The sequence below is a fragment of the Coffea arabica genome, chromosome 7e, assembly GCF_036785885.1.
Source record: "Coffea arabica cultivar ET-39 chromosome 7e, Coffea Arabica ET-39 HiFi, whole genome shotgun sequence".
NCBI classification, from domain to species: domain Eukaryota; kingdom Viridiplantae; phylum Streptophyta; class Magnoliopsida; order Gentianales; family Rubiaceae; genus Coffea; species Coffea arabica.
The window spans coordinates 18,281,044-18,353,132 of NC_092323.1; the positions used below are offsets into that span (position 1 = coordinate 18,281,044).

A 72,089-nucleotide genomic window follows, 5' to 3' on the forward strand; every position below is an offset into this window, starting at 1 on the left:
GCTGCCTGTTGTTATAAATGTTAGTTTATTTAAAAGTTTTATTAGTAATTATTTTATAATATTTACAATTATTTTAAGCTATACATATTATGCTGCTGTTTGATTATTCAATCTGAGTGTCAATAGTCCTTAGTAGATGATTATTTACTATTTGTTTTTTAGATTAAATGTGTAATTTGTATTTTGGAAGATTATTTAATCTGTTTATTTTCAGAGGTAAAATTCAGGCAATTGCGCTTTTATTGCTTTCTCAATTACCACGACGTCGTCACAGTGTCGGATGTTAAAGCTCAATCAAAAGCCTAGCAATGCCCAAACCCCTTTTTTAATATAATAATAAAAAAAGAGGCTATTTTGTAAAAAGCGGGTGAGATGATATTATTATTAATTATGAACGATGATATTGTTGTTATTATTGCAACACTTGATTAAGTTAAACTTGATAGTAGTTATATTTGAACACAGAAAAGATATATTTTTTAGAGTAATTAAATACTACCCCATTAAGTAAAAATTTTTGAGCCATGTAGCAAATTTTATTTAGGCAAGTTTAGGGATATAATTTAGTCAAACTATTTGACTCGAACTTGCACGTAATTTAATCAAAGGTTCAACTTCGTTGTTGATCAAATATACTTGGTATTGAGTCGGATGTGAATAGGAAAATTCAAATTTTGAAATTCTTCGTTGACCTTCATAGAATAATTATTTAAATATAATTTTGAAATTATTTTTACAAAATTACATTTTGAAATCAATAATGGTTCACACTTTTTTTTTCAACGGCTCAGTTGAAAGGAGGCAGGAGGAAGTAATTATCTGAGCCAAAAGTAGGGCATATTACATTAAAATATCTGAAAAGGAGAAAAGAACTTCCTATAGTTCGACGAATACCTCTGAAAATAATTTTCAACAACCGAGCTTCAGAATTTGCCTCAAAAATCCCAGTAATTAGTTCATTTCAGACCGGAAGACGATGGCGATGATGATGATGAAGACGGTGACGATGCAGAGAAGAGCTTCTTCTGCGGCGATTGTTTCCATTGCTCGGTCTCACGGAGCAGCGGCTTCATTAGGTACTCCTGCTCCTGCAGGTTGTACTACTCTTGCATCATTCCTCTCTGCATTCCCAAACCATAAACCCCATTTGGCTTTTTATTCTGCTATTAGTAGTAAATTTAAGAGTTCTTCTGAAAAAGCTCTGAAATTTCAACCTGAATTAAGGAATGATATTAATAATGTCAACAGTCTTGATGATGCTTTGAGCTTGTTCGAGCGGATGGTCCGGATGAGGCCTCTGCCTTCTGTTATTCAATTCAATCAACTGCTGACTTGTATTGTTAAGATGAAGAATCATTATTCTTCAGTTATTTCCCTTTTTAGAGATATGTCTGCCAAGGGCATTCCTATTGATGATTACACCCTCACTCTTGTGATTAACTGTTACTGCGTTGTGGGCCGAGTGGATTTAGCTTTTTCTACATTGTCTGGCTTCTTCAAACGTGGTTTTGTTCCTAATGTGGTCACCTTTGGCACTTTACTTAAGGGACTCTTTCGAGAACACAAGGTTCCTGAGGCGCAAGAATTGTTCAAAAAGATAATCAAGGAAAAACTTTGTAAACCCAATGAAACTATGTTGGGCATTGTGATAGATGGGCTCTGTAAGGCAGGAAACACTCAAACAGCGATTGAATTCCTCAGAGCAATGGAAAAACGAGGAAGCCCTTGTAAGCCTACTGCAATTATTTACAATACTGTCATTGACAGCTTGTGCAAGGATAAAATGGTTGATGAAGCTCTTGCCCTCTTACAGGAGATGATTGAAAAGGACATTCCCCCGAATGTTGTCACTTACAATTGTTTGATTCATGGTCTGTGCAACTTAAGCAGATGGAAGGATGTTGACAAGCTCTTTGCTGAGATGAAGGTTCATAATATTGTTCCAGATGTTTTTACTTTCAATATAGTGGTGGATGCACTGTGTAAGGAAGGGCATATAGAAGATGCTGAAGAGGTAGTGCACATCATGGTTCAGCAAGGTCAAAATCCCGACCTGGTCACATACAGTTCCTTAATGGATGGGTACTGTTTACAGAGGCGAATAGATGACGCAAGTAGAGTTTTCAATACCATGGTTGCTAGCGGCTTACACCCAATCTCCATGGCTATGGTATTCTGATAAATGCCTATTTCAAGGCCAATAAAGTGGAAGCAGCCATGAATCTCTTTCGAGAGATTCAGCATAAAGGTTTAACACCTGATATTGCTGTTTATACCACTGTCTTACAAGGGTTATTTAGTTCAGGAAGGTATCTTGGTGCACTAGAAATTTTCAATGAGATGCAAGCTTCTGGCATGAAGCCTAATTTTCACACTTACTGCGTGATGTTGGATGGGTTATGCAAGACTGGACATATCGATGAATCATTGCAGTTATTCCATGCAATGGAAACTGATGGAACAAATCTACACATAGAAATGTACAATATCATCCTTGATGGGTTGTGCAAAAGCAAGAGGCTCGATAGTGCTCGAGATCTTTTCAACAATCTCTCCCTTAAAGGATTGGACCCTAATGTCATAACATACAACACCATGATTGCTGGCCTGCTTTCAGAAGGTCTGCTCATCGAGGGTAAAGAGCTCATTGAAAAAATGGAAGAGAAGGGTTGCTTGGCAAATAGTGTTACATACAATGTCATTCTGCAAGGACTCCTTAAGGGAGGTCATTATGATGATGCGATGGTCTATCATGAAGAAATGGTCCATAGAGGATTCTTGCTGGATGCATCTACGTTTTCCATTTTACTTGATTTATCTGCTGCGAATCAGAACAATCCTTCTGTGCTTTTTTTGATGCTGAAGATTGATCCCGATAGCAAGAAGTTCATGGATGGGGGACAAAGAGGACCTTCACATTAGTTGTAACATGTTGGTCGTGCAGTTTTTTGGCCCCTGATGTTTAATTTGCTGGTAGAAATGTTAATAAGGTTCACATTTGATCCTTTTGTCACTTATCATCTTTGTTTAGAGGAGGCCTCTTGGTGATATTTTGTGAAATACCTCAGAGAGCATCGGTCTGGTGGTGAAGCTGCATTCCTTAGGGAAGTTCAATTGTTAGGTGTATCAGTTCACAGACAGTTGGTGCAGTTAATTGGATTTGCACGACTTCTTCTCAAGACTTCTTCTCAAGACTTCTTCTTTATCTTTTCATGGAGAACTTCAATGTGGCATGTCACTTAAGTGGTAAATTGTACAGGCTCTTTTTCTTCATTTTTCATGGGTGTTGGTACTTTAGCTTGCCTTTTAAGTTCAGTTCGGATAATTACTATTTGAATTTGTTGAGTGTAAAGAATTAAACATCATCTGCAATGTAGTTTGTGATATTCAATTTCTAGAAAAGTTTCAAGCTGCACTTCTATAATTTTGAGGAAATTTTTTCATGTAAGAATGATAAAATAGTTACTTTTATTTCAATTGCTAAATGGAGCCAAAAGTTCCACCGGTTCAAAAGTGTACAAACTTTCTAGACCAGTTTCTTGCTTTGGATTCATATTTTGATGTCCATAGTCATGGCCATTGATTTTTTTCACAGCATTTGACTGAACCTGAACTTTTTAAGTATGATCCAGCAAAAAGTATTCTGATTGTTTTTCCCTTTAATTTTTAATGCTGTACTAAGTTATATAGACATTTAGTGGAAGTGTAGCAAAAATATCATTCCCTTGCAATAACTTAGAATACTTTATCCCAGAAATTCTCTGTTTTTTTTTCATATAGTTCTCCTCATCCATAAATCCGCTTGGCTGTTGATTAACAATAGACATGATTATGGGATTCTTCAATATTAATATTTGGTTGTTCCTAAGTTGCAATAGTAACTAAAGAAAGGTTTTTATTGCAATACTGTACTTCTATTAGGTCACCATCAGCAATGGTCAGGGAAAAAAAAGAGAAAGTTTTACTGGCTCATCCTATCAACCAATTTCTTTTTTCTTGTTCTTTTCTTTGTAGGTGGAGCAGGAGAGGGGTGGAATCTGAATTGCAGTGTGATGATTTGATGTCAGCTCAAACTGGATAGAGACAATTAATCAGGTATTAAAATGTAAGGAAATAGTCATCATGAATTTTATACGAGAGAAATCAGTTAAAGTGGTTAAGACTATTTCTTAATCTCTCCTGGGAACAAATTTGATGGCTCTATAATTTTATGTTGTTAAGTAACCTGTGCTTGAAAGTGATGGATTATTTCTATTGGCTGTGGAAGAAGTAAACTGTCTAGTGACTTATAAACAACATTGAGAAGTGATCTTTTGTTGATCTGCCATATAGCTCTTCCATGCAGATTTTATTTGTATGGCTTTGATACTGCATGCACTAATTTGCAATGGGATCATGTGTTGCAAAGAGAATGACGGTAGCATGTTTTTTGGATGCCATTAAGAAGAATAATTCTTCTTGCTCATGTTGACAACTTAACTTTTGTCCTGTGGTGGAGATTTAAATGAGGCCTTGTAGAAATGTTTGTAGAATGAGTTTAAGAAATGCTTTCTGAGTTAGTATTATTCCAAATTCAGCTTAAGTTTAGCTCAGAAAGTATTATTCTTCCATCCTGTGTTCACATGCATGGAGTTAAGCTGTCATTAAATTTGTGATAGTTTAAAAATCAAATTTTCACATCTGAGAGACGATTTAAAAAAAAAAAAAAGAAAAAGAAATAGATATTGAAATGAAACCAGAATGCTCCCACCTCTCAATTTGAATGTCGAACTTCAGCAAAACCAGGGCTAGCCCTTATTTTTTTGCTTTTTGGATCTAACTCATCATGCAATCTTATTCAGGTTGTAAGGTATGATAAGAGGTTAAAATCAAGTTTATTCAATTTCACAGAGAACATAATTTCAATTTTAAGTTATTAATATTTAATCTCTTTCTTTCATGATTGGGATATAGCACTCATGGGGGAAAAGCTATATGGTGCCCTGTTATGATTCAATGTCCATTGATTGCTATCTTACTATTTTCAGATGGATGAGTCTAAACCGTAATCACACCTTTCACAACATCAGTTTGTGAGAATTTTAAGGGCAGGTCTTCAAATCACATTGAAAAAGATACTGTCCTGCAGATGACTTAATTATTTGGAAATGATAAAGGTTCTTTTCTAATAGCTTATAATGGAGGATTTCAAATTTTGTGCAACAATATCCAAATTGTAAGATGGGAAAACTAATCTTATTTCTGAATTCAGAAAAAAAAGTTTGTGATAAAAATTTTCTATACTTGGATTTTTCTAGTAGCATCCATTCTCTGTAGCTAGTTTAGTTTTCTGAAGCATTTCATCACAACATTTTTTCCTACTTTATGCAGTAAATTAATATACTGAAAAAAGATACCCACCATAGAATGGAAATATTGAATCCATATCACGAATACTAATCATTATTTATTATTGTTTGTTAAGGTACTATTAGTCACTGAGGTGGAAATGAGAGATATATGTTGCCTTTGCTAGCTATTATTGGGCATAATTTGCGGTGATAACAATGACCTTTCAGTGATTGTAAAATATCTATTTGTGCCCATGATAGACCACAGACCGGGAGAGAAAGGCCTTGATTGACTTAGTAGAAATGAATTTACTTTCATACAGCACATGTCCTGGAGTACTTGCATGAGCATTGCAATACAAAATTGTACACCAAGATTTGAAGGCTGGCAACATCCATCTGGATGATGACTTTGAAGCTTTCTTCAGTGGGTACAAAACTAACACATTAGGACTCAAGTCTGGGGAACTACGGGACACATTGCCCCTGAATAACTGGAAAGCCTTTGGAGAAGACGGATGTATTCGGATATGGTATGACCCTTGTAGAACTTGTAACCAGTCAGTGTGCAATGGATTTCTGGTTGAAGAGGAGGATGTAATATTGCTAGATAAGGTGAGTTATTCCATTCTTTCTTGAAATTCAGACAGACTCGTACTGCAAATGGCTATAACTCAGGGTTTTATATTACTGATATAGTCTTCTATGCATTAATGAGATGGGTAAATGCCTTGATTAGTGGTGATGGAATATTTTGACTAGCGTAATTCATCTATTTATATAGCTTATTTGTCAAGGTTTTACACTATATTTCTTGTGTCGAAGTGTTATCAATACTCGTGTAATAGCAAACTAATCTTTGTCTTTGGCAGACTTCGTTTCCTTCTTAATTGGTTGGTAGGTCTTGTTTCTGGAGTTACCTGTCTCTAGTTTCAATCCTGAATAGAAGTTTCTCGTAGTGTTTGGGTCTTTATCTTGCACCCAAACACTTGCCGACTTACTGCTTATATCTACTGTGGCTGCTATGATTTGTACAAAAAGAGAGTATACAAGAGAGAACCTCTATGGGCAAGAACTGGGTTGCATTTCAAGGAAACCCCGATCTAGATGAACTTTCGTTTAACATCCCATCCAAAGCCAACTTTAATTTAAAAGAGCTTTATCCTGCCATCTATTGGATTGTGATGCTAGACCAAACCATTTGGGGATTAAATTTGAATTTGGTTGGATGTTGAACCAAGTTCATCTGAATCGAGGCTGGAATGGATGTCCAATGCCTTACCGAAGAACTTGAGCCATCCTATGATTTATCTTCAGTAGCACCACCAATATCACACCACCTCCTCCGCAATTGCCTAAGTTTTCGCTTGATTGGGTTTTCTCAAAAATGCAACTCGATTTTTTATTTTTGCTGTATGCCACGTTGTGTATATTTGATGCAGTAGTTTCTTCCTTTCAGCATTTAGTTCTCCAAAAGGATCACCTTACACAACCTTTGGGATTCACATCATTCGTGGCTGTAGCTCTAGAGTGTATGAAGTATTACACCATTTAGTAGTTTATTTCTTTGCCAATTATGAGTTCTGGGATCATTTTGGTTTTATCTTCTACTTTTGAGGAATAAACATCTTCTACAAGAAAATTGGCACCCCTGGCCACCTAACCAAAAAACCTTGTCGCTCTACCTGTTGGTCAGTACACCCTGGATGTGTTCTGGTTTTGCCTCCTATAAATAACAGGAGAATCATTGAATGTTTAGCATAGCACACTCTTATGAATTGCTTTTGGTACTGCAGCACTACTTTCTAAGTTCTTGTTAAATTGACAAATGCTAAGTGTTGGTATATGATTTGTGTCCTGCAAATATTATGCCGGGCTAGCTCGAAAAAATTCGAAGAATTCTTTTCCACAGAAACTCGTTAAAATTCACACTAGCATAAAGCAACTCTAATGATTATGTCTTAAGGTCATTTAATCTCTCATTTGAATTGATAGGAAGTTTTGTCTGCATTTTGGTCAATTTGTCAGCTATTAGATAGATGACTAGCTAAAACCTATTGTGAATTATAAGATGTGCTAGAAAGAGATCAGAATCCTAAAATTAGAAAAACTGATGAAAGTGTTTGGGTAAAAAAGTTTGTTGAGGGACTCTCCTTGTACCTATTCCTGATGTAGATAGCCTCAGTTGATGCTGTGTGACTCCTTGCTGTGTCAGGCAAATAAATATGTTTAAATCGGTCAATAAGTTGCTCATGGTTGGATTCTGTCCTTGCAAACTCTCTGTTTCCATGTAAGTTTGCATATTTGTGCAGGTGTGAAATTAACGGGGCATGATGTTGAGTATCCATGTACTTGTGATCTATCTCCACATCAAGAAGTTGCTGAGAGAGAGAGAGCTCCAGGATGTCCTTGACAAAATCTTGCCTGCTTTTGATGCCAAAGATGTTGATACAATCTCAAAAGAAAGAGTATTACTTTCTTATAAAAGGACAAAGGCTTAACTATTTATTTAAACTTAATTAGGAAATAACGAGATAAAAAATAGTCGTTCATCATAAAATTTATGCTATTTCAAAATAAGTACTATTCCCTTACACTTGTAGCTTTTCAAAACTCTCTTAGGTTTATAACTTTTAAGAACTAATGAACAAAAGATAAATGTTTTATCAAGGTTTATTGCATATCTGAATTTGTTTGTTTTGGCCAAACACTGTATTTTTGTAAGATATTCTTTCAAAATAACTCTTCCAAAACTACAAATGAACATCCAAAACTACCTAAATTTTCCCAAAAAAAAAACACACACACACCAAAAAAAAATGTTCCAAAATATCCAATCACCCATGCATCAACATCTCTTTCCTTATCAACAACCAACCCCACCTCTCTCCCCTATTTGGACACCTATCTCCTCCCTCCCCATCAATTGCCCTACTAGTCTCCATCACATCTCACTCCTCTTAACCCTCTTCTCTCAATGCATCTCACTCCTCCTAACGCTCTTCTTGGGACCTTTAACCTGCCATCTACCACCTCCTCCTTTCCTACACTTGCCATCACTCTTATTGTCTTTCTCTCTGAATTTCATATGATAGTCAAGCATATTTTGAGAGACATGCTTGATTGAATAGAATTTATAGCAATTTTTTTTTTGGATTTTATCAATTTCATATTTTGTTTACATTAACATCCTCTCAAACTTAAGGTAGTTGCAAGGAAACCAAATTGAGTTTGCACACAAGATCATGGAAACGACTGAGAGATGGTGCTTTTGTGTAGAGATAAGCAATTTGGTCCGATGAACAAATGAAGGATAGACTCAAAATATCACAGACAAGGTATTGCCACACAAAATGACAATTAATCTCGATGTATTTGGGGCACTCATGGAAAGCATCATTATGTGCGATCATAATAAATGGTAATAGGAGAAGAATGCATAACACCCATGTCTTCAAGCAACCAACAAAGCTAGAAGTATCAGTTAGAGCTCAATGTTCAGCTTCAAAACTAGAGCAGACAGTGACTGATTATTTTTTGCTATGCCAAAAAATTAAAGAATCACCAAAAAAAAAAAAAACAAAAACTAATAGTAGAACGATGATTAGTAGGGTTGCAAGCCTAAACAGCATCAAAGTAGGCACGGAGTTCAAAAGATGAATGGGTCAAAAAATGAAGTCCATGAAAATGGGTGCCTTTGACATAGTGAAGAATTCTAAGAATTGCAGCGTGAGCAAAACAAGGAGCACTCATGAATTGACTGACAATATGAACGGCATAAGCAATATCATGTTGGCTAACAGTTAGATAGACGAGACTACCAACTAGACGACCATATTGTGTAGGATCATCCAACAATGTGCCATCATGGGAGAAAGATGAGTATTCGTTTCAATTGGAGTAGATATAATTTTACTATCTATCAAAACAGCAGAGGTCAAGAGATTAGAAACATGTGTTTTCATGGGATAAGCAGCAGCCATTGGTATCCAAAGATAGCTCAAGACCCAAGAAATAATTAAGAAATCCAAAATCCTTCATTTCAAATTTTTGATTCAGAGATTGCTTGAATGGTTAAATCCCTTCCAAATCATCGCTAGTGATAATCATATCATCAACATAGAGAAGTAACAGGATGGTACCAGTTGCCATCATGCGGTGCAGAATAATAAGGAATAGATGCAAAACCCAATTTAACAAGTGTCTAACTAAACTTGGCAAACCAAGCTCAGGGAGCTTGTTTAAATCCATACAAGGCCCGGAGAAGACGATAAAATCTATGAGAAGGATGAGGAAAACCAAAAGGTGGTTTCATATAATTTTATCAGCAAGATCACCATTAAGAAATTGCATTCTTCACATCCAAAAGAGCAACTGGAGCAAAAGTTTTCTCATAATCAATACCATAATATTTTGTTAAAATAACTACATTAAAAAAGGAAAAGAAAACAACAAAAATAAAATAGAAAAAAATACCCAAATAAGGTAACAACACATATTCCAAAATATGCGTCCAATGCATACATTATTACCTTCCTCCTAAAGATCCAAAACATATGCAAATACATACATCATTACCTTCCTCCTCATTCCCCTCTTCGCTATTTATCTTATGTTATAATCACATGTTTCTTGCTATTCTCTCCCTCCCCTTTATGATACTTCGCTAACCTTCTAGTCTTATCTCTATCTCCGTCCATCCCGTTTCCCCCACCCTCACCCCTACACCTATCTCGGCCCATTCCCACAACCTCATGGATGTACCTATATGGCCTCGCTATCATGATAATTTCTATATTTTATCTTACGTTGTCTATATGTATAACATTAATAATGGTTTAACTAATCATTTTTTAATTTTTAGTAAAAAATCTTGAATGTGAAATAATGTTAATAATTGCTTTGATCTTTTGAACTCATTTTTCCATATTTGATACTACATCAAAATCTAAACTAATTACAATTTTTTTTTAAAAAAAACATATAATATGTGAAAAAATTAAGTAAACTAACATAATAAATAACCACTTTACCATAATATATTGATGATAAAACTTCATCATTTTCTCACAAAAAAATATCACGTTATTCAATTCATTCTATAGATATATATTATATTTTGTTTAATTATAAGTGGGGGGATTTACCCCCAACCCCATCTTCTTTATTCTCCCCCCATGAAATCCATCACATTCCTAGCTACTATTCTCCTGTCCCAACTGTTCTCCTCTTATCCAGCAACCCTACGTTTCCCGTCCTTGAAATCCATCACATTCCTCTAACCATGCAAGTCTTACAATCCCTCATCTTTCACTCAATAATTTCATCTCTTCCCTAACTTTGTAAACTTATCTATTCCTTCTCTTGGCATACTTCCTCTATCCTACTGATTGTCTTTCTTCTACCTCTCAATCCTATTTTTCCCAATTCATGACCAATATCATCACCATCTCAAAGTTTTTGCCAACTTCAAGGGCAAAATTCTAATAAGTGGGATCATTTTAAGCTTTCATAAAATATTACATCTTTGAAATTTTCTATAAATATCCATTGAAAAAAATTTGCAAAAATTCCTGAAACATTCCTCAAATGTACCATCGTAATACATTCTTGTTTATTTAAGTTCATCTCGATAGAATTTAGTTACTATATAGCTTTCCTTCGAATATTATATATACACACATATAGCATGCGCATGTGGATATATCAAAAACATACTTTTTATATGTCTAAATTAGTAAATAAAAAAATCAACTTAACACCAATAAAAGCTATAAACAATTGATTTAATGCTGATAGAATAATAAATATCCAATGAGATAAAGAAGTGGATCTAGACCTTGCTATATATAGCAAATTAACTTGTTGAAATAGCCTATCTAATGGGATTTATGAAATTAACATACAAATAATTATAATTCAAAATGGATTCTAAAAAAACAAAAGAACACTAATACTATAGTTTGCAAAACATAAATCACAGTATCTTTTTCATTAACTAACCAAAGAAATATTTGAAACTATAGATGTACTTCATCTCAATTTCGGGTCACTAACCCAATATTTGCTTGCTCCTTAAACGTAATTCAACTAACATGGATATTAGTATTGCAATAGCAAGTTTTTATATCATAAGCCCACTTTTACCTTTTCTTGTTACAAGGGTTAGAATCTCAATGAAACTCAATAAACAAAACAAAAGGGAAAATCCAATGGTTACTTAATAATGCATGATATGGTCTATTAATGATTGATTATGCGTGTACTAAGTTGATGTTATTCTTTATTTCTTTTAGATAATCAAATAAGTTTTCAAGTGTTTTCAAAATAAATATATAAATGAAAAGCAATTAATAACCGGTTCAAATTTAGACCTGACATTTTTCTAACATTTCACATACTAAACACTTCCAGCTTTCATTGTAAATAGTCTAAATTAATGTGCTTTATGTTTATGCTAAAAATTTCTAAATTGCTATTCTCATTTGCTAATCTAACAATTTTATGTGCTGTTTGAATTGAAAATTTAATATAATACAACTTATATTTTTTTCTTGTGACACCTCGTATATTTGAGTCTCCATTTCAAGTTTTTATTTTACTTTTGTGGTGCACTTTGAATTAGAAGAAAAAATAAAAGCATATGCTTTTAAGAATTTAATTACAACTAAAAGGATTAATAAAATTGAATATTAGTTGTTTGGGAAAAAAGATTTTAGATGTATTTTATAATTTTCATTCATTTTGTGAACCAACAAATAAAGATTAGAGCCAAAATTTGAATTGAATCGTTAGAATGAAAATATTTTCTCTTATATGATAGATATTGATATGTCAAAACTCATGAATCAAGAAATGTGATAAGAAAAGTAATGGGCAAAAGGATAAATTCATTAATGTAGTGTAGTTTATTTCCTAAGGATAAATTGTAAGCATTTAGATTATATTATCTATTTTTCATAATATTTGCATGTTGAAGTTACCTTATTGTAATATAGGAATATTCATGTTGCCCTTGTTAGACTCATATCTTTTCCAAGGAATATGAGAGTAGTATATTAATTATATCAGGTAAGATTAGTATTACCATATGATAGGTAGAAACTTTTCAAATTTAAGTGATACAATTGCATATTTAAATTGAAATTAAAATGTTGTAATGTAAAAATTTGGATGTTTCTTTTTAAGATTTGTATCTGTTTCCAATTTTAAGTTGTATATTATAGTTTCTCTGACTATATTAGGGGTGTTTCGCGAATCGAGCTGCTCGCGAACCGATCGCGAGCGGCTCGAATACGAGCTCGTCAATATCGAATTCGAGCTAATTAAGTCGATGTTAAACTCGAGTTCGAGCTCAAAAACATTAAACTCGTTGGCTCAATTATATATATATTTTTTATTTTTTATTTTTTATTTTAATAGTAAAATTACATATATATATCCCTAATATTTTATTATTTGTTAAAAAAATTATTGTTTTATTTATTTTTAAAAATAAATAATTATTATTTATTTTGTAAAAATAAATAATAATAATTATTTTTTTATTTTTTAAACTCGACCTCGAGCTTGAAATATTTTGAGCTCGTCGAGCTCGAGCTCGAGTTTGAGCTTCACAAAATTAACTCGAGCTCGGCTCGTTTGCACCCCTAGGCTATATTAGGTAGGCTCAGTACATTTAAATAGGATTGCTATGTGTTAGTTAAGACTTAAGAACTTTGTAAATCTAATGAACAATTACAGTAATATCTATTCAAATGTTGAAAAGAATTTATTATGAATAAAATAACTCAAAATTAAAAAAAAAATAGATTGAGGAGTTGAAGGCTTAATGGGAGGCTTAGACTTTTTGAAATTTGCATCCGTTTCTAATTTTAAGTGGTATATTATAGTTTTGTATGATTATATTATGTAGGACAAGTGCATTTAAATAGGATGGCCATATGACAGGTCAGAACTTTCCAAATATATATGATACAATTATGATAGTATCTATTCAAATGTTGAAAAAAATTATTATGAATCAAATAATTCAAAATTTTAGAAAAATAAATTGAGTTAAAAGGCTCAATAGAAGGCTCAAGCTAAAAAGTTGTCTTCAAATATATATATATATATATATATATATATACACTATAAATAGCACAGGGTTAAGATTTCAAATCAAAATAGTAAAATTATTGTTGTTGAAAAAAAAGTTATTTAGAAAAAATGCTAAAACTTAAAATGGTTAATTCCACTTTGTACCATTTAACTTTAACCCGATTTCCACTTGTATCCTTCAAGTTCAAAGTGGGACACATAAATCCCAAAACTACAAATCCATTTCACTTAACTACAATATTTGACGGAATGGAGAAAACTAACACAAAAGTTATCACATTCTGTTAACTAATTGTTATACCCAAAATAATCCAAATTTATTGAGGACATAAAAGTAAATTCATGAGACCAAAAAGAATAAAGCCTCTCAATCCTTCACAAAAGATAAGTTTTATTTTTTTTTTCCTTTTTTCTTTTGCCGTTTCTTCTTCTTCATTCTTCTTTTACTTTTTCATTTTCTTCTTCTTCTTCCTTTATCTTCTTCCTCTCAGACTTAAAATCTCGACTCAATCTCTAGTCTCTAATCCTGACAAAATCTAATCTCACATTGAATGATAAATCCATTCAAAAAATTTGGATGTGCCATCTTATCAACTTAATCTCCAATCTTTAAAAGATTACATAAATTTTCTTATCTCTAGGAATTGAAGATATAAGTGGTGTCTTGTCGGAAAGTATAGATTGGGATATTAATGTGAAGGTTGTTTAGTTTTTAATACAATTATTGAAGATTGATTTGCTAGTTTCTCAAGATCCGACTTGAAAAATTGCCACCACTAAGTTCCATGATACGATGAAGGCTCTAGTTCACTCCACAAAGATGAGGCCGATTTGACGAGGCAACAAAAGATACTGGTTCAAATTGGTTGGAATAGCCAATTCCATCAACATTACTAGAATTGGTTAATGAAAAACAAAAAAAATAATTCATGACGCTCCTTTTACATCAATTTCGATAATAGCTGAAAATTTTCTTTTTTTTTCTGCATCTTTAGTATTGCATCACTACTTTAGTTAAGATTTTTTTTAATTGAGAGTTCTTGGTTAGTAGGGCGAATTTCTCGAAATAATGTTAAAACCAAAAAAATCACAAAAGTAGTGCTGCGCAGGATATGTGGATAATATAAGGGTCGATGCAAGTGAAAATATCAGTGCAAAAAAAATCCGACATATTTTTACATTTATTTTCAACTGCTTAAAAATTTTTAAATTAAGATTTTCGGTAGAATTTTTTATTTTAGCCGTAGATGGACCGTTGATTAATATATGTCAAAGGTCGTTATTTGAAGGTGACGAAAACAATTTTTCAAATCCTATTGCGGCACATAAAAATTGCAGTGAAGGATTTTTTAATTTTTTTTAATGCCGCACATGGAAAAAATTTGTGAACCGTTGATCCACTTATCAACGACCCCCATATCAGCACAAATTAAATTTGCGGCGATATGAATAATTTTTTTAATTCCACACAAGTGGAATTTGTGGATCGGTCGACGCATTTGTGGCATTATAAAAATATTTTAATATTCCGTACATGCGAAATTTGTGAACCGTTGATCCACTTGATCAATGGTCCACAAATCGCCACAAATTACATTTGCGAAGATCTGAAATATATTTTTTGTGAAACCGCAAATATCATTTGCGACATTAATTTTCAAACCGTTGATCATGACTTGGTCAACAGTCATAGTTCATAGGTTTTTTTCATTTGCCACAAATTTGATTTGCGACGATAGAAAAATAGTTTTTTTTAATGCAACAGCTCTGGACCGTTGATACAAGAGATCAACGATGCCAGCTTCAATTTAAAAAATTTTCAGTCAAAGTAGCATTGCAAATTCAGTACAATTATTGCATCAAAATAACTTTCTACAATTATTATATCATGCCGACAGTTTTCTATAAAACTGGCCCTTATTCACTCAAGTGAGAACCCCAACTCCAAACTAACATTTCTATTTCTTTCTTGCACAATCTCAAAACCAAATCCCTCCTCATCTTTTTCTCTATCTTCTCAAAGTAGTCATTGTTCTGCAGGAAGATTATCTATCATTATTCTGTGATCAGAAAAGGTGGTGAATCGAGTGGCATTGTCATTTCAGTGATGGCCTAGATTGAAAAAAGTGGTGAATCGAGTAGCATAGTCATTCGAGTGACGAAAAAAGTGGTGGATCAGAAAAAGGATTTTTGAAGAAGTGTAGAATAGTGCTATTTGTCGTTATAAATGTTAGTTTATTTAAAAGTTTTATTAGTAATTATTTTATAATATTTACAATTATTTTAAGCTATACATATTATGCTGCTTTTTGATTATTCAATAGTCCTTAGTAGATGATTATTTACTATTTGTTTTTCAGATTAAATGTGTAATTTGTATTTTGGAAGATTATTTAATCTGTTTATTTTTTAAATAATTATTTACTGTTTGTTTCCTGATAGTTAGTGGTCCTTTGTAGATTGTAATTTTTAGATTAATCTGATAGCCAATAGTCCTAAGTCAGTAGTCAGTAGATGATTAATTTTTTAAAACTAGTAAATAGTGACTAAAAAAATGTAAATAATAAATAGTAAATGGTAAATGGTAAATGATAAACTGTAAATGGTGAATAGTAAATAGCAAATGGTGAATGGTAAATAATAAATGTATGGCAAATGGTAAAATAGTAAATAGTAAATAGTAAAAGTAAAAGTAAAAGTAAAAAGTAAATGGTTAAAATTAAATACTAATAATAAATAGCAAATAGCAAATAATGCAATGTAAATTGAGGCAATAACTGATAATTAATAGTACTTGTACTAATTGGTAAGTAATATTAATAGTAATAGTAAATAGTAAATAATACTAGGGATAATTGCAGAAACCTCCCCTGACTTTTATAGTAATAGCATTGACCTCCCCTGTTAATTTTGAAATAGCACTGACCTCCCCTATCAAAAGTTGGAGGTAATTTAATAGGCAAAAGTGGGTCAATTTACTAAAATACCCCTGACATGATTTAATTTTACCAAATGAATGTGATGGGGACTTTCATCAAACCTAACAAAACATTTGTTAATAAAAATTACACTAAATTAACAATTTCTGCATAGTTTAACTAATTAACTAATTAACTAAATAACTAATAATCTAATTAATTAATAACTAATTATCTAATTAACTATTAACTAATTAACTAATTATCTAATTGTTAATAATTATTAACTAATCAAACTATTTCTGCATAATTAAACTACTTAACTATTAACTATTAACTAATTAACTAATTTCTGTTTATCTAATTAACTAATCTCTATTTATTTAATTAACTAATTATCTAATTAACTAATTAACTAAAGCTGTTGTCTGTCCGAAACTAATAAACTATTTGCATGTTAAACTAATTAACTAATTAGCTGCTTAACTAATTAACTACCTAATTATCTAATTAATTAATTAACTAATTAACTAATTTTTGTTTATCTAATTAACTAAAGTTGTTGTCTATCCGAAACTAACAAACTATTTGCATGTTAAACTAATTAACTAATTAACTAAAGCTGTTGTCTATCCTAAACTAACAAACTATTTGCATGTTAAACTAATTATCCAATTAATTAATTAACTAATTTTTGTTTATCTAATTAACTAATTATCTAATTAACCAATTAACTAAAGTTGTTGTCTATCCGAAACTAACAAGCTATTTGCATGTTAAACTAATTAACTAATTAACTAATTAACTAAAGCTGTTGTCTGTCCGAAACTAACAAACTATTTGCATGTTAAACTAATTAACTACTTAACTAATTATCTAATTAATTAATTAACTAATTTCTATTTATCTAATTAACTAATTATCTAATTAACTAATTAATTAAAGCTGTTGTCTATCCAAAACTAACAAACTATTTGCATGTTAAACTAATTAACTAATTAACTGCTTAACTAATTAACTAACTAATTATCTAATTAATTAATTAACTAATTAACTAATTTCTATTTATCTAATTAACTAAAGCTATTGTCTGTCCGAAACTAACAAACTATTTGCATGTTAAACTAATTAACTAATTAACTGCTTAACTAATTAACTAATTAATTACCTAACTAATTAACAAACTATTTGCATGTTAAACTATATGCAGTACGCATTACCTATTTAAAGTATCGGCTTTTTATAGGTATTTTACTTTCAAACATTTAATTTATGATAAAATTATCAATGTTTGTAAATAAAATTCAAAAAGTGTTACAAAAAATATCAATATTTTTACTTTCAAACATTTAATTTATGGCCCTATGCCTCTCCCTTTTTGTAAGAATATTACTGTAACACTTTTTGAATTTTACTTACAAACATTGATATTTTTATCATAAATTAAATATTTGAAAGTAAAATACCCATAAAGAGCCGATACTTTAAATAGATAATGCGTACTGCATATAGTTTAACATGCAAATAGTCTATTAATTAGTTTGTTAGTTAATTAGTTGATTAGTTAAGCAGTTAATTAGTTAATTAGTTTAACATGCAAATAGTTTGTTAGTTTCGGACAGACAACAGCTTTAGTTAATTAGTTAATTAGTTAAGCAGTTAATTAGATAAATAGAAATTAGTTAATTAGTTAATTAATTAATTAGATAATTAGTTAAGCAATTGTCAAGCAAATAATAATTGTCAAGCAAGAAGAGGGCAAAATTGGAAGAAATTTATTATCTCACTTCTACAAAAGCTGTCGCCTGTCAGGGAGGTTTCTGCAACAAATTGTTACTATTCAGGGGAGGTGAATGCAATTTCAAAACCTAGAGGGCAGGTCAGTGCAAATGTCAGAAATCTCAGGGGAGGTTTCTGCAATTATCCCATAATACTAATATTTAGAAGAAAAAATTACACTAATTTATATTAGTGTTTAGCAGTTTACTAGTAACTATGATTAGTGAGTAATAAATAATAGTAAATTATAAAAAGGAGTTTAGGGTTACAAGTTAATTGTAAATAGTATTTAAAAACATATAGTAATAATTATTTGATTAATACTAAAGAAGAACCATTAATCATACAGTTTGAATGATTCTATTTGTTTGATACTTTTATGTTTATTTAGTGGTGTTATTACTAATGAAACCATTTGTTAAGTTAATATTAGTAATTACAAGAAATTGTTGAAAAATATAAATTGACATAAAAATATTCGTAAGATTAGGAAAAAATGTCAACGGACATCGCGTTGGTGATTCAATTTTTTTGGGAAGACAAAATAGTTGAGATCATTCACATATAACTCTCCGAGGTGTAAAAAAGTCATATTAGTGAAATATTGAATAAGTTATGATGAATTAGTGGATAGAGCGTATACCTACATGGAACTAAATCGAAATATTTTCAAGTTGAATATATGGTTTAGAAATTCTGTTGGTCAAAGTACATTTGTTGAAGTGCAATTGGGGTGCGAAAATAACAGTGACATGCTATATTATATAAAATTGATGTCACCACATATGACATATGAGATATATGTAGATGTGGAGTTACAAAGCCTCCATATCCATAGTGATCATGATGTCGGACAAATATTATTTGTCCTATTTGACTTTAAAACGGAGTCAAATAACATGTTTGCTACTCTCGTACTTGAAAGTAAAAAAATGATAGCACAATTGGAATACGAACGAACGTTACATGATAAACCAAGTCGTAGGGACGATCGTATAAATCAAATGTTCGAGGATGGTAGAAATAAATGTATGTTTCATAATAATAATTCCCTTGATGAATTTCCTCAAATGAAAATTTCCTTGACGTTCTTCCTATCGAACATACCAGAAAGTGAGGGCATTGATGTTGATGAAAACACGACATCGGAACATGATGGCGATGACTCGGACGATAGTTGTCACGAGCAGGATCAAACCAATAAAGAAGCTGGCAATCCATTTGTGCAGTCAGGTCCTGATATGTTGATCTTGTGTTGTATATTATCCTATCTGCACGACCATGAAGGAGTCAAAACTTCACTGAATTTTGACCTCTTTAATAAGACAGTTGCCGAGAAGTACATTGTATGGGTTGAGCAGGCAAAAGAATTTAGATTGGGAATAGTGTTTGAAACAAAGAAAGATGTGCAGCGACCCGTTAAACTCTAGGCAATCAAGTACAACATAGAGTACAAAGTGCGGAAAAGTAAACCAACTATTTGTTATGTTCGTTGCAAGTCCCATAGTGCCTCTCCACCATGTAATTGGTAGTAAAAAATCACTTTGAGATGTACGCGTAACATGTGAAAGATTGTAATATTTGTGAAGGAGCATACATGTGTGCAAGTTTTGAATACCAATAATCACTGACAGTTGAGTTCGAAACTCATAGCGTAACACATAATACACCACGTCAAGAACGGCCCGCTTTATACTATCAAGGAAATATAGACGACTATTAAGCATACTTTTGATACAAATATTTCGTACAAAAAAAATATGATATTTTAGGTGATATGCAATTGATATTGTGTATGGTGATTGACCAACTTCTATAGCCACACTATCTACGTGCATGTAGAAGTCGGTGAAAATCAATCCGAAAATAATTGTCGAGTGGGAGCACCATTCGTAAAGCACTGCTAGATGCACAAAATCTCATTACGTGTTTTAGGCATTTAGTCCGGTGATTGAGCCATTTTGACACTTTAAATCAGTTATTTGTGTTGACGACATATTTTTCAAGGACACGTATAAAGCAAAATTATTAGTTGCTGTTGATTTTGATCTCTTGAATTAGTAGTCATCGATTGCACTTGCACTTGTAGACGAGGAGATAAATCGGAATTAGATATGGTTCATGTCACAATTGCGATGTCATGTGTGTCGAGATGTGGAGAATATATGCTTCATTTCGAATAGGCACAAGGGCATAAAACAGGCTATAAATACTTCTTGAGTGGAAAGGATCGATGGCTATGCACCGATACTGTTTAGTACACGTGTAGAACAATTTTACATAAAAATTTTGGAATCAGATGTACGTTTTATATTTTGGAATATACACTAATACGTTAAAAGATGCACTCAATGTGAGTTTAAACGGCATCTATTTATCTTTATCTAGATTGAAGGATCTTATATAGGCTACTGGAACAGCAAATCAAGTCAAGAAGTACGAGACATTTATGGAATAGATTTGACTATTACATGAAGAGGCGTATAAATGATTGAATAGTGGCTCTATCAAACCAAAATAGTAGGCGTTATGTAAGAATAGGGGATATCGATGGGCCACACGTCCACAAACATGGCCGAGTGTTTAAACAGCATATTACGCAATATTCGGTTATTATCAATAACAGCATGCATACAGTTAACTTTTAACCAAATAGTTAAACTTTTCATTTGGAAACGAAAATTGGCCTCCAACATGATATATTTTTCTCCAAAGAAATATGAAAGAAATTCTTAAGAAATGAGTTACGGCAAGAACGCACTTAGTACAAGTGTATGATCACAGAGGCGGAATTTAATACATTACCATTGGTTGACGAGATAATGAAAAAAGTAATAACGAGCAGATTGTCAAATTTGAGAATGGAACATGTACGTGCAGCAGGTGGGCTGAACTCAAATTCCCATGCTCGTACATATTTGCAGCTTGTTATCAGTCGCGTACTAATTCATACCATCTAATTGGTCATGTGCATACATTTTCAGCTTGGCAAGTTGCTTCAAGGACAGTTCCAACCACTACTAGACATGGCTTATTGGATCTTTTGGGAGTTTTGACTTAACTACGATGTAGGAAGAATTAAACAAAAGAAACCCGATCCTAAAATGATAGTTAGAATACATAAACAGATGGATCGTCGATACCCTGATGCACCTCATCACTATAGCTATTGTTCATAGACAAGACACAATACTTCCAAATGCCCTTATTCTAGTCATTTTCATATGTAAAAATATTATTACAGAAAAATATTAACTAGAAATTGTGTGATCGTCGAAAGTTATGTTCAAAATCTATGTTAACTATTAGCCATTTTCGACTAAATATTTGTTACTGATGTGCAGTTTATAAATATAAAAATATTTCACATGCATATAAATAAATTTTTGTTTGTGTAGACTATCCTAGACATGTTAAATTGACCTAGACAGACTCCTGATCTTATACAAGATCCACACGAAAAATGATACATTATATTTGCAGGATACACATAGATCGAAAGCGGTGTTCTTAGGGTACGGGAACCAATTCGATATAAAGCGAACCGACAGATTTTTCTGGTATCTTGTGAGAAATTAGCTGAACCCCCGAATAACAAATTATCTTCGTGTTATAGGATTTTAGGAGATCGTACAAGCAGGCTATTTTGAATTTGATCATGGATTGATTATCGCGCTTTTTGAACATTGGAGGCAAGAGACTCACAAATTTCATCTTTCTGTGGGTGAAGTGACCATCACTTTATAGACATGGAGGTATTATGAGGCCTGCATGTTGATGGATTACCAATGATGCTAGTCAATCAAATAGAAATCTTGCACATAAGAAGGATTTCATCAAGCAATTTTTAACTTTTAGGCTTGAGACCCGTCATTTCAAGGATTGGAGGTTGAAACTTATGCCCATATTTGACTTTTTGTATGAATCTTTTCGAGATGATGTACTAGAAGAATTAGTACGATAGCATGTTTAGTGCTATATTTTGATTTTATTTGTTGAATAGTTGTTTGTTGACACCTATGAAAACGCTGTAAGTTGCCATTGGTTGGATTATTTACGAGACACAGAGGGTCTGAATCATTTCAATTGGAGCAGCGCCACACTAGCCTATTTGTACTCCCGACTTTGTAAAGCATCTTATGTAATCACGAGCTACACAGCTAGTCTATATATGCTTTTATAAGTACTGGATGCACAACTTTAGAATGTTTGAATATCTGTATTTCAGTTAAATGCACTATTAATTTGATGTGCATAATTCGCATTTTTAACATTTATGGGTATGGAAGAGGATGTCTAAAATTCACCTTACCTTATTGGTTCCTATTGTACAGGAAAATGATTTTCTTAGAGACAGTCGTTGGGCAAATAAACGTATGATTAAATACGTATCGTCGCTTGTCGTGTCATTATTTCGTGATGTACTATCAAGATGAGAATCGATGAGATATTCAACTGATATACAGTTTTACTATCCTACTATAATTATGTATTTACTACCACGCTTAATTCCACATTTTTATTACCATAGTTTATTTGAAAGACATATTCTGTTGACCTTATTACACTTTTTCCCGCCTATTGTTTAATCGAACAACACATATCACAGTGAGTAGTTCCATTAATACATTGAAAGATTGTTAAATTTCACCTTTCACAACGGGTTCACCTTTCACAGTTTTTAATGTATCAGTCGGTACTTGTTTTCTTAGACACAAACATAGATAAGAATTTACATTCTCTGGATTGCTTAGGCCATTCCAAAAATGGGTCTGTGACAGGTTGTCGAAGCCTGTGCAATAATAAAATCTGCTCAAACTAAAAGTAATTTCTGTAGATAGTGGTGAGCAGGGTCGAATCCACAGGGACTGGAAGTAATTGTTCCTTTCCAAATTCACAGTGACAAAGGGGGTGTTTTATATCAGGAGTGACAATTTAAACAATTCAACTACAAATAAAATGATAAAAGTAAAATAGCCAACTAGAAATTAAATAACAATTTGCTAAAATCTAATAAGTGATAATTAAGGATCTAGCCAAGAAATAACTTCAGCAATGGTTCACCTAATTGATCATCGATAAGCAAAGGCAATTCCAATTATTCATCAATAAATATGTTATAACTACCAAACAAGCGATGGCAGTCAACCCCTCCTTACTGTGTCGGTGATCAAGGTACGCCCGTTAATCACTGCTCTAATTGAGAAATAATCTTAGGTACGCCCATAGAATTTAATTCCCCAATTGCCTTACGTATTAGAGGAGCCCTATTCTAACCAAATAACGCACTACCAGGGTTATTTTAGATTAGCCCGCGTATTCCCATGACACAAATCTAATCATGCCAGTTGTCACTGTTTGAGGTAATTAAACAATTACGGATTTAATACCTCAATTGACAATAGATTATCAAATCAATTAATCATCCGGATCCAAGACAACCAATTAATTAAATAACCATAAGCATAGCAATCAGGGAATATGCGAATACCAATAAATAAAAGGAAAAGATTAAATTAAATCGATCTCACAATTTTTAGGCGAATCAGAGCCTTCGTTGCTCCTTGGCTAGAAGGGAGGAATTTAGTTCATATTTGATGCGTAAACCTCAGACAAAATTGCAAAGGAAATCGCGGCCATCGTCCGTCTAAATTTGGACAATCCAATTCGTCCGAATACTGAATAAATAGAAAAGCTACAGAAGGCCATTCATGGCTTCCATTCTGTTCCACGCACAAAGGAAAAGAAGAGAACTACTAAAAGTAGCTAAAGAAGAAGAAAAAGTCAAAGCCAAGGATGGCTAAGCTCCTGACATTTGTAAGTCTCAAAAGCAAAAAGGTAAACTCAAAGGAAAAGTCAACAATTTTCTTTGCTAAGCTAAAGACGAAAAAACTAAGAATCAAAGCCAGCCCTCATCTGATCCTCTTTTCTTCTTCTTATTGCGGCGGCTCACAGCAGGAAGAGAAGCCCTCCGTCCGTCATTCCTTTGCGAAAATTACCAAAATGGGCGTGACATCTTTTTTCCAAAAGTGCCCCTGGGACAAGCTTTATCATCTGAATTCTTTTCCAGTCAATTTGGCACCTGTTATCATATTTTCGTTCTACTCCCTGAAATATACGTAAATTAAGAAAAATGAGTAGAATCCAACAATTAATCCACATCAAGTCAGGTGATAGGGGAAAATAATAGTAAAATAAATAGATAAATTTCAGCCTATCAATTCCCCCCACACCTAAACCATGCTTGTCCTCAAGCATAAGACACCAAAATTTGATAATGGTCATTGCCCAATCTACCAAACTGCCAAGATATTCAAGAAAGAACCACATATCGGGCACTAGTAATTAAAATCCGAGAAGCATCCCCTCAGTTAGCCTCTAAACCACAAACTCCTTCAATTTCCAAATTAACTAATCTAAGGACAAGGGAATGGCACGCAGCATTTATCAGCTAATGGTCCAAGTATTCACACAAGTCCCCATATTAAGTCCATAAACCAGCAAGCTTCCCTATTATCTATTCTCTCTTCTTTTCCTCTTTTTTTTTCTTTTTTTTTTTTTTTTACATTTCTTCAAGCAATAATAATATTTGACACAAGAAGACTTAGTCTCTAGCCGCCGGAGCCTTTTGACGCGAACTCCAACATTTTTAGGTGAAGGAGCTCGGTTACTCAGCTTCTACCGCTATACGACCACGTACTCATAGAAAGTACCACCTTTTGACGCGAGAATCGACACTTTTGGGTGCAGATCCCCGGTTACTCAGTAGTGACTAATAGCGGAGTACAGTCCAGATTATTCACAGCCAAACAAAGCCAAAAACACGAAATACCAACACTAGCAACTAAGCATAGGGGCAGCTCGCCTCATTATTGCCAAACATGGAGAACTGGAGTCAATATTGGACCAGTTCACCTTAAAATGCCAACAGTAATTCCCAACGCCTAGAAAAGTTAACAAAGAAATCAAAAGGGCCAAGCAATCCGATATTCACCAAGGAGATATCTTAGATCCAACCACATCAACCCAATACATACTTATTTTAAAAACTTGGCAAAAGTAGAATTAGAGTCAATGAGCCAACATCAAAAAAAAAAATTTTCTCTTTTCTTTTTCTATTTTTTTTTTATTTGCAGGAGAGATAAGCACCAAGAAGAAAGAAAGAAAATGAGCAACTAGAAATAAAACTAAAAACTAAAGAAAACTAAAAACACTAGCACCCCATTAGACCCCCCCACACCTATAGGACACATTGTCCTCAATGTGACAAATAACCAACAAAAGTGGGTGAGAGGACAGCAACACTTCCCTGAAATCCGGTCAAAGAGGTGGGCGAGGTGGAGCTGGAGGAGGAAAACCCGTATGATGCAGAAATTGCGCCAAATTCTGTGCTATGCCAGCTACATTGAGGTCGACGTTGAGCATTCGAGCCTCCAAATTCTGAACCCGCTCCCGGAGTTGTTGCCATTCAGTTGACCCATATGGTGGAGGTGGCGCAGAAGATGACGGTCCAGCGGTGTCCTCGGCCGACCCAGGGAATGAAGATGGCCCTGCCCGGGCCGAATGGTGTGCACCTGGGGCTCGAGGGGGTCCCGGAGGGGTAAACTGGTAGAAACCAGTGGGCAGGCGCTCGACGACTCCCATTTTCTCTAAGCAGTTCACTTCCAGGAGCTCCATCTCGAAAGCCAAATGTAAGTCGTGGTCCTTCAAAATAAGAACTCCCAACTGCGTCGCCAAGTGGGTAATGTAGGACCCAAGAATCAGAGGTTTGTTCTTCTTGGTCAAAACAGTCTTGAACTGTGCAGCCAACCAACACCCCAAGTTGACATTGATATTGTTCTTCATACTCCAGAGGAAGAAAAACTCAGGTCGAGAGAGTATACCGGAGCTGTCCTTGCGCCCTGAGTAGCTGTAGGCTAAGAATCGCTGAATATAGCGGGCACTAGGATCCTTAAGAAAGGAGCTCCTAGACCTAGAAGGGTCGTAGCGGTGTCGATCGACTGACATTTCCTCCCACACATCATGGTATTGGGAGAGAAATGGCTCGATGTAATCACAGGCACGCTCCGCATACTCCCTAGTTTCAGCATACTCTCTAGTAATAAACCCAAATGCCAGATTGAATTAGGTAATGGAGAAATTGAACTCTCGACCCATGAGACGGAAATGGATGACATTTGGTGTTTCAACGGTGTATCTCGTAGGCAACTCGAACTCAAAGGTGGAGTAAAACTCCCGAATCAGCTCAACAAAAGCAGGGCAGGAGATATCAAGATACGGGCACCACCCAATGGCGGTAAACATCTGATTGACCTCCTCACGTATACCCAGGGCAGTCATTGTGATTTTGTGACAAGATTTGCAGGGTATAATACGCCTCTCACAGACCTTAGCGTATCTCTGCCGATCGGCGGGTCTGGTAAATGTTAAGTGCCCCCCAAAGTGAGCAGGGGTATCTACCTGAGCACCCCTACCCCTACCCAAACGGGTTCGAACACTAGAAGAGGAGGGTAGGTTGGTAGGTGAGTTGACAGGAATAGAAGCTTGTGGAGGGGGTTGAGACTGAGAGGCCCTAGACCTAGAGGAGGATTTTGGTCTCACCATGGCACCCAACAGTCAGTTCTAAGCAACAGAAGCTCCAACAGGTATGGAAACCAGCAAATGCAACCAGCAAAGGAAACTCAGCAGAACAAAACAATAATTTCCCAGGAATGACCCAACCAATAACAAAAAGAGGAGTTTCAGCAAGTAGCAATGCCCAATGCCCAATACAGTAAGGCTCCTCCAAATCAGCAATTCAACAAGTAAGTAAACTGAATATTACCAATCTCAACAAGTAAAGCACGTGGCCAGTCTCTCTAAAGCAACAAGAATTTGCAGAAATAACTCAACTAAAATCCCAAAAGAAACCTCAGCGAATTATCCAGCAATTCAAGCAAAATAGTGCCCAGCAATTCACAACGAGACAACCAATGTCCACAAGCAACGTGAGGTTCAAAGTGTCCCCAAAAGTGAGGAAACAATCACAGCAATTCAGCTCACCCAAAGTCCCAACAAATGGCTCCAATTGGCCAATTAATTGCACAATTTAACACAACCCAAGAGAAATAGCAGTTCTAAACAAAAATAGACCAACCGGTACCACTGGCGAAAATCACACAATGGAAGAAATAACCCCCAATAAGCAGCGACACCACTATTAGGCAACCCCAAAACACCAAGCAATATTAAGAATTTGAGGGACGGCTTCCAAATACCTTCACCGTAGGGGTTAGCCAAACGAAATGGGATAGAAAGAGCCGGTGGTGGCTGCGCTGGAACTGGTCAGCGGCGAACAGAGCAGGGGCAGGTGGAGCTGTGAGAGAGACGCACAGAGCAGCCGCAGCGCGCGACTTCAGCAGCGATGGCGTCGGCTTGTGGGGGGGTCGGCGCGCGTCGCGGTTGGGCGGCGGGACAGAGGCTGCTGCCGCGCCTGTGCGCCTGTGGTTGCGCTAGGAGGGAGCTGCGTGTGGAGGCTGCGGCGCAGTAGAGCTGGTGGTAGGACGGCGCGGGACTGAGGTGGGCGGCGCGAGTGGATGGCAGGCGATGGAGCTACAGCAGCGGCGGCGAGCCATGGAGATCTGCTGGTTGCGCAACAGAGGAGGCGTGGGTTGCGACTGATGGCTGCGAATTGAAGAGAGAGGGAGAGAGCTCGCGGCGTGAGCGGAGATGGTGGGAGGGCGGCGCGGCTCTCGGTCGGCGTGCGCAGAGAGAAAGGGAGCAGCGGGGAAGAAAGAAAGAAAAGAGAAAGAGAGAAGAAGAAAGAAAGGAAGAAAGAAAAAAAAAGAAAAGAAAAGAAGGAAAAGCAAAAGAGAGAAATTGCTGTTTGTTTCTTTTTTTTTTCTTTTCTTCCAATTATGAGGCTCTTTGAGCCACGGAAATAATTTTTCGTTCTTCTTTTTTTTTTTTTTTTTTTGGAAATTGATTTCGACTTTTCAAATAAAATTTTTTCTTTTTTTTTTTTTAAAAAAAATTTGGAAACTAAAGCTACGGTGATAAGAAATGTTTATTCTATTTTTTTTCTTTCCTTTTTTTTTTTTTTGAATCCTTACCTTTCCTGCGAACGTGACGCGGGCGCGTCATGAGGGCAAGAGAGCTCACAGAAGTTTCTGATCGTGAGCTTCCTGCACATCACCACGCGGGCACGTCATGAGGGCAAGAGAGCTCCCAAAAGTTTCTGAATTTTCTGATCGTGAGCTTCCTGCACATCACCACGCGGGTGCGTCATGAGGGCGAGAGAGCTCCTAGAAGTTTCTGAATTTTCTGATCGTGAGCTTCCTGCACATCACCACGCGGGCACGTTATGACTGAAGGGCACCTATAAATCAGCAAAAACGAAAACTGAAACCCAAAATCAATCGAATTCAAGTAGAACACATCTAAACTACCACATGAAATTGAACAAACAATTAAAAGGAACAATTGGGTTGCCTCCCAAGGAGCGCCTTTCTTTAATGTCTTTGGCTAGACATGGTAAAGTGTCACTGATCAAGACACGGTGGTGCGTCTAGATGTATTGTCTCCACTTCTCCATCTAAAAAACTTTCGTAATAGTGTTTGAGACGGTGTCCATTCACCACAAACTTGTTGTCTGTCTTAGCACTGCGGATTTCAACTGCACCATATGAAAAAACGTGAGTAACCATAAAAGGTCCAATCCAACGGGAACGTAGCTTACCTGGGAATAACTTGAGCCTTGATTGGTATAGGAGGACCTTCTGACCAACTTCAAATGTTTTTCTTGAAATTTGTTGGTCATGAAATGTCCGGCTTATCTCCTTATAAATTAATGCATTTTCGTAGGCTTCGTTCCGAATCTCCTCCAACTCTTGCAAATCCAACTTCCGTTGGGCACCGGCCTCCTCTAGATTCATGTTACATTGCTTTATCGCCCAAAAAGCCTTGTGCTCGAACTCCACTGGAAGGTGACACGGCTTCCCAAATACCAATCTGTACGGTGACATCCCTATAGGAGTCTTGTACGCCGTCCGATAGGCCCAGAGTGCGTCCTCCAACTGTTGACTCCAATCTTTCCTATCGGGGCGCACCATTTTCTCCAAGATGGATTTGATTTCCCGGTTCGATACCTCCGCTTGACCATTGGTCTGAGGGTGGTACGACGTTGAGACCCTGTGGAGTACACCATACTTGCGAAACAACGCAGCAATGGTTTTGTTGCAGAAGTGCGTTCCCCTATCACTGACAATAGCTCTTGGCATTCCAAATCGTACAAAAATATTAGCCCTGATAAAATCTGCTACTACTCTCGAATCATTAGTCCGAGTGGCCTTAGCCTCCACCCATTTAGACACATAGTCAACTGCCAGCAAAATATATAAAAAACCAAATGAAGTAGGAAAAGGCCCCATGAAATCTATACCCCAGACATCAAAAATTTCAACAAAAATCAACGGGACTTGGGGCATTTGATCCCTACGGGTTATATTACCTACCCTTTGACAGCGATCACATGACTTACAAAACACATAGGCATCCTTAAACAATGAAGGCCAATAAAATCCACTTTCTAAAACCTTATGAGCAGTTCTCTTGGGTCCAAAATGACCTCCACAGGCAAAAGTATGACAAAAAGCTAAAATCGATTGAAATTCCATTTCACTTACACATCTCCGCATCACTTGGTCTGCACACCTTTTCCATAGGTACGGGTCATCCCAGATGAAGTACTTGGCGTCGCTCTTCAATTTATCCATTTTCGACTTTGGCCAACCTGCAGGAAAATTACCAGTTACCAAATAATTGACTAAATCAGCATACCAAGGCAATTGAGAATTTAAAGAAAATAAATGCTCTTCAGGGAATGCATCCCTCAATGGTTCCTTATCCTCTCCAACGGGTATACGACTCAGATGGTCAGCTACTAAATTCTCTGAGCCCCTTTTATCCCTTATTTCCAGGTCAAATTCCTGTAGTAGCAATATCCACCTGATGAGCCTTGGCTTTGCATCTTTTTTGGTCATCAGGTACCTTAATGCTGCATGATCAGAAAATACAATCACTTTAGCACCTAACAGATATGACCTAAATTTTTCTAGAGCAAAAATAACTGCAAGCAGCTCCTTCTCAGTAGTGGAGTAATTCAGTTGAGCTCCATTCAGTGCTCGGGACGCATAATAGATGACGTGGGCTGCCTTTCCCATTCTTTGCCCCAACACAGCCCCTACAGCATGATCACTGGCATCGCACATGATCTCAAATGGTAGACTCCAGTCAGGGGGCTGGATGATTGGGGGTGAGGTCAACAACTCTTTCAACTTGTCGAAGGCTTTATCACATTTGGCATCGAATTCGAAGGTCATCTCCTTTTGTAGGAGTTGGAACAACGGGGCTCCAATTTTTGAAAAATCCTTGATGAACCTCCGGTAAAAACCTGCATGTCCAAGAAAAGAGCGTACCTCCCGCACACTAGTGGGGTAAGGCAAAGCAGATATAATATCTATTTTAGCCCTGTCAACCTCGATGCCCTTAGACGATACAATATGACCCAAGACTATCCCGTGCTCAACCATAAAATGACATTTTTCCCAATTAAGCACAAGATTAGTCTCTATACACCTTATCAGGATCAATTTCAGGTTATCTAAACATGTATCAAAACTATCACCATACACACTGAAATCATCCATGAAAACTTCAATTATTTTCTCCACATATTCAGAAAAAATACTTACCATACACTTCTGGAATGTTGCAGGTGCATTGCACAACCCGAATGGCATTCGTCTATAGGCAAAGGTCTCGAACGGGCACGTGAAGGTTGTCTTCTCTTGATCCTCTGGTGCAATTGCTATCTGAAAATATCCTGAAAATCCATCCAAAAAGCAATAGTAAGCTCTACAAGCTAAACGTTCAACCATTTGGTCAATGAAAGGAAGAGGGAAATGGTCCTTTTTTGTGACGGCGTTCAGCCTGCGATAGTCAATACACTGCCTCCATCCAGTGGGTTTTCGCACTGGCACGAGTTCACCCGTTTGGTTGGCCTCTACCGTCACTCCTGCCTTCTTTGGGACTACTTGGACCGGGCTCACCCAAGGGCTATCTGATATTGTAAAAATAATCCCCACATCTAACAATTTCAAAATTTCCTTCTTCACCACCTCCATCATGAGGGGGTTAAGCCTCCTTTGAGCCTGTCGTACAGGTTTGGCATCCTCATCTAGTCTAATCCGGTGCATACAGATGGCCGGGCTGATCCCCTTAATGTCCGCAATTGTCCAACCTATCGCCTCTTTATGCTCTCTAAGGATCCGGATCAGTTTCTCCTCCTGGGTTTTTGACAGTGCAGATGAGATAATCACCGGGAGTGTCTCATTATCACCCAGATATGCATATTTCAGGTGCTCTGGTAGAGGTTTCAATTCCAGTACAGGTGCCTGCACCACAGATGGCAATACCCTCTGGTGAGGTTCGGGAGTAAAAATAGGTAAGACTTCATACCTTTTCGTGGTGGTCTGCAATGAGTGTAATGCACCTATTGTGCACTTTAGATCTTTACTCCACTCCACCTCAGGAGTTGTCTCCAACTCGAGGTGCTTGGTCAGAACTACCTCCAACTCATCCCTGCCAACAGTTTCAAATACTTCCTGCACCGCAGGGTCAATAGCACTCACAGAGAAAACTGAGCTAAAGTTGGAGTTTGATGGATATTTCATAGTATCAAAAATATTAAAGTGCACAGTTTCCCCATCAAATTTCATGGATAAGGTACCCTTATTAACATCAATTTTTGTTTGTGCTGTGCTCATAAAGGGTCTACCTAACAACAAAGGTGAGGGATCGGGGGAGTGATCATCATCCATATCAAGTACATAAAAATCAGCTGAAAACACCAAATCATTAACTTTCACCAACACATCTTCAACCAACCCATCAGGATATGCATTAGTGCGGTCAGCTAATTGAATGATTATTCCAGTTTCTTTTAATGGACCTAGCTTTAGAGAAGCATATATAGATTTAGGCATGACATTAATTGATACTCCCAAATCCAACATGGCCCTTCTAATCACAGTGTTCCCTATCCTACAGGGGATAGTAAACATACCTGGGTCCCCGCACTTGGGTGGAAGCTTTCTCTGCAGGACCGCTGACACATTCTCCCCAACAATGACCCTCTCATCTCCCCTCAACCTCATTCGGTTAACACACAAGTCCCTTAGGAATTTGGCATATTTTGGTACTTGTTTGATCGTGTCTAACAGGGGGATATTTATCTCAATTTTGCGAAAAACCTCCAAAATCTCCTTTTTCTTATCCTGCTTCTTCGATTTTTCCAACCTGTTAGGAAAAGGAGGCGGGTTAGTTTTAGCTGTAATTACTGGGTCAGGAAGTACCTTTGGGTCTGCACCATTGCTGTCCTCCCTTTCAAACTCATTTTCGATCTTTTCCTCATCCTTATCCTTAGGGATCACAGGTTCAGGCCCCTGAATTTCCTTCCCGCTCCTCAGGGTCATGGCGCTCACATTCTTCGGGTTCAACTCAGGTTGAGATGGCAGCTTCCCTTGGTTCTGGGAATTCAAACGGTTGATTGTTGTGGCCATTTGACTTATCTGATTCCTTATATCCTGCATTTCGGAGTCCGTCCTTTGCTGATTTTGCACCATGGTTGTCATCATTTGTTGATTTTACGCCATGGTTGTCATCATTTGTTTCATCATTTCCTCCAAAGATGGACCAGAGCTTGGGGGCGGAGGTGGTCGAGGTTGGTATTGCTGCTGGTACCCGGTGGCTTATTTGGCACAAAGTTAGACTGCCTGTTCGGTGTAAAGTTGGGTTGCCTATTCCCTCCATAACTGAGGTTGGGATGATCTCTCCACCCGGGGTTGTAGGTGCTTGAGTAAGGGTCTTACTGCTTCCTTGGCGCGGGCGCGTGGTCAGCCATGTTCACCTGTTCTGCAGTTTCTTCCTGAATCATTGGGCACATATCTGTAGAGTGACCTATACCAGTGCAAATCCCGCATACCCTGGCTTGTGATGCATTTCTCACAGCCTGTTGCCTAACAAACGCGGTCAACTCAGTTAGCTGCTGCTGCATGGAGGGTGTCTCTACCTCATTCACCCTGCGTATTGGACAATCCTCTCTCGTACCGAATTATTGCGAATTCTCTGCCATCCTCTCAATCAACTCCCGTGCTTCTTGAGGGGTTTTGTTCACCAGTGCCCCTCCACTTGCAGCATCAATTATGCTCCTGTCCCCGAAAAAGAGCCCCTCATAAAAATACTGAATGAGTAACTGCTCACTTATCTGGTGCTGGGGACACTTGTGCAACAAGAAGTTGAACCGTTCCCAATACTCATAGAGCGACTCCCCTGGATGCTGCTTGATCCCACAAATTTCTTTTCTTAGACTTGCAGCCCTGGACGCAGGAAAATATTTATCCAAAAATTTTTTCTTCAATTGGTCCCACGTGGTGATGCTACCTGGTGACAGGTAGTACAGCCAGTCCTTTGCAGAATCCTTCAAGGAAAAGGGAAATGCCCTCATTTTTATCTGCTCTTCTGTAATGCCCGGGGGCTTCATACTGTTGCACACGACATCAAACTCCTGCAGATGCTTATACGGCTCCTCACCTGGTAAATCATGAAAAGAGGGTAAAAGAGAAATCAGACCAGATTTTAACTCAAATGAAGTGTTTTCACTCAAATTCGGGAAAGTAATGCACAAAGGCTGCTGATTTAAATTAGGGGCAGCCAACTCCCTTAATGTTCGTGCATTAGTCAAGGGGATTTCTTCTTGCTCCGAATCACTCGAAGTGCCACCAAATGAATCTGTTGGTTCGACTCCTGACTCAGGTCTCTGAGATGTAGCACTGGAGTGCTCCTCTCTAAGCTGTCTGGTTTTCTTTCTCGTTCTACGCGCGGTCTTCTCTACCTCAGGGTCAAAAATCAAATTACCTGTACGAGAAGATCCAGGCATACACTAGAAGAAAACCAGAAAATTAGGACAAAAAAAATGAATTTAAAAAGAAATAAATAATAACGCCAGTCCCCGGCAACGGCGCCAAAAATTGACAGGTTGTCAAAACCTGTGCAATAATAAAACCTGCTCAAACTAAAAGTAATTTCTGTAGATAGCAGTAAGCAGGGTCGAATCCACAGGGACTGGCAGTAATTGTTCCTTTCCAAATTCACAGTGACAAAGGGGGTGTTTTATATCAGGAGTGACAATTTAAACAATTCAACTAAAAATAAAATGATAAAAATAAAATAGCCAACTAAAAATTGAATAACAATTTACTAAAATCTAATAAGTGATAATTAAGGATCTAGCCAAGAAATAATTTCAGCAATGGTTCACTTAATTGATCATCGATAAGCAAAGGCAATTCCAATTATTCATCAATAAATATGTTATAACTACTAAACAAGCGATGACAGTCAACCCCTCCTTACTGTGTCGGTGATCAAGGTACACCCGTTAATCACTGCTCTAATTGAGAAATAATTCTAGGTACGCCCATAGAATTTAATTCCCCAATTGCCTTACGTATTAGAGGAGCCCTATTCTAACCAAATAACGCACTACCAGGGTTATTTTAGATTAGCCCGCGTATTCCCATGACACAAATCTAATCATGCCAGTTGTCACTGTTTGAGGTAATTAAACAATTACGGATTTAATACCTCAATTGACAATAGATTATCAAATCAATTAATCATCCGGATCCAAGACAACCAATTAATTAAATAACCATAAGCATAGCAATCAGGGAATATGCGAATACCAATAAATAAAAGGAAAAGATTAAATTAAATCGATCTCACAATTTTTAGGCGAATCAGAGCCTTCGTTGCTCCTTGGCTAGAAGGGAGGGATTTAGTTCATATTTGATGCGTAAACCTCAGACAAAATTGCAAAGGAAATCGCGGCCATCGTCCGTCTAAATTTGGACAATCCAATTCGTCCGAATACTGAATAAATAGAAAAGCTACAGAAGGCCATTCATGGCTTCCATTCTGTTCCACACACAAAGGAAAAGAAGAGAACTATTAAAAGTAGCTAAAGAAGAAGAAAAAGTCAAAGCCAAGGATGGCTAAGCTCCTGACATTCGTAAGTCTCAAAAGCAAAAAGGTAAACTCAAAGGAAAAGTCAACAATTTTCTTTGCTAAGCTAAAGACGAAAAAAATAAGAATCAAAGCCAGCCCTCATCTGATCCTCTTTTCTTCTTCTTATTGCGGCGGCTCACAGCAGGAAGAGAAGCCCTTCGTTCGTCATTCCTTTGCGAAAATTACCAAAATGGGCGTGACATCTTTTTTCCAAAAGTGCTCCTGGGACAAGCTTTATCATCTGAATTCTTTTCCAGTCAATTTGGCACATGTTATCATATTTTCGTTCTACTCCCTGAAATATACGTAAATTAAGAAAAATGAGTAGAATCCAGCAATTAATCCACATCAAGTCAGGTGATAGGGGAAAATAATAGTAAAATAAATAGATAAATTTCAGCCTATCAGTCTGGTACCATAGTCATTTGGTGCAATACTAAGAGCATCGTACTCGAACAATTGTTGGTAGCTATCAATGCGATCCAATGATGCCTACGGATGAGTATATTGTATGGTACCAAAATAGTACTAGTCGCTATATAACAGCTCCTATTTCGCAGTAGACCCGATATGATGCTTATTGAGGAGATGTGAGACAATTCGACTACTTGGTAAATTATTTAATATTTGCATTTTTTAATCTAACCATATGCTTGCTTTTTTATTTATTAACATACGAAATGACTACAATACACAAAATTTTATTTTTTTAGGTTGATTGTATGTCTCAGATCGATTCAATTTGTGAAATGTACTTCGATCCCACAAATTGTGGCCAATATGTTCATATGGAACTAACAGCGATTCATGAGGAGGCATTTAGAGTATTATAGTACTTGAATTTATGACATAAAATGGTAGTTGGTCCATTCGACCATCAAGATATTGGCCTATCTCCCTCTAGTATTGTCCCTTTTCAGATGCCTATTGAACATCTACCTAAGGAGATCCGTGATAGAAAATAACCAGTTAGGTGTCGCAGAGAGAGCACCTTTACACATGCTGTTGATGTGCCAGACACAGACATAATGTAGACTTCATCACTGTCCGGATACGACCCACCTATTAGCACATATTTTCCTTACACTGAAGCCTTTTCACATCTCTCACTGTGTCAACTTTCGGAAGTAATTTCAATGAGACACCTACTCCCATACCCGTATTTGGCTATACGTCTACTGCTGCACTGACCTCTTCTATATCTGATACATCATTTCGTTCACAAAATAAGTTCCAGGATGATCTTGACCATACGTACCATTTTTTAGGAATTTCGATGGGTTTCTCACTTGTTTTGCATATGGACAACAACAGCTTTTCCGTTAATGCTGCTTTCCAAACGTCTATACGTGGTTCTTGTCCTATATGCAGTTAGACTCCCGTGTTAAACCTCTTCGTTGATAATAACGAGGATCAAATGTCTGAACAAGTGCAGATACTACTTCAGAGATTTGAATGGCTACAATTGGGACGAGATCTACCACACGGAAGGATACATTGAAAAAGTGGCTGCTCTACTACTCCGCGCAATAAGGGCAAGAGACACGTTGGTGGATGATATTCAGATTTTAAGAATTTTTCTTGTCAAACTTTCCGTCTTATTATTATTCAAGTTCATGTGTTAATTATAGTACCCATTTATTGTTGAATGCTGCATCATTTATCATTATTTAAATTAATATTAAAAAATTAAAAAGGATGACTTGGGTAAAATTTATTTTCATTTAATTGCATGCTTAATCACCGTTTATGAAATTAGCACAATTCTTGTACATAAATTAAATTTTAGACTTCCACGGTTAGGGTTTATATTTGGTGTTAGGGTTTAGGGATTTTGGTTTTAGGGTTAAGGTTACGTTTTAAAAAAAAAATTAAAACGAATTGCCGCATATGAACTATGCGGCAATTCCTTATTAAATAATTATGCTTCACCTTCCACCTAAGAGATGCAGGAAAGGCCCAAAGTCAATCCTAGGGAACAGTGAAGCTTCATAGGAATTGACTTGGTGAAATAATGTTAATTGAGAGTTCTTGGTTAGCAGAGGTGTTTAAGGCATAATGAAAATGGGTTATACAAATTATATTGGTTTTGAGAATATTTGGACTATTTGTTGGAATTGAAGGTAACAAGGGAAAGAACAAGGGCTGATTAATTTGAAGGTAGGGATGGAAGGAGCTAGTTTCTAACCATGGGCAATGTAGAGGATGGCATCAAAATTCTCTGTCTTTGATTTCCTTATGGATGCAATTTCCGACAAAATATTTCTTGGCTTTAGTTGCGGGGATCAAGAAAGATGCATATGCATTCTGGTGTTAGATCTATTGATTGAAGCTATTGGGAATTGTGGTAGATCTGGATTTGGAGAAAAAGGAAGAAAAGGAAAAGGAAAAGAAAAGAAGGAAGAAAAGGGAAAGCAAAAAAAAAAGAAATAGAAAATATTGCTTAATTTCAAAATTTTTAAGGAGGTATTCTTTGGGATTTTAATTTTACATTTATGTCCCTAATAAAATTGATTTTTTAAGGTTACAATAACAAGTTAACGGAATATGCCAATTATTTTGTGAGTTTTCTATATTACGTTATGGATTGTCTCAAGTGAGATGAATTTTGTAATTTAGGGAGTTAAATGTCCCATTTTGAAGTTTGAGAATATAAGTGAGAGTCATGTCAAAGTTAAAGGGTGCCAAGTGGGAATTAACCCAACTTAAAAATAGTATCAGTTTTACTATCAATCTCCATGAAAATGTGTTATTTTAAATGAAAATAAAGATAAAAAATTTTCACTCATAGAAGGTATGCAACTCATCAAGTTGAAAAAAATCTCAAATTTCTTGACAATTATGTTTAATGATCACGTATCCTTGCACTTGCCTATGAAAATTTATTCCATCTTAAAAAAATTCGTTTCTTTCGTCATATTGTACCCTAAGAATTTAGTATATTCTTAAATTACTTATGATTCTATGAATACCAAAAAAATTAAATTGTACATGTGGTATTAGTATTAGATAATATTTTGTTCAAATAACTACATTTAAAAAAAAGAAAAGAAAACATCAAAAATAAAGAAAAAAGCCCAAATAAGATAACAAAACCAATTACAAAAGATCCAAAAGATACATCAAATACATAGATCATTACCTTCCTTCTCATTCTGTTCTTCGCTATTTATTTTATGTTATAATTGATTTTTTTTTTTTTTGGTTCTCTCATTTTCTTTTGCCATGCGCTCTTAACTCTGTATTTTTACTCCTACTCCAGACCATCTCCTTTTCCTTACCCTTGTCTTTACCTCTATTCTGATCCATCCCCACTACCCTATGGATGCACCTGCGTGACCTCATTATCATTATAATCTCTATAATTTATCTTATATTTTTTATAAGCGCAACACTAATAATAATTTAACTAATCATTCTTTTAATTTTTAGTAAAAAACAATTAACACGAAATAATGTCACAAATTATTTGTTGAAACAAGGAATAAAAAAAGATTAAAATATTCTCATTATGAATTGGCCGAGCTAGTGTTTTAACAAGATATATCTAGCCAACCTTCTTGCAAGAGATCTAAGCCTATTGGTACAATAAATAGAAATGCAAAAATTTCACCCAATTGAGCGCGCCTAATATATTTTTTCACGGCAGCAGGATCGCTATAACTGACTCTATTTATTCCTATTCAAGGGGAGCTCTCTATAATTGTTAAAAACCTCTGGAAGGTTTGTGAAATTATCCCTAATCTCTTAATCTCTCTCCTCCTCTCTCTTTCCTTTGGTCGCTAATATGTCGCATTATCCAATATTTAACAAATAGATAGTGGACTAGCATTTTGTAGAAACATATTTAACGAATAATGACCAGAGGCCGAGCTGTACTGCCGGAGAAGACGATGTCGTCTTGGTGAAACTGAACCCCCATGATCCATTCACATACATTTCACATTTCATATACCAGCTCAAAATTCCATTCCTCATCAGCTGAAGAAGTAGAAGAAGATGAAGAGAAGAGCACAATCTGCAATAATCGTTTCCATTGCTCGGTCTCAGCAAGCAGCTGGTTCATTAGGTACTGCTTTTACTCCTGGTTGTACTACCCTCGCTTCTTTTGTCTCTGCAATCCCAAACCCTAGACCCCAATTAGCTTTTTATTCTGCTGGCAGTAAAGTTGGTAATCCAGTTGCAGCCTATTCCGGAGACACTATGAAATTTCATTCTGGATTGCGGAATGGTATTAGCAATATCAACAGCCTTGATGATGCTCTGAGCTTATACAAGCAGATGGTCGGAATGAGGCCTCTGCCTTGTGTAATTCATTTCAATCAACTGCTGGACAGTGTTGTTAAGATGAAGAATCATTATTCATCTGCTATTTCCCTTTTCAGAGATATGCACGTTAAGGGTGTTCCTGTCAGTCATTACACCCTCAATATCGAAATTAAGTGCTATTGCCTCGTGGGTCGAGTGGATTTGGGGTTTTCTATATTGGGTGGCTTCTTCAAGCGTGGTTTTGTCCCTGATGTAGTCACTTTTAACACTTTACTTAAGGGACTCTTTCGAGGACATAAGGTTCGTCAGGCACAAGAATTGTTCAAAAAAATAATATCTGAAAAACTTTGCAAACCCGATGAAGTTATGATGGGGGTTGTGATAGATGGGCTCTGTAAGACAGGAAACACTCCAACAGCCATTAACTTGCTTAGAGCAATGGAAAAAGGAGGAAGACCTTGCAGACCTCCTGTAGCTGCGTACAACACTATCATTGACAGTTTGTGCAAGGATAAAATGGTGGATGAAGCTCTTGCCCTCTTCCAGGAGATGATTGAAAAGAGCTTACCCCCAGATGTTGTCACTTACAATTGTTTGATTCAAGGATTCTGCAATTTAAGTAAATGGAAGGAGGTTAAAAGTCTCTTCTCTGACATGAAGGATTACAAAATTGTTCCAGATGTTATTACTTTTAGTATAGTGGTGGATGCATTGTGCAAGGAAGGACATGCAAAAGATGCTGAAGAGGTAGTCGGCATCATGATTCAGCAAGGTCAGAATCCCACCGTGGTCACATACAATTCCTTAATGGATGGATATTGTTTGCAACGCCGAATAGATGAAGCAAGGAGAGTATTCGATACCATGGTTGCTAGCAGCCTTACTCCAGATGCTCATAGCTATGCTATTTTGATAAATGCCTATAACAAGAACAAGAAAGTGGAAGCAGCCATGAATCTCTTTCAAGAGATTCGACATAAAGGTTTAACATGTGATATTGTTGTTTATACCACTGTTTTGCAGGGGTTATTTAGTGCAGGAATGTATCCTAGTGCAAGAGAAGTTTTTTATGACATGCAAGCTTCTGGCATTAAGCCTAATTTTCACACTTACTGCGTGATGTTGGATGGGTTATGCAAGACTGGACATGTCGACGAAGCATTGCAGTTATTCCATGCAATGGAAACTGATGGAACAAATCTTCACATAGAAATGTACACTATCATCCTTGATGGGTTGTGCAAAAGCAGGATGCTCGATAGTGCTCGAGATCTTTTCAACAATCTCTCCCTTAAAGGATTGAACCCTAATGTCAAAACATACACCACCATGATTGCTGGCCTGCTTTCAGAAGGTTTGCTCATCGAAGCTAAAGAGGTCGTTAAAAAGATGGAAGAGAAGTGTTGCCCGGCAAATGATTGTACATACAATGTTATTCTGCAAGGACTCCTTAAGGGAGGTCATTATGATGACGCAATGGTCTATCATGAAGAAATGGTTCAGAGAGGATTCTCGATGGATTCAACTACATTTTCCATTTTACTTGATTCATCTGCTGAAAATCAGAACAATCCTTCTCTTCTAATGTTGATGCTGAAGATTGATCCCGATAGCAAGAAGCTCTTGGATGAGGGACAAAGAGGACCTTCACATTAGTTGCAACATGTTGGTCCTCCTATTTATTTTGGCACTCAACTTTAATTTGCTGGAAAAAAACATTAATTAGGCTCGCATTTGATCCTGTTATTATCTATCATCTTTGTTGCAACTGAGCCTTAGAGGAACTCTCTTGGTGACTTTTTGTGAAACGCCTCAGAGATCATCAGTATGGTGGAGAAGCCACATTCCTTAGGGAAGTTGAATTGTTAAGTGTAGCATTTCACAGAAATTTGGTTCGGTTAATTGGATTTGTACCACTTCTTCTCAAGACTTCCTCTTTATCTTTTCATGGAGAACCTCAGTGTGGAATAGCGTTCAAATGGTAATTTGTGCAGGCTCTTCTTTTCTTCATTTTTCATGGGTGTTGGTACTTTATCTTGCCTGTTAAGTTTAGTTCGGATAACTACTTTTTGAATTTATTGAAAATCAGAAATTAAACGTCATCTGCAAATATATTTTGTGATTTTGAATTTCTGGAAAAGTTTCAAGCTGCATTTCTATATTTTTGAGGAAATTTTTTCTTGTCAGTAAAATAAAATTGTTTCTTTTATTTCAATTGCTAATGGAGCCAGAAGTGAAGCCAGTTCAAATGTTTATAAACTTTGTAGACCAATTTCTCGCTTTGGGTTCATATTTTGAGGTCCGTAGTCATGGTCATTGATTTTTTCACTGCATTTGACTGAACCCGGACTTTTTCTAGTATGATTTAGGAGAAATTCTAATCACTTCCCTTTAATTGTCAATGCTGTACTAAATTATATGGACATTGAGTAGAAGAGTGACAAAATATCATTCTCTTTCAATAACTTGGAATAATTCATCCAAGATTGTTAAAAAAAAAAAAGAATAATTCATCCAAGAAACTCTCTGTTTTTTCCCCTCCATATAGTTCTTCTAATAGGTAAACGCACTTGTTTGTTTGGTTGTTCATTAACAATAGACTGTCATGGGATTCTTTAATATTAATATTTGGCTGTTCCTAAGTCTCAATAATAACTAAAGAAAGGTTTTTATTGAACAAAAATAGTGACTATTAGGTCATCATCGACAATGGTAAAAAAAAAAAAAGAAAAGAAAAATCCTTACTGGCTCATCACAATGTTAATAAAACACTTGTCCTACTCTAGCAAGTTTCATACCTACCAATTTCTTTTTTCTTATTCTTGTTCTTTTTTGGTGGAGCAGGAGAGGGGTGGAATTTGTATTGCAGAATGTGAAGGTTTGATGTCAGCTCAGACTGAATAGAGACAAGTAGTTAGGTATTAAAATGTATGGAAAGTTATGATGAATTTTATTCAAAAGAAACCAATTAAAATGATTAATACTAATTTCTTGATCACTCTTGGGAACTGATTCTTTGGCTTCTATAATTATGTTTTCATTAAGTGTCTTATGCTTAAGAATGATGGATTATTTCTAGTGGCTGTGCAAGAACTAAGCTGTGAACTGACCTATAAATAACATTTGAGAGGTGATCTTTTGTTGATCTGCCATATAGCTCTTCTGTGTATATTATATTTGTTTGGTTTTGATACTGCATGCTCTGATTAGGAATGGGATCCTGTGTTACAAAGAGGATAATGGTAGCATGTTTTTGGATGCTGTTAAGAAGAACAAGTCTTCTTGCTCTTGTCAAAAATTTATTTTTGTGTCCTGTGGTGTAGATTCCAACAAGGCAATGCAGAAATGTTTCTAGAATGAACTTAATTTGTGCTTTCTTGTTGGTGCTATACCAAATTTAGCTTAAGTTTAGCTCAGAAATTATTATTCTTCTATAGTGTCTTCACATGCATGGATTTGAGATGCCATTTTGTACTAGTTTAAAAATCAACATAGCAAATTTGAGAGATGAAATTTTTCAAGAATAACAAATAAATAAATAGACAAACTATGGAAATGAAACCAGAGTACTCCCGCTTCTCAATGTGAACGTCGAACTCCAGCAAAACTAGTGCTATTCCTTTAATTTTTTCTGGATCTAATCCATCATGCAATCAGAAAATTGTACACATAGATTTGAAGGCTGCAAATATCCTTCTGGGTTATGAGTGTGAAGCTGTTCTTTAGTGGATACAAAACTAACGCATCACAACTCAAGTCTAGGTTCCTATGGGACACTTTCCTCTTAATATTTCTTGACTGAAAAGTCTTTGGAGAAGATAGATGTAATTGAATATCGAATAACTCTTCTAGAACTTGTAACCAGTACACGTGCAATAGATTTCTCTTGGCTTGAAGGAGAGGATGTACTACTGCCACATCGTGTGAGTTATATCATTCAGTTATGAAATTCAGACATACTCATACTGCAATAGGGCTATAACTCAGGGTTGTATGTTCCTGCTGGAGTCTTATTTGTGCATTAATGAAGTGGCTAAATGCCTTGACTGGTGGTGCTGGAATTTTTAAACTAGTTTAATTAATTGATCTACTTAGCTTATTTGTCAAAGTTTTAGACTATAGTTCTTGTTTCGAAGTTTTGTTGGTAATGTTGAGTGATTGTGATTGCAAATTAATCTTTGTCTTTGGCAGCCTTCATTCCTTAGTCGATTAGTAGGTCTTGGTTATTGAGTTGGTTGTCTCTAGTTCCAATTCTTATTAAATTGGAAAGTTTCTTGTGGTGGAATTGGCTGTCTTAATGGAGTAAATATTTATATCTAGTGGGGCTGCTGCAATTTTGTCTACACAAGAGAAAGCCTTCATGGCACCCACAGAGTTGCATCTCAAGGAAACCCCAATCTAGAAGAACTTTGGTCTAACATCCAATCCAAAGCCAGCTTTAATTTGAAAGTCATTTGTCCTGAGATGCCAGACCTAATTTGGTTGGTTGTTGGACCAAGTTCATCTGAACCCGATCTGGAATGGATATGCAATGGTTTTTTGAAGAACTTCCAGCATATCTGCTCACTAGGAGGTATAACCGCGGCGGTGTGCGCCGTGGAATAACCAGCATGTATGCCCATTTAGACGGGATTAATTAGGCTTTATATGAATAGTGATAGTGTGATTGGACTGAATATCAAGAGCATGAGCAGAGTGTATGGCAAAGTCGATTACTGGAAGGAAGCATGAAATGGCTGCTGTGGTAGATCAATAAGAGCTTGCTTTAAACGAAACGTATCTGTTTTACAGCATTTGCAGCTGTCAAATTGTATGTAAAGAAAGCTGGACATGCAGATTCTCCAATTTTTGACAGTTCGCTTGATTACACATATAGAAGCATGGCAATCAATTTTTATGCGTTAATTTAATTAATGAGCAGAAAAGTGCTAAAAGTCAGGTGCTCTGATAGACAGACGGAACTTGTATCAAATGTTAATTGGCAAACCACGTTCAGAAAATAATATGATAAATATACCAAACGGTGATAATCATCTGGAAGTTGCATGGTATAAAATCCGTTGGTGTCGACAATGCAGAATATCTCAGTCGTGATAACAGAAGCGTGGGTTCCAAGCAAAAACATCTAAATGGAACTCAAGGCATACGCACAAGTTCATCAAAGCATAAGTTTTGCATACGTTCGAGTTTGTCTAATCTTGACAGCATCCAAAAGATTTCCAACATCATTAATGCAACTTGAAAGAGCAGCATGGATAAGGAAAGATCAGACAAGTCCTTTTTTTTTTTGCCACTGCCAGAGTCATCGACTCCTGTAGATTCCTTTTCTATCTCTCCAGCATATCTAAACCTTCTTGTGAGACGAACTCGCGCATTTGAAGAGGACCGTTGTCCCTCTAAAACCAAAAAGTGTGCAATGTTAATAAATCGAATAATTGAAGATTCAAGAGGAATGGTAAACAAAATTATAAAAAAAAAAAATGACCTGATGAACCAGTTTCTGAGTTCTGTTCTTCAGCTCGGAGAAGTTGATTCTCGACGCTAATGTGGGAATCTTTGTTGACAGAAGACGTTGCTGCGCTTTCGTCAAAGTAATAAGCAATCGTGTAACTTGTTTCTGAGTTCTGTTCTTCAACTTGTTTCTTGTCATCCTAATTCAGGATTAAACTTGTAAACCATGGTGTTTCTTGATTTCTTTCCCCGTCCCTAACTAAATTTTCCTTTAGATTTTCAGTTAAGAAGGTTACTGTTCCAGCTATGAACTTCAAAGCAGAAAGTATTTGATTTATGAGAATTGTTTTCAGCACGTATAAAAATGTTGTCCATAGGCCTAACTTCTTGTAGGCTACGATTTTGCAGGGCCCATTGTAATTGAGGTTGTGAATCTGCTATTCTGCCATTTATCAGACAATTTATTACCTTTTCTTGAAGGCTTTCTTGATTTTTTTTTTTGGTTTTTTTTTTTTTTTTTTTAAAATTGCAGGGAACTAGGCTTGGAAGTTCAGATCCAAAAGGGTGCTTTAGTAAGTAATTGGAATCTTATTTAATTTAGTGAAATTCATTCGACTCTATATTTCATCACTTCAATGGCAACAGTATATCTATCATTACGGTATGATAAGTCTGCGAACCTCTTATTTGTTGAGAGTATATATATCCTACTCGGCTTCTCTATACATTTATTTTTTTTGAAATACTAATAGTTTAGATTTAATCCTTTTACATCCCCAATAATTTTTCTTATAATATCGGGATCTAATTATGTAGTATACAGAGTTTTTCAAGGAACTAATAAATTATTGACAAAAAAAAAAGGAGGAATTAGCATATATCTTCTGCATGCTTGATATATCTGCTAGATAGGTTAGACCTTGAAGAATTACACAGTTATATGGGATTCCTTCAGTAATTCTCTCCTCTTCTCTGGTCTATCACATTTGCGTGGCATCAATATGCAGGAAGTCGATTGGTTGAATTTTACCCCAGTTAATCTTGTTTGGGGTGAGATTCACTTGTGGCATGCTTTAGAGATATTGCATCTGAAGCAGAGGTATCTTGTGCAAAATTCTGCTAAATCTGTGTGGTTGGATTAACCATATTACAGTGAAAATATAAATATCTGCAGATTTTACCATTTGATATGAAGAGGGAACTCAATCACTTTAAATGTCCCAAAATGGTGTATTCTCGTCATTTGCCTGTTGGTTATGGCTATGGTTATCGCATTCTTGTGGACCAGAAGAATATAACAATAATACTTTGAGAGAAGCTTGTCAGATTCTTCACACCCTTTTTTTCTGGGTCCTGTATCACAACCTGGTTAGAAAGTGTATGGTCATAGTCTAGAGTTGATTAGAATTATTAAATTATTTTGCTTACTTACTCAATGCTTATCTGATTTGGAAGCATATTGCTGCTACATAATGACAAAAATATGGATGTTGTGATAAATTGCTGGTAACCATCGGCCTTTAGACTGGTAGCCACCATCAAGCCTTAGGCAAAGGGTTCAAAACTTACCTCCTATCAATTGTCACATTGTGTGACTCTCTTAAAAATCCAGACGGATGCATCCGTTTGATCTGATGGTAATTCAGTTTCCGTCGGTTCCCCCATTGGTCCAGTTGAACTCCTTTAAAATAGGTTAGAGTAGGAATATGAGTAGGTGTAAAGTAGATTATTACCAACTGTAGAAAACAAAATACAAATTGCTGGTGCTGATTTTTTTTTTCGAAATAAGGAAGCAAATATGCTTTCAAAAATGGAGAAGAATGACTAATTGGTTTTTAATAATTACACCTTGAAGTGTCAATAGGTTATTAGATTCAGGACGTTGGAACTAGTGCTATTGGAGGTTTGATCAAGTTTCAGGGATTTGGGGCAGGGACGGTGTCATACTGATGACCGTCCCTGCACGGTTAAGGGCCAAGATTTGCTCTCAAAATTTTGTGTGGCTGAAATTACACCATGTAATTCGATTTTTGCGTCAAGTGTGGGGCCCACAACTATCTGTTATGAAAATACATCCTGTGAAAAAAAAGTTACATCGTGTTTAACCAATGTTACGCGCAGTGCAAAATGAAGACAACCTACACAAACGGTTGCACCTGCAACCGTTTGTGCCCCGTATCCAAACTGTCATGCAGAGTATAATGCATCATAATAAAAAAATCTAATTTACTTTCTTCGACTCTGTTTCTTTCATCCTTTCACATGAAGACAATTGAAATGCCATTATGAAGGGTGCAATCTAGTCTTCAACAAGTGGACATTGGCACATAATATAAGATGATGAAGTGTGAAGCTATATAAACATTATTAGTAACTTGTAAGCTTGTTTGTGACACATTTGTTTTGGAAAATAGTCTTCGCTTATTTATCTTTAGTAGCTGTTCAACTTTGACATCTCGAGTCACATGATTTCTTGTTTATTTTGATTACAGGCTTACCCACAAGAAAAGGTTGGCGTTTTTGTTCAGCAAGGCAAAGGAAGACCGTAGACCTCTGTCTGTCCTCGAATACAGTGAGTTGGACCCGTCTTTGTCTAGTGCTGTAAATTTAGAGGTGTTAAAACGGGTGATTTGGACAAGTTTGAGTTGGTCAAAATAAATAATGGGTATTAGTGAATCAACCCATTTATATTCATTTAATTAGATTGGTATGAAAGGGTAAGTAAAAAAATGAATTGGATAACTTGATTAACAATTTATAACCTATTTATTTTAACTTTTTGTAAACTCATTTAAATTCATTTTTGCAAACTAAATTATCAATTTATACCACCCTTTGCATCCATCATTAGTTTTGAATATTTACTTATAATACTCAATAAGCCTAATTACCAATTTTTTACCTATCCGTACTTTATGTCGCAAAATTACATACTATTTAATAATTGAACAATAAGAATATAAATAGGTATTATTGGGTAACTAGCATTTTTTGAACCCCTAGCATTTTTTTTTCATGTGTAAATTTAAAATTTCATTTTGAAAAGATAGGAAAAAAGTCTAATACTTGTCATAAATTGATAATACTGAAAAATGAGCAAGTTAACAAATTAAGAGAAAATAAAATAATAAGATAAAACTAACAAATAATAATAATAATGAAACAAAAGTAGTTAACATCATGACAAAATAAAAAATCTGAAAAAACAAGGGTGAGAGAAGAGAGGAGACTGGGGGAATATAATTTTAGATGGATTAATTAGGTCTGATGGGTTATCCAATAATACTCATTTACCAAATAAATGAGTATTATTAGATAATCCATTTATACCCATATACAAAAACTTAAGATACCCATACTCATTCATTCATGGACGGATATGGATAAATTTAGACAAATGGATTGGTTTGCCACACCTATACTATAAACCAGCAAACTGGTCGTCTGCGATTTTGTTGGAGCAACGTATTGTCCCTCTTTGCCTCTTTTCTTTTTTCTTTTTTTTTTTCTCTCTGTCTTCTTAAAGAATGGTTATTCAGTATAGATAATATGGTGCCATTTACTATGGACTTTAAGTTATTATATCTCTTCCACATGTTGCTTTAAGCGATTGTCTTCTCTGATTTCTTCCTGGTTGCATTTTCAGGTTTGCCTACATATGTTTACTTTAGATTTTCTGAACCAAGTGGCAAATGGTTTACTTTAGCTCCTTGTTTAGTTCTTTTCACGATGCTTTCCCGTTTCAATTAAAACATGTAATCGAGCAAATTAATTCAGGCACTCCTTTAGGATTTTACTACACACTAACCTATCTATTGCCAGCCGCGAAGCACTACTATCTATTGCCAATTTTTAAAATTTTTATTGCTATTATGGAACTGATCAGATGTAGAAAGCTTTACAACGTGAGTGCAGCCATCACCTTGCAGAGAAGAAAATTCCATCAGTTCATCTTTGATGCATTTCCATATGCACCTTCTACAGCCCTTTTTGGGGTAATTATCGTTGGGAAATGTTTGACGAATCTCTCTCTCTCTCTAAAACAACAACCGGATGACGGATATTTTAGCACACCTACTTTGTTTTTTTTTTTTTTTTTTTTTGATAAGAAAACATATTTCAATAACGGATTACTGGAAATCGTCCCGCACGATTGATATACATTGCTGCCCTAATGACAGATAAAACATGCACTAAAATAATAGATCTGAAATTTAACAAATACATAAGACTTGAGAAATTAAGGACAGATCTAAAAAGTACGATAAAATTTAAAATCATTCCATCATAGAATAAATCGCTGAAACTCACTCTATGCATGTTGTAATCGTCAGATCTGCTAATCAACAGTTGTAAGGTCCAATAAAGATGATGAGATCTGCCGAGATAGATCCAAATCTAAAATAAATTCATCCATAGATATTTGTGCATGTCTATTCCCTCAGATCTACTATCCAATTGGTTCAAGCTCAAAACTGATATTGAGATCTGATGAGAAGACTCAAGAAGTTTTAGATCTAACATATAGATCTAAAAAAAACTCCAAGATCTGAGAAAATAAATAACAAAACTAAAGAAAACTCTCACTAATATAGTTTAGGAGAGAAGAAAACGCACACTAGGACACCCTAGGAGAGACGAAAACTCCCACTAGGATACCTTAAGGGAGACTTTATTAAATAAAAGTAAGAACAAAGAACAAAGGAAGAGGAAGGGAGACCTTGGCTTAAGGCCAAGATCTCCCTCCTATGGAGGAAGACGAGTAGAGAGAAGGAAGAAAAGAATTCTAGAGAGAAGGAAGAGAAGTAGGCATAGCACACCTACTTTGTTAATAATGCATCAATACAAAGTAGAATTACTGTAGCGGATCATAGATATTTTAGCATACTTATTGTAATTGTCTTCCTGGAAGGGCTGATTCAAATTCACCTTTTAAAAGAATTGAAATCGATCATCGGTTTTTAAATCGAATTAGAACCGACTATTTTGAAACTGTGGCCATGTCTGCGTACAAATTGGGCAGTAAAAGGGAATAAATAAAGTCTGCTTCCGTCCCACTTCTGAGACATGATTCAAGCTGCCATAATCAAGCACAACTAATTGGTCTTTTACTCTTCATCTGCAGAAATAGATATTTTAAGTTGGAAATAAAGTACTTATACTCACCTTAACTAATAATCTACCATAAACTTTTCTTGTATACTAGATAGGTGAACTCCGAAGTACGAGGGTTAAACAGGGTTTTTTATTATGAATGACAAAATATTCAAGGTCTTTTTATACCCTCAACAAGTAAAAGGTCAGTATGATGTATGCCTAATTCTACCAATCTGATAAAGTCTTCCGCCATTCACAGTTTAGATGCTACATCAGAAGGCCAAGAGAACCCCAAAAGTGGTACATAGTTTTCATTATAAATTTTTTTCTTTTTTGATAATAGACATAATTTCATTGTCATGAATCTGTACTAATGGCAGGAAATATATCGAAATATCATAGATACAAGGAGATATGAAAATCATAAAATACAACAAATCTAAAACAAAAAAAAAAAGAATCATAAAACAACATTAATGTAAATACCAAAATATCTTCAATCCATATAAATTACTATGGTTTTCATTATAGTGTTGATTCACAGTTTCCATTGAACAGCATGAACCGAAAAATGCGAAATGAGAAGAAACATTGTAGAAATAGACTATGGCCAGGGCAGTTGGGATCCTCTGTGCCACTATTCGGTGTCAAATTCAGTGTCAATCCCACTTATCACGTGATGGTAGAAGAAATTTAAATAAATAGCACGTGACAAATTAAATAAACAGGACACTTGGTATAAATATAGAAGTGGCACTGAATTGCCACTGAAAAAGTGGCACTGAGGATCTCCTGTGTGATGGCCAGGGAGTTTAAAAAAAAAAGGTGAGCATAATGTTAAGTTGTTTATTTAATACACTCTTTTAAGTTTTGTAGTTAATCACAAAACTCCAAAAGTTAAATTTCTTTTCAAAATCAATTATATAATAATTTCATATCATAATAGATTGTAAATTTTTGTTTAACTATCATTGGTCATTATGTGATGCATAAATTAGGACAATGTGCTTTCAAAATACTTGCTAATATAGTACTAACAACTATTAACATTTTATTTCTTTTTTCTGTAGAAACAAGGAGGTATATATGTAATATAAATCCTTGGTACAATCATAAATAGGGGTCACCCCTAGAGGTCAGATTCACATATTTATTTAGATATATATAAATATATTTGATTGAAGATCCAAGACCCCCAGAAATTCTTTCTTATCAAGACATGAAGAAGTCAACTGTCTATTAAAAGAAATACAAACTATAAAGCCCTTGATTCAATGTTTGAAGATAAGAATCGGAACTTTCTCTTATCATATTAATTAAGATATATACAAGTGTCATCAATTATCTTATTTAATTTAAATATTTAATTTTTCACAGATCAATAATTCATTGGCCAAAGCTTAAGAATGTAGAATAAGTAGCTAAGGTTAAAACATTTCGATATGAATTTTGAGTAATCGACCAAAGTCTTTATATCTTGATTGTTAGCTGAGTATCTATTATGCCTTGGAGACATTTTTGTTCCTTTGAATGTGTTTTGCCTCATCATTTCTTTTTCTTTGTTTCAAAAAATCAACTTCAAACGAGATCCACTTCTTCAAAAGTAGTGAAAAGATGCAAACTTGATCTCAATATTCAAATAAATAAATAAATTAGAAGGGTGAATATGTAAAAAAAAAAAATTCAGGCTTTTAAATCATGCAAGATTGAAAGAGACAAGTGAATTGAGTAATTTGTGTAACATTAGCACATAAACCAATCTCATAAATGAAAATCAAATTCATGCTGTGAAGGCTGTAAAGTAGAAATCATGATGCATTACATATGAATTAAGTGGATCTGTGCATTAATGTGAATTTGAAGCTAATGGAAATGTTCAGAGACAAAATTGGATGTTTTAGGAGTTTGAACTCCAAAAACCACAAATGCAATTTAATTAAGAATTAATCTTTCTTATATTAACACAGTAAAGGTTTTTTTTTTTAATCACTAGCTGCTTTTAATGTATGAAACATGGTTTTTATTTAAATTTGAAAATTTATTTTTATTAATATGTGTCATGTATCCACATCTGCTAATATAAATGATGCTTTACGTATGCTCAAGATGTAGGAAACATTAATCCAAAAATTAATTAAACCTATTATATTACTTATCAATTAACCCATATGAAATCATTTATTCCGTTACAAATTAAGTTTGAATATCTAATTCAGCAATCTTTTTGGACCACTATATCACCAAGTATCAATGAGGACTCGTTGAGTTGCAGTTCAATCATCCTGAATAGTCTTTGAGAGTTGACCATCTGAGAAGGGGGCAATTTGATCACCCATTTTGGGCAGGCACTAGGACCGAGAGTGGAACCAATAATGGGAAAACAGAATTTGTCACAAAAAGCCAAAAGGAAATCATATTTCAGCTAAGTAAACCAGAATCTGATCATGTTACCAATGCTACATCTTTCATCTCTCTCACATGGCAAGAAAGAAAATAGTCTTGCTGGCTCATCACAATGTGAATAATACACTTATCCGAGTCTAGCAAGTTTCATACCTACAGGATTCGGCTCGAGAAGCACCCGCAGAGTCCAATTCTTACTCGAGGGTGAAGGTCTAATCTAGAACTTTTCAAGGCACCACGAGTCGAACTTGCAATCTCCCGTTTGCATTAACAACTCACTTATCAGCAGTAAATTTGGTTCAGTTAGCAAGAACGAGTTACTTCTTCACAAAAGGTTGTGTATTTGAATCCTCCTCCCTGATCCGTGGTGGTGATCAGAGCCGAATCCACCATAATCTCTTGGTTTCATGATTGGGATACAGTATTCATCAGGGATATATGCTATATGGGTGCCCTATTTTGACTCCGTGTCTCTTAATTGCCATTTACCATCCTGAGATGGATGAGTCTAAACTGCAAAAATTACTTCAAATCACATCTTAGATAACACCAGTTCAAATGGAGTTGTGAGAAGTGTAAGGGCAAGTCTTAATTCTATTTTATTTTATTTCTCCTTGACAAACATTTAAGGACGAGTCTTACATTGAATTTTTATTAATATGTAAGCGAACATGCAATAGAACAGTCTAAAATTTACGTGCTGTGCTTTGTCTTTCTTTAAACGTCTTCTATTTTACAATGCTTCAAAATCCCATGTTCATTAAAAAAGATACCGACTAACAGACAACTTAATTATTTGGAAGCAATAAATATTATTTTTTTAATAGCTTATATCGGAGGTTTCCAAGTTTTGTGAAATAGTATCCAAATTGTAAGACGAAAAAATTTATCTTATTTCTGAATGCAGAACAGAAAAAGTTCACGATAAATATTTTCTGTAAATGGGTTTTTTTTTTTGTAGTAGCATCTATTCTCTATTGTTAGGTTTGTTTCTGATGAATCTGATCACAATATTCATTCCTACTCCCTGCAGTAAATTTGAATTATTTACTGAAAAGATACTACTCAGCATAGAATGGAAATACTGCATTCATATATATGTTGAATTAATACTTGTGACCATTATTTATTATTGTTTGATAGAATGGAAATGAGAGATATTTGTTGCTTTTGCTGGTTACTATCGTGCATGATCTGCACTACTAATGTGAATGACCTCTCTGCAGTAATTGTAAAATATCTGTTTGGGCATATGTGGTAAACCTCAAACCTGGAAAGAAAGGCCTAGACTGAACCACCAGCAAAGAATTTCTTTTGATACAACACGCGGCTTGGGGGTACCTGTCTGGGCATTGCAATCAGAAAATTGTACACATAGATTTGAAGGCTGCAAATATCCCATCTGGATCATGAGTGTGAAGCTAGCTGTTCTTTAGTGGATACAAAACTAATGCATCACAACTCGAGTCTAGGGAACTATATATGGGATACTATCCTCTTACTATTTCTTTGACTGGAAATTAAAGCATCCGGAGAAGACAGACAGAACAGATGTAATTGAATATGGTATAACTCTCTTGTTGGACTTGTAACCAGTCCGCGTGCAATAGATCTCTCTGGGCTTGAAGAAGAGGAGGATGTACTACTGCTACATCATCGTGTGAGTTATATCTATCATTCATTCGCTTGTGAAATTCAGACGGACTCAAGCTCTCCGTCTCATCATCGACAGCATCATACTTTTCTTTTTAAATTGTTCCAAAATATTTGTCATGTTCAAAATTTCTAACTACTTTATACGTTGAAATTTCTCTTATACGTGCCTTTCATTAGTAATGCATAAAGATAAATGTGATGTGATTGATTGCTTTTCATTTCTTACTTTGACCAGCACACGATTAAGGACAAAGCTGGAACGAAAGGGAAATTTTTTTTTTTGTAGAGTGTAATATATTATCTTTCTTCTCTCGTATACCAATAAAAACATAAGATTTGAAATAAAGAAAGACATAAGATTTTTACATACCTTCAAAGTCACTATTTGCATTTCCTCTTTATTCTAAATTTATTATCATTTTCTTTTAGAATCAACTTTATATCTATATATGATTAAGGACACTAGAAGGATCGAAGTTGTACCGAAATATAGGAAGTTAATTCACTGTCATATTCTTTTAAAATCAATTTTATATGTATACGTGACTAAAGTGTAATTCAAAGAATCGAAATTATACGAACTATAGGAAGTTCTTTTCTTCTTTTCTGATATTTTAATGTAATAGGCCTACTTTTGACTCAGATAACTACTTCCTCCTGCCTCCTTTCAAATGAGCCGTTGAAAAAAAAAGTGTGAACATATGATTTCAAAATGTAATTTTATAAAAATAATTTCAAATTTATATTTAAATGATTATTCTATAAATGTCGACGAATACTCTCAAAATTTGAATTTTTCTACTCACTCAACTCAATACCAAGTAACTCGAACTTGATCAACACTAAAGTCGAACCTTAGACAAAACTACGTGCAAGTTCGAGTCAAATAGTTTGACTAAATTATACCCTTAAACTTGCCAAAATAAAATTTGTTACATGGCTCAAAAATTTTTACTTAATGGGGTAGTATTTAATTACTCTAGAAAATATATCTTTTCTATGTTCAAATATAACTACTATCAAGTTTATCTTAATCAAGTGTTGCAATAATAACAACAATGAGTGTGTTTGGATAGCCAAATAATGGCCATAAATTTTTTGCTTACATCACAAATATAATTTCCAACACACCTTTTTATCTCACATACATCACATCACAAAAAGTGTTACAGTAATTATTCCAAACTAGTATAAATACCCGTGCTACTCACAGTAGATTTTTGAAAAAAATTACAATCTATGGAGGAATTAAAAAAAAAAGTAAAATATTATAATCACGGGCACATGAAAGTATATTTAAAAAAATGAAACTTTGTAACAATAGTTCAATATATGATAAAAATATCTCCATTATTTATAAACTATCACTTTGATGAAGGTTGGATTCTGAAAAAAAATAGAAATCTATATCATAAATTGCGCGACATAAGGGTCCAATTAAATATAATTGAATATTTAATTTGATAAGTAAATGAAATACTTACAAACATTTTGCCTTTGATTTGATAATCTTCTACGAAGGTGTGAACATTCTTCACACCAATCGCCTCTAAGTACGAACACCAGTATTGGGGGTTTAATTAATTCTGTTGATTTTTGTGAAGTTTGTACTATAAATCAGAATGCACGATTTTTGCATGAATTAATGTGTTGGTCGAACAATGCACCTCTATTTTCCTGACAATTAAAAGCATACATAATTCAAAATTATATTTTATTTTAGACAGTTTGTAAATAATATTATATAAAAATATATACATATAAATAATGTATACCTTTGTTTTTAAATCTCTAAGATAAAAAATATCACAACGAAATATGAATAGTGCATGCTTGTCTTGAAGAGTGAGGTATAAGTTACCACTGGAATCTCTAACTTCTATGTTAACATTGTATATGTTAAGAAGAAATTGTGATGTATCATGCAAAAAATTATATTAAAATTCAAAATATATGAAAATAATTACCTGACAATAATGTCGACTACATCATTACAATGGATACACACCATTTTTGCAAAATGAGATTGACATGGTTGTCCACAATTTTTGCATAACTCACGGTATATATTATCTATGTTGATACTTTGAATGTAAGCAAGTATCCGAAAATATTTAAGCTAAAACCATCCAAAGAATGTATAGATTACAATTATTAATTCGAAACTACATGTAGATACTTGTTCATTACTTAATTAATTGAGAGGAATTGTACCGTAGGTAGAACTGCATATTCGGATATCCATATTCTCTTAGTATTTGATATCAACAATACTTGGGACATTGTAAAATTGCATGACCCCAACCACGTCACTAATTTCTGAGCACATTTATCATTCTCAAACCTGCAAATTTTTCAAATACATATTCATAAGGGTATGAAATATTATTAATAATTTAATATTATGGTATTTGTAAAACTTACCAACTGTGTAGGTATTGAGCAAAATCCAAGTAGTAATTGACATACAATTTTCTTGCTCAAATAGTATAAAGTGACGGTCCTGCACAATGTACTATATTATTGATAAACTATAAAAATTAAATAAAATAAAGTGAAAATAAATTGAATTACCTTTATAATTTCTCACACAAATACCACAGGCTAGCAAAACATTATTTTTTGTAACAGTTTGACGGAAATGTTCACCATCATCAGAACTACTGTCAAACTTCATTTAGCGAATTTTGGTAAGTATAAATCAAAATTTGCAGAATGTAAAATATTTTAAAGATATTGAATCTATTAACTAACCTTTTGTCAAGTAAAAGTATGTCACACTTAGTTTTATCATTGATAGATGTTTGATAGTGTGAACCAACAGATACAACTAAACCAATTAAATCTGAAAAAGATCAAAAAGTATAAGTAATACCAGTTCAAATATACAGCTTAAATAGAAGAACAGTTTGACGCAAATGTTCACCATCATCAGAACTACTGTCAAACTTCATTTAGAGAATTTTGGTAAGTATAAATCAAAATTTGCAGAATGTAAAATATTTTAAAGATATTGAATCTATTAACTAACCTTTTGTCAAGTAAAAGTATGTCACACTTAGTTTTATCATTGATAGATGTTTGATAGTGTGAACCAACAGATATAACTAAACCAATTAAATCTGCAAAAGATCAAAAAGTATAAGTAATACCAGTTCAAATATACAACTTAAATAGAAGTATGGTTAATTAAGAATGAAATACCTATCAATTGCAAATCATTGTCCATGTGTTGTTCTGTATCTCTTAGTTTGACCAGATTAAACTTGAAACGGGGTATGGTTCCACAATCATCTAAAATATTCACTATCTTTGTATCATTTCCAAATGATAATTGGTACTGATATGGTGCAAGCCGATATTTAAGATCTGCTGGAATTACATATATATTTTGAAACCAATATACCTTGCCTTCATGGAGATGATTTGCGAAAATGTTTATTGTAGTGGGAAGGTGGGTGAGGAGTGTTAGTTGGAGTAAGATGTGTAAGGAGTGTTAGTGGGAGTTAATGTCTTGTTTGAGGGGAACGTGGGAGTGCTAGTTAGAGTTAACTTCTTGTTTGAGAGAAACGTGGGGTATAACGTGCCCATAATATTTTTTATGAAATAAATTAAATGTAAAATACTAGAAAAATAGAGTTGAGAGTGAGAAGATTTGTGAAGGCTTATTGCTAAAAATCCCTTCTCAAATTTATATAAATAATAATATTTCAAATAATCTTCTATCCAAACTATCCAAACACACTAATATCATCGTTCATAATCAATAATATCATCTCACCTGCTTTCTACAAAATAGCCTCTTTTTTATTATTATATTATTAAAAAAGGGGTCTGGGCATTGCTAGGCTTTTGATTGAGCTTTAATATCCGACACTCTGACGATGTCGTGGTAATTGAGAAAGCGCAATTGCCTGAATTTACCTCTGAAAATAATTTTCAACAACCGAGCTTCAGAATTTGCCTGAAAAATCCCAGTAATTAGTTCATTCAGACCGGAAGACGATGGTGATGATGATAATGAAGACGATGACGATGCAGAGAAGAGCTTCTTCTGCGGCGATTGTTTCCATTGCTCGGTCTCACGGAGCAGCGGCTTCATTAGGTACTCCTGCTCCTGCAGGTTGTACTACTCTTGCATCATTCCTCTCTGCATTCCCAAACCATAAACCCAATTTGGCTTTTTATTCTGCTATTAGTAGTAAATTTAAGAGCTCTTCTGAAAAAGCTCTGAAATTTCAACCTGAATTAAGGAATGATATTAATAATGTCAACAGTCTTGATGATGCTCTGAGCTTGTTCGAGCGGATGGTCTGGATGAGGCCTCTGCCTTCTGTTATTCAATTCAATCAAATGCTGACTTGTATTGTTAAGATGAAGAATCATTATTCTTCAGTTATTTCCCTTTTTAGAGATATGTGTGTCCAGGGCATTCCTGTTGATGAGGCCACCCTTAATATAATGATTAATTGTTGCTGCGTTGTGGGCCGAGTGGATTTAGCATTTTCTACATTGTCTGGCTTCTTCAAACGTGGTTTTGTTCCTAATGTGGTCACCTTTGGCACTTTACTTAAGGGACTCTTCCGAGACCATAAGGTTCCTGAGGCGCAAGAATTGTTCAAAAAGATAATCAAAGAAAAACTTTGTAAACCCAATGAAACTATGTTGGGGATTGTGATAGATGGGCTCTGTAAGGCAGGAAACACTCAAACAGCCATTGAATTCCTCAGAGCAACGGAAAAACGAGGAAGTCCTTGTAAACCTGATGCAATTATTTACAATACTGTCATTGACAGCTTGTGCAAGGATAAAATGGTTGATGAAGCTCTTGCCCTCTTACAGGAGATGATTGAAAAGGACATTCCCCCGAATGTTGTCACTTACAGTTGTTTGATTCAGGGTCTGTGCAGCTTAAGCAGATGGAAGGATGTTGACAAGCTCTTTGCTGAGATGAAGGCTTATAAAATTGTTCCAAATGTTATTACTTTTAATATAGTGGTGGATGCACTATGTAAGGAAGGGCATATAGAAGATGCTGAAGAGGTAGTCCAGATCATGATCCAGCAAGGTCAAAATCCCGACCTGGTCACATACAATTCGTTAATGGATGGATATTGTTTACAGAGTCGAATAGATGACGCAAGTGGAGTTTTCAATACCATGGTTGCTAGCGGCCTTACACCCGATCTCCATTGCTATGGTATTCTAATAAATGCCTATTACAAGACCAAGAAATTGGAAGCAGCCATGAAGCTCTTTCGAGAGATTCCACATAAAGGTTTAACACCTGGCATTGTTATTTATAACACTGTGTTGCAGGGGTTATTTAGTTCAGGAAGGTATCTTAGTGCACGAGAAATTTTCAACGAGATGCAAGCTTCTGGCATGAAGCCTAATTTTCACACTTACTGCGTGATGTTGGATGGGTTATGCAAGACTGGACATATTGATGAAGCATTGCAGTTATTCCATGCAATGGAAACTGATGGAACAAATCTTCACATAGAAATGTACAATATCATCCTTGATGGGTTGTGCAAAAGCAAGAGGCTCGATAGTGCTCGAGATCTTTTCAACATTCTCTCCCTTAAAGGATTGGACCCTAACGTCATAACATACAACACCATGATTTCTGGCCTGCTTTCAGAAGGTCTGCTCATCGAAGGTAAAGAGCTCATTGTAAAAATGGAAGAGAAGGGTTGCTTGGCAAATAGTGTTACATACAATGTCATTCTGCAAGGACTCCTTAAGGGAGGTCATTATGATGATGCAGTGGTCTATTATGAAGAAATGATTCATAGAGGATTCTTGCTGGATGCATCTACATTTTCCATTTTACTTGATTTATCTGCTGAGAATCAGAACAATCCTTCTGTGCTAATGTTGATGCTGAAGATTGATCCCGATAGCAAGAAGTTCATGGATGGGGGACAAAGAGGACCTTCACATTAGTTGTAACATGTTGGTCCTGCAGTTTTTTGGCTCCTGATGTTTAATTTGCTGGTAGAAATGTTAATAAGGTTCACATTTGATCCTTTTATCACTTATCATCTTTGTTTAGAGGAGGTCTCTTGGTGATATTTTGTGAAATACCTCAGAGAGCATCAGTCTGGTGGAGAAGCCGCATTCCTTAGGCAAGTTCAATTGTTAGGTGTATCAGGTCACAGAAAGTTGGTGCAGTTAATTGGATTTGTACAACTTCTTCTCAAGACTTCTTCTTTACCTTTTCATGGAGAACTTCAATGTGGCATGTCACTTAAGTGGTAACTTGTACAGGCTCTTTTTCTTCATTTTTCATGGGTGTTGGTACTTTAGCTTGCCTTTTAAGTTCAGTTCGGATAATTACTATTTGAATTTGTTGAGTGTAAATATAGTTTGTGATATTCAATTTCTAGAAAAGTTTCAAACTGCATTTCTATAATTTGGAGGAAATTTTTTCATGTAAGAACGATAAAATAGTTACTTTTATTTCAATTGCTAAATGGAGTCAAAAGTTCCACCGGTTCAAAAGTCGACAAACTTTCTAGACCAGTTTCTTGCTTTGGATTCATATTTTGATGTCCATAGTCATAGCCATTGGTTTTTTTCACAGCATTTGACTGAACCCGAACTTTTCAAGTATGATCCAGCAAAAAGTATTCTGATTGTTTTTCCCTTTAATTTTTAATGCTGTACTAAGTTATATAGACATTTAGTGGAAGTGTAGCAAAAATATCATTCCCTTGCAATAACTTAGAATAATTTATCACAGAAATTCTCTGTTTTTTTTTTTCTTCATATATTTCTCCTCATACATAAATCCACTTGGTTGTTGATTAACAATAGACATGATTATGGGATTCTTCAATATTAATATTTGGTTGTTCCTAAGTCGCAATAGTAACTAAAGAAAGGTTTTTATTGCAATACTGTACTTCTAATAGGTCACCATCAGCAATAGTCAGGAAAAAAAAAAGGAGAGTTTTACTGGCTCATCTTATCAACCAATTTCTTTTTTCTTGTTCTTGTTCTTTTTAGGTGGAGCAGGAGAGGGGTGGAATCTGAATTGCAGAGTGTGAAGATTTGATGTCAACTCAGACTGGATAGAGACAATTAATCAGGTATTAAAATGGATGGAAATAGTCATCATGAATTTTATATGAGAGAAATCAGTTAAAGTGGTTAAGACTATTTCTTAATCACTCTTGGGAACAAATTTGATGGCTCTATAATTATATTTTGTTAAGTAACCTGTGCTTGAAAGTGATGGATTATTTCTGTTGCCTGCGGAAGAAGTAAACTGTCTAGTGACTTATAAACAACATTGAGAAGTGATCTTTTGTTGATCTGCCATATAGCTCTTCCATTCCATGCAGATTTTATTTGTATGGCTTTGATACTGCATGCACTAATTTGCAATGGGGTCATGTGTTGCATCCACCACCTTTCGTCCTGTGGTGGAGGCTTAACTTACTGCTCATAGCTACTGTGGCTGCTACGATTCGTACAAAAACAGAGTACACAAGAGAGAACCTCTGCGGGCAAGCACTGGGTTGCATTTCAAGGAAACCCTGATCTAGATGAACTTTCGTTTAACATCCAATCCAAAGCCAACTTTAATTTAAAAGAGCTTTATCCTGCCATTGATTGGGTTGTGATGCTAGACCAAACCATTTGGGAATTAAATTGGAATTTGGTTGGATGTTGAGCCAAGTTCATCTGAATCGAGGCTGGAATGGATGTCCAATGCCTTGTCGAAGAACTTGAGCCATCCCATGATTTATTTTCAGTAGCACCACCAATATCACACCACCTCCTCCGCAATTGCCTAAGTTTTCGCTTGATTGGGTCTTCTCAAAAATGCAACTCGATTTTTGTTCCTTTGAATATGTTTTGCCTCGTCATTTCTTTTTCTTTGTTTCAAAAAATCAACTTCAAACGAGATCCACTTCTTCAAAAGTAGTGAAAAGATGCAACCTTGATCTCAATATTCAAATAAATAAATTAGAAGGCTGAACATGTAAAAATATTTCAGGTTTTCAAATCATACAAGATTGAAATCAACAAGTGAACTGAGTAATTTGTGTAACATTAGCACGTAGACCAATCTCATAATTGCAAATCAAATTCTTAAGAGACAAAATTGGATGTTTTAAGAGTTTGAACTCCAAAAAACCACAAATGCAATTTAATTAAGAATTAATCTTTCTTATATTAACACAGTAAAGGTTTTTTTTTTTTTAATCACTAGCCGGTTTTAATGTATGAAACATAGTTCTTATTTGAATTTGAAATTTTATTTTTGCACATATGTGTCATGCATCCACACCTACTAATATAAATGAACCTTTACGTAAACTCATGATGTAGGAAACATTATCCAAAAATTAATTAAATCTATTATGTTACTCATCAATTAACCCTATATTCAATCATACAAAATCATTTATTCCGTTACAAATTAAGTTTGAATATCGAAAGACACTATTTACTAGTGATCTTTCTAAAAATCCTTTAGACTCTTCGTATGATAATTTATTTATGGAAACAACTAATCTTAATCCAATTTTCCATTTATCTATCGCTTCATCTGTATTTTTTACACAGTCTAAATCTAAAAATGTTCTAAAAGGAAATATAGTTTCAGGTGTGGTCCTATCTAAAAGTGTATAGCATTCATTATCTAAATAGCCTTTTTGCTTTGCTATGTTCATTAATGATGAAATAAAAGAGTTTCTTGACCAGGTTTGTGCCTAGCATACGAAGATGCGGGTCTACTAGTTGAAACTATACCATTTATGTTTGGGTTTATTTCTGGTTTTGTATTTATCATCAGATCATTAAGTTTATTATTTATATTTTCTATTTCAGAATCTGAAAGACAAATAAAATTATCTTCAGACTCACATTTTATTATCTTCAGACAAATAAATAGGTAGACGCCATATGAAGAAGGCAATTGGGAAAGGAGAGAGAATTGGAGCTGAGAAGGAATTGAGGGAATCAAGAGTTCAACTCACCGATTGTCTTGAAAATCTAAAGGAAATCATTATAGGTAATAATCAATCAGGAAGTATCCCTGATTATATTTGTTACAATCTTCGAAAACTCAGGTGGCTGAATCTATATATCAAGAAACAAGTTGAAGGGACAAATTCTATCCACTTTAGACCAATGTTCACAATTTCAGACACTTTCCCTGTGTCTTTCAACAATTTCACTGGCGTCATCCCAAGAGAAATTTGGTACCTGAAGGAGCTTGAGGTGCTGATTCTTGGCAGGAACAATTTTGAAGGTAAGAAGATCCTGATTCAGATGCTGGTGGATTATTGTTGTTGCTAGTTATTTTACTACTGTTCAGAAATCACATGCATTTGAGCAAAAAACAAATTGATATATTAGTCAATTTGCACTTTATTTTTTTCATTATCTATTGGTGGTCCATTTATGTATTGCCCAAACATGCAGCTAGCTAGTAGTTGCAAGCAGCAAATTCTGTCAATGGAGGACCTCTCTTATTTTATCTTATTCCTTTTTTCGCACCTTAGGAAATATAAACTATTACCAGTTCCATCAAATACCCTAACTTCGTAGGATGTCTTCGGTTTACATTCTTTAGGTGAAATTCCCAGGGAGATAGGTAACTCAACTATGCTGAAGACACTAGACTTGGGCCATAAATGGTTAGCAATATCACCGATTCCGATACGAATCGGTCGTAGTAACCGAAACGGAAGGGACCGATACGATACCGATCCCCAAATCGTGGAGATTACCATATCTACGGCGACTCGTTCTAACTCGGCTGATATTGGTCGATTCGAATATGTGATGCTCTGACTTGACCGATATATCCGAATCAACTCGGAGTCGATTCGAATATTTTTTCCCAAATTGTATCTTTTTCGGTATTTTCTAATGTTAATAATCTTTTCAGATTTTTTGAAAATTTTTATATGCTATAATGTACGTATCACCTGATATTCAACCAATATGTCACGACGAATATGGAATAATCGAGACCGTGATGCGACCGGGACCTATGACGGCGAACCATGTTCATAACTACGTAATCGGTACAAAAATTGACTATATTTTACAATAGCTTAGCAGCTTAGAACAACAAAAGTTGATGGTGAATAGTTTTGCTTAATGCATGTGCATTGATACAATTTTGGCAGGTGTAATACCACGAGAGATTGGCAATCTACAAAATCTGGAAGATCTACTTTTACAGTTCAATAGCCTGACTGGTTCCATTATTCCATACCACATGAGATCTTTAACCTTTCAATGAACCAAATGATTTCACTCCCTGTCCCTGGCACTCAACTTTCAGGCAATCTTCCGTCAAGAATGTGTTCTGGGGTACCCAATTTACAGCATCTTTACTTTAGGTGGAATAACTTCAGTGGGGACTGGGGACTATCAATCTTTAGTGCCACGGGGTTAAGATTTCAAATCAAAATAGTAAAATTAATATTATTGAAAAAAAAAGTTATTTCAAAAGAAAAGGCTAAAAGTTAAAAATAGTATCAGTTTTACTATCAATCTTTATGAAAATGTGTAATTTTAAATGAAAATAAAGATAAAAACTTTTCACTCATAGAAGGTAAGCAACTCATCAACCTGAAAAAAATCTCAAATTTCCTAACAATTATGGTTAATGATCACGTATTCTTGCACTTGCCTATGAAAATTTATTCCATCTTAAAAAAATTTCTTTCTTTCATCATATTGTGCCCTAAGAATTTAGTATATTCTTAATTAAACTACTTATGATTCTATGAATACTAAAAAAATTAAATTGTACATGTGGTATTAGTATTAGATAATATTTGGTTCAAATAACTACATTTTAAAAAAAGAAAAGAAAACAACAAAAATAAAGAAAAAAAACCCAAATAAGATAACAAAACATAGTACAAAAGATCCAAAAGATACATCAAATACATAATCATCAACTTTTCCTCATTCCCTTCTTCACTATCTATTTTATGTTATAATTGACTTTTTTTATTACTTTTTCATTTCTCTTTGCCATACGCTCTTAGTCCTGTAGTTTTACTCCTACCTCCGATCATCTCCTTTTCGTCACTCTTGTCCTTACCCCTATTCCGACCCATCCCGACTACCCTATGGATGCACCCATGTGACTCCACTATCATTATAATTTCTATAGTTCATCTTACATTTTCTATAAATGCAACACTAATAATAATTTAACTAATCATTCTTTTAAATTTTAGTAAAAACAATTGAACGTGAAATAATGTTACAAATTGCTTTGATACTTTGAACTCATTTCTCTATATTTGATACATAAATTCTAAACTAATTTCTATTGTTGCTTTATAAACAATGTACAATATATGAAACAAATTAAGTAAACTAATATAGAACATAACCATTTTACCATAATAAATTGGTAATAATAATTTATCATTTCTAGCAAATAAAATATCACGTCATTCAATTCATACTCTATATGTGTGTGTGCAGGCGCGCGCTTGTGTGTGTGTGTGTATAGCATGAACACACCACACACACGAGCACACATAGACACACACACACATATATTATTAAATTATAAGTGGGGGGAACAATCCCAAATCTTTTGTTCTCTATTCATGACATTATACTCCTTTTTTGGCCATCTTCCTCTTATCCAATAACCTTTTCTTCTCCATCCTTGAAATCCTTTCCCTTCCTCTCATCATACAAGCCTCATAATCCTTCTTTTCCACTCAGTAATTTCATCTCTTGCCTAGTCTCATAGCTTTATCTATTCCTTCTCTCGGCATACTTCTTCCATCCGACCAATTCACCTCCAAACCCTATAATTTTCCAATTCATGACTAACGAGTGCGGGGTATACATATACAATTAGATCATTTACAATCAAGTTTTATATTTATAAACTCCTAAATACCCCACACGTAATTTATCGCAAGTATACGAATAGTGAGCGAATATAGTGTATTAAGAGTCGATCCCACAGGGAAGATTGCGATTACCGGTGATTTTTAAACTCCTTTATTATTTAGACTACGATAAATGTAAAAGTAATAAAAATAACACTAGAAAGCTCCTAAAGATATGGAATTCCTTACTACTCTTGCAAATGAGATTACCGGTTACGTGAATGCTATTATCTTGGTTAGTTATGGCGTAATTTCCTAATATATGTGAAACCTACTCTTGTAGTAAATCAACTATACTTGTAACTAAGCCATACCTACTCTCGTGGTTATGAATTAATTACAAATTATTCCTTCTATGAAATTACATGAAACAAGTCACTTAATCCACATAGGTGCACATCTACTCTCGTGAGTGTACTCCCTAGGTTTATCACTTCGTTGAACTAGTGTTAAATTTCAATTCTCATTACAAACTTAACACCTTTAGATAATCACAACTAATGGCCGGTTAATCATGATTAGAAAAGCAAAAGTGATAAATAACTTGCTCAAAATAATATCATCAAATAACCAAGTAAACATCACAAATAAGATATAGCAAGTTCATCCATACTCTAGGCATAAACTTTAGCTAAACACGAAGAAAAACACATCCAAACTTGTATTATAGCTAAACATGAACTTAAATACAAAAGAGAAAGTGATAGGAGAGATGTCATCCTTGTCACATGAGCTTCAAACTCTCCATTTTTGCTCCTCCAATTTTCATCCAAATCTAACTACAAATACAAGAAGGAAAAGCTACACTAACTACTCTATAATACCCTAACTAATGAACTAAGGAAATTCTAGTGAAAGCAACATTTTTGGTGAGTTTCTCTAGCTTTCCAAAGTTCTGAAAATGTCCTCCAAAGGCTTCTATATATAGAGGATTCAAGAGCCAAATGAATTGTTTCCAGTTGTCATTTTTTACTCTTGAAACTCTCTAAGTTTGCTTTTCAAAGTTTCCATGCATCATCTGATCATTTCCTGCCGGAATCTTTGCAGAAAAAATGGTCAAAAAGCTTGTGTGAAAAGAACACAAGTTGCAGAGCAAGTTGCAGCTGAAATCCACTAAAACGCGGGTAGAAAACGCGGCCAATGACCGCGTTTTGACCCCCATTTTACTCTTTGCAGGTTTGCACTTTACTGGGCAGAATTCATCCTTGCTCTGTTTTTTGTCCAACGTCAACTGATATTTTCTTGGTCTTAGAGGCTGAACTAACTCTTGTATAAAACATAAAAGTTGTAGCCCTTTGAGTTAGGTTTCCAATGCCTCAAAAATCATCGCAATTTGGAGCTCTGTGGATCAATAAATAACCAAAATACCCTCAACTGGTCAGAACCTTGTTTCAGCTTCGACCATAGAAAATGCACTTCTGTATTTCGACTTTTTGACAATGAAAACAGCTGAACTGAACTCCAATGTCTTCATACCGAATGTAAATATATCTCTTATCTTCAAAATGGTTCATGAATCACCTCAATCTAATGTCTGTAGCTCAAGATATAGCCAAAATACGACAAGGTGTCAAAGCTGTGAAACTTGCTTTCTTTTGTTCTTGATTGCATTTCCTCTTTTGCACTTCATGTCTTGTTTTTATCACTTCAAACCATCATCAATCATCCAAATATCTTCTCAATATACTCCATTTGATGATTGAATCCTTAAACCTACAAAAACATGAAATTTTCACCATCAAAATCCACAGAAATGCAATTTTTACCACATAAACCTTAAAATGCATATTTTCACTAGAAACTTAGTTAATTAGTTATAAAAGTAGGTAAAACACACCAAAACTAACTAATAAAATATACTTAAAACACGTAAAATATATACTTGTCAATGACCTATTTCGTTGCTGTCTAAAAAGTTTTGATAAGTGGGATCAACATAAAATTTCATAAAATTTGGTGTCTTTGAAAATTTTCTATAAATATCCTTTGAAAAAAATTTTCAAACATTCCAAAAATATTTATGAAACAAATTATTTAAACACATCCTTGTTTCTGTGAGTTCATCTCCATCTCAGTAAAATTTGTTTACTATATATCTCACCTTCAAATATTATACATACACACATATGTATGTGTGTGCATGCACGTGCGGGTATGGATAAATCAAAAACATATTTTACATATATATCTAAATTTAGTAAACAAAAAAGGAAGTTTACATTGGTCAAAACTATAAACATTTGGTCTAATGTTGATAGAATCTGGATAAGAAATTAACGAGAGTTCAAAGTATCATTTGAATCTCAAGGATGAAAATATTTTCTGGTAAAGGATAGAGATTGATATGTCTAAGCTTGGGAATTAAGAAATATGATACAAAATTAAAGAGCAAATTAATAAATTCATTAATATAGTGTACTTAATTTCCTAAGAGAATTGTAATGATAACTACTAAATTGTAACATCACGTTATATTGTTTCTATTTTTCATAATATTTGCATATTGATATTACCTTATTGTAAAATAGGAATATTCATTTTGTCCTTATTAGACTTGTATCTTTTCCAAGTCTGCATGAGAGTAAGTAGTATATTAATGATCTTGGGCAAGATTAGTATTACCATAAGTTGATCACTCTTGGGAACAGGTTCTTTGGCTTTATAATTATGTTTTCATTAAGTATCTTATGCTTAAGAATGATGGATTATCTCTAGTGGCTATGGAAGAAATAAGCTGTGTGCTGACCAGTAAATAACATTTGAGACATGATCTTTTGTTGATCTGCCATATAGCTCTTCTGTGCATATTCTATTTGTTTGGTTTTGATGCTGCAAGCTCTGATTAGGAATGGGGTCCAGTGTTACAAAGAGGATGATGGTAGAATGTTTTTGGATGCTGTTAAAAAAAATAAGTCTTCTTGTTCATGTTAAAAATTTATTTTCGTGTCCTGTGGTGTAGATTCCAACAAAGCAATGCAGAACTGTTTCTAGAATGAACTCAATTTTGCTTTCTGAGTTGGTGCTATACCAAATTTAGCTTAAGTTTAGCTCAGAAACTATTATTCTTGTATCCTGTCTTCACATGCATGGATTTAAGATGCCATTTTTTACTAGTTTAACAATCAACAAAGCAAATTTGAGAGATGAAATTTTTCAAAAAACAAATAAACAAATAGACAAACTATGGAAATGAAACCAGAGTACTCTCACTTCTCAATATGAGCGTCGAACTCGAGCAAAACTAGTGCTATTCCTTAGGTTTTTCTGGATCTAATCCATCATGCAATCAGAAAATTGTACACATAGATTTGAAGGCTGCAAATATCCATTTGGATCATGAGTGTGAAGCTGTTCTGTAGTGGATACAAAACTAACGCGTCACAACTCTAGGCCAGGGAACTATGGGACACTTTCCTCTTAATATTTCTTGACTGGAAAGTCTTTGGAGAAGACAGATGTAATTGAATATGGCATTCCTGTTAATGAGTACGCCCTCACTATAGTGACTACTTGTTACTGCCTAGCGGGCCGAGTGGATTTCGCTTTTTCTACATTGGCTGTCTTCTTCAAGCGTGCTCTTGCACCTGCTGTAGCCACCTTTAGTGCTTTGCTCAAGTGACTCTTTCAAGACAATAAGGTTCCCCAAGCACAAGAATTGTTCAAAAAGATAATACAAGAAAAGGCCAACCCAATGAGATTACATTGGGGATTGGGATAGATGGGTTCCAACAGTATTGATAAATGCCTATTACAAGACCAAGAAAGTGGAAGCAGCCATGAATCTCTTTCGAGAGATTCGACATAAAGGTTTAACACCTAATGTTGTTGTTTGTAACACTGTCATGCAAGGGTTATTCAGTGCAGGAAGCTATCTTAGTGCAAGAGAAGTTTTCGATGAGATGCAAGCTGCAGGAATAAAGCCTAATTTTCACACTTACTGCATCATGTTGGATGGGTTATGCAAGATTGGAAAGGTCCATGAAGCAATGCAGTTGTTCCATTCAATGGAAGCTGATGGAGTAGATCTTCATATAAGCATGTATAATATCATCCTTGATGGGTTGTTTCAACAATCTCTCCCTTGAAGGATTCAACCCTGATGTCAGAACATACACCACCATGATGGCTGGCCTGCTTTCAAAAGGTCTGCTGATCGAAGCTAAAGAGCTTGTTGAAAAAATGGAAGAGAAGGGTTGCCTGGTGTTACATACAATGTTATTTTGCGAGAACTCCTTAAGGGAGGTCATTATGATGGCACAATGGTCTATTATGAAGAAATGGTTCGTAGAGGATTCTTGCTGGATGCATCTACTTTTTCCATTTTACTTGATTCGAAAAATCCTCCTATACTTAAGTTGATGTTTGATATTGATCCTGATATTGAGAATCTAAAGAATGAAGGATAAAAAAGGACCTTCAGATTAGTTGCAACTTATTGGTCCTCTTCTTTTTTGGCTCCTAAACTGTTTTCTATTGGAATCAACATTATGTAAGTTTGCCTTTGATCTTGTTGTCTTTTTTTTTGGTCAAAATGGCAACTTCCATTTCTTCAACAAAACGTCTTACAAACACTGAGGCCACTGCCTCACCAAATCTGCTTGAGTAATTTCAAGCAGCCAAACCGGAAAGGTGTGCTTCCATTCAGTTACATTTGCCAAGTTCATAGCAAATTTTGCTAATTTATGGCTAATACAGTTGTTCTCCCTCCTAGTGAAGGAGATACAACATTGGTTAAAGTCATACTTTAAACTTCTAATATCCTTTATCACAGTAGCAGTGATCGATCGATCATCTTCCTCCCCATTCACCTTGTCTACCATTTCCTTGCAATTTGATTCAAATTCTACTTTCTTTCATCCTTGTTGTTTAGCTCGTATCATTGCAGCTCTGAGTGCTAATGCCTCTTCAAGTTTTGCATTAGAGCAGCTTTTTGATGGGTAGACCCATGTTGCTATCACTTTGCCTTCCCAATTTCTTCTTGTGATGCCTCATCCTACTCTGCCAGCTTTGTTGTTTAAGGCTGCATCTGTATTCACTTTTATCTAGTCCTCTTGTGGTTGCTTCCAACTCTGATCGTCTCTTTTTGCTTCCTGTTTTTGATCCTCTAGCTCCAATTCCTTCTCCTGAGCTTCTTGGTATTCATTCCATTCCACCACTGCTTTGTTCACTGATACCATTGGATCTCTGTATATGTTGTTAAACTGTGTATTTCATTCCTCGATTTCCAGATCTGCCAAGGAGATTTACTGTGAAAATTATGTGCTCCTTCCCACTTTCTTTGATCACGGCATCCTTCAACTCCTCCCACCAATGTCAGAAATTGTTTCTATATTCATCCAGTCCATCCCAACTTAGAGGTGCACACTTCCAGATTGTTCTAACATTCCTACAGAAAAATAACATATGTTCTATCGTTTCAAAACTTTCTCCACAGTATTTACAGATATGATCACCCCCACCGCACCTTTCCTTTACTACTGCACTAACAGGAAGAATTCCCTGCAGACATTTCCAGAGGAGTCTCTTGGTCATATTTTGTGAAGCCTGTGATTTGTACATTAGAAGAATCGAAATTGTACCGAATATAGGCTTATAAAATCAATTTTCTATTTATACGTGACTAAAGTGTAATTTGAAGAATCGAAATTATACCGAAGTATAGAAAGTTTTTTTTCTTTTCCGATATTTTAATGTAATAGGCCAACTTTTGGCACGAATAATTTATAATTACTTCCTCCTGCCTCCTTTTAAACCAGCCGTTAAAAGGGGGAAAAAAATGGAGAGAGAGAGAGAGAGAATGGGTTCAGCCAACTTGAGATCGATACGACATCATGCCATTCAAAATCAACCTGAAAACCAGAAACATCAGGGCTTCAGAATTTGCCTCAAATCCCAGTAATTAATTCACCCAAATTTCAGATTTCAGACCAATTTAAAATCCTCATCAGCTGAAGGCGTAGAAGATGATGACGATGAAGAGAAGAGCTTCTTCTGCGGTGATTGTTTCCATTGCTCGGTCTCAGGAGGCAGCGGCTTCATTAGGTACAACTGCTCCTGCAGGTTGTACTACTCTT

At 35.2% G+C, this 72,089-nt stretch overlaps 5 protein-coding genes and 1 long non-coding RNA gene across 13 annotated transcripts in view; 5 read left to right on the top strand and 1 right to left on the bottom strand.

Moving 5' to 3' along the window:
• The first annotated feature begins 681 nt into the window (after nt 1–681).
• Nucleotides 682–6,203, top strand: LOC113700488 (uncharacterized). The gene is given in 4 exon segments (XM_027220963.2): nt 682–2,147; nt 2,150–3,246; nt 4,015–4,095; nt 5,465–6,203. Coding segments are annotated over 2 exon segments (1,944 nt in total). The 5' UTR covers nt 682–976; the 3' UTR covers nt 2,923–3,246; nt 4,015–4,095; nt 5,465–6,203.
• A 22,190-nt stretch (nt 6,204–28,393) lies between these two features.
• Nucleotides 28,394–32,793, bottom strand: LOC113700672 (uncharacterized). Its single transcript, XM_072060058.1, has 6 exons — nt 31,909–32,793; nt 31,219–31,773; nt 29,649–30,654; nt 28,848–29,489; nt 28,655–28,784; nt 28,394–28,487 (listed from the first exon to the last, which is right to left on the bottom strand). Exons 1-6 carry the CDS (start codon nt 32,791–32,793, stop codon nt 28,394–28,396), a joined length of 3,312 nt encoding a protein of 1,103 aa, XP_071916159.1.
• A 6,031-nt stretch (nt 32,794–38,824) lies between these two features.
• On the top strand, nt 38,825–41,515 carry LOC113701162 (uncharacterized). Of its 4 annotated transcripts, none has more exons than XM_027221689.2 (2): nt 38,825–39,305; nt 39,400–41,515. In XM_027221689.2, the coding sequence occupies exons 1-2, from the start codon at nt 39,157–39,159 to the stop codon at nt 41,159–41,161; spliced, it is 1,911 nt and encodes a 636-aa protein (XP_027077490.1). In that variant the 5' UTR covers nt 38,825–39,156; the 3' UTR covers nt 41,162–41,515. The 4 variants fall into 4 exon arrangements, with proteins under 4 accessions (XP_027077490.1, XP_071915998.1, XP_071915999.1 ...); XM_072059897.1 differs by having other exon boundaries at nt 39,405–41,515; XM_072059898.1 differs by having other exon boundaries at nt 39,417–41,515.
• A 6,862-nt stretch (nt 41,516–48,377) lies between these two features.
• Nucleotides 48,378–48,642, top strand: LOC140011130 (uncharacterized). The gene is made up of 2 exons (XR_011818377.1): nt 48,378–48,421; nt 48,603–48,642. It is a non-coding gene; the product is annotated as an uncharacterized lncRNA (long non-coding RNA).
• Nucleotides 48,643–57,909: 9,267 nt separating this feature from the next.
• On the top strand, nt 57,910–63,619 carry LOC113701345 (uncharacterized). The gene is made up of 3 exons (XM_027221946.2): nt 57,910–60,375; nt 61,130–61,212; nt 63,015–63,619. The coding sequence occupies exon 1, from the start codon at nt 58,118–58,120 to the stop codon at nt 60,062–60,064; it is 1,947 nt and encodes a 648-aa protein (XP_027077747.2). The 5' UTR covers nt 57,910–58,117; the 3' UTR covers nt 60,065–60,375; nt 61,130–61,212; nt 63,015–63,619.
• An 8,070-nt stretch (nt 63,620–71,689) lies between these two features.
• The window catches only part of LOC113700441 (uncharacterized), a 5,187-nt gene continuing 4,787 nt past the window's right edge, over nt 71,690–72,089 (top strand). For all 5 annotated transcript variants that reach the window (XM_027220891.2, XM_027220889.2, XM_027220890.2 and 2 more), the window contains exon 1: nt 71,690–72,089. This exon is cut by the window's right edge. In XM_027220891.2, coding sequence (XP_027076692.1) covers nt 71,979–72,089 — 111 coding nt within the window. In that variant the 5' untranslated portion in view covers nt 71,690–71,978.

Coding starts and splice junctions, on each gene's coding strand:
- LOC113700672 (XM_072060058.1), bottom strand. CDS start 32,793: ATGGTGCAAAATCAGCAAAGGACGGACTCCGAAATGCAGGATATAAGG. Junction 30,655..31,218: donor CAATATCAGATAGCCCTTGG/GTGAGCCCGGTC, acceptor GTATCGTCTAAG/GGCATCGAGGTTGACAGGGC. Junction 29,490..29,648: donor TAAGGATGCCTATGTGTTTT/GTAAGTCATGTG, acceptor TTTTGCTGGCAG/TTGACTATGTGTCTAAATGG.
- LOC113701162 (XM_027221689.2), top strand. CDS start 39,157: ATGATCCATTCACATACATTTCACATTTCATATACCAGCTCAAAATTC. Junction 39,306..39,399: donor GCAAGCAGCTGGTTCATTAG/GTACTGCTTTTA, acceptor TTCTGCTGGCAG/TAAAGTTGGTAATCCAGTTG.
- LOC113701345 (XM_027221946.2), top strand. CDS start 58,118: ATGGTGATGATGATAATGAAGACGATGACGATGCAGAGAAGAGCTTCT.